Raw genomic sequence first — 72,089 nt, forward strand, 5'->3', positions numbered from 1 at the left:
GGTTGTCAAAGTTGAAGAGCATGGCTCTGTCAGGTGCAGAATGCTTTATTGCAATTTTGGCAGCCTTTTACTCGTGCTGTTCCGCACTGTGATCACCCTTCCTTTTAGGGGCATTTATGGCATGCCGAGCAGGAGCTCGTCCTCGGCCATTTCCTTAGACCGTCCTCGACTCTCATTGTGCGTCTTCTGCCCTGTATCTCCTCGGCGCAGGCCTTAGACCTTAACATGAAATGGGCTGGGGTCACAAACTCTCTGGCCCCACAGAAAGAAACACAAAAATAAAATACTAAACATTAAACTAGACAAATAAAATAAAACTAACTGTCATGGAAGAAAACCAAAGAAGTAGCCGCACTCTCTATACATTCAGCCCTCAGCCCTCAGCCCTCAGCCCTAGCACTAGCCTCCGCCTCCCTGAATTTTGCCCTAAAGAGCCCTTAAATAGGTCAAGGAATCTTATTACAAGTTGAATTCTCGTTTGGAGAAAATCCCAGATTTTAGGGTTCATTTAACCGACTATTTTGGCCCATTTAACTTCATAATTTGGACTTTTGGTAAACTACAAAGTTGTAGCCCTTTAATTTACCGTTCCAGCCCAACTTGAATCATCTCAATTGGACATCTGAGCCGAAAGTTATGTCAAAAATACTAACTGATGTGCAGTCTGGAATCCTAATCCGAATTGGACTTGGATTTGGTGCAAATTTCCTTTGATTCCTTTCTCCAATTGGACTTAAATTTAATTGGGTTGGTCTTTTCTTGAATTCATGCCTGGCTGAATGTAAGTCGGCTTGATTCAATTGGCCTAGCCCCACTTTGCATGTAAAGCTCTTGTTACCTACAACACAAAGATATTATATAATCAGTCACAAAATAACATAAAAGTAAGGCTAAATATGTAGATATGTGAGTACTTTATTGTATATATTTCATGCACATCAAATACCCCCAAATCTACATTTTGCTAGTCCTCGAGCAAAACAGATAAAGAGTAAAGCAAAACAAAGAAATTAAAAACAAAGAAAAAGGAAATCCTAACTAATCCACTTTCGCTGGAATTTTAGATTGCATTTAGCGGATGCAACAAGCCTTTAAACCCCTAGCTTACACTAGTGGACGAGTTGTAGTCTCGTGAGAGTTTGCAGGGAATATACCCACAAAATTCTGAGAATGAATTCTAAAATAAATAAAACAAAGAAAATCCAACATTTTTTTTTCCAATTGCATTTTGCAAAGAGGATTAGTTCAAGTTCAAAACACTACAAATGCTAAAGAAATTTCTCATGCCATCAAAACTCAATGTGAGTGAAAAGTGGTAGCCAACCCAAACATACTCTTAGTTTTAGAATAAACTTGACTCGAATCTCTATTTGAAAGTATGTTTCAACTCAAATTTTTCCGGTGTTATCACTCAACAATTGAAATCACTCTGAAATAGGGTGTAACACTCTCAACAATATACGTGAGGGGAATAATGTAAGCAAAATCAAACACTTCACATATAAATCACATGAAAAATGCTTAATCAAGAAAGAACAAGTAGTCTCATGATAGGATGCCAAAAATATTCATATCGCACCTTTTTCTTCTCAGTCATATCAATATCTGAACTACACAATCTTCAAGATCAAATAAGGACTTTATTAGGACGTAATGTAAGGTAAAAGCAAAGGGAATGAAATAAAAATGGGTAAAGGTAAATAATAAGAAATGTTTTCAAGATTTGTCAGAATGTCAACTCTTTTTGGAATTTCCATTCAACAATTTTTTTATTTTAACTTTTCTTCTTCAAAGCAGTACTCCTTCCTTTCATTTCACTTCTCAAAATTTGATGAGAACCCTTTTTATTTTCTTCTTTTTGACACTTTTCTTTTTTTTTTTTGAATTTTTTTTTCTTCTTTGAATTTTCACACAAACCACCACATTGAAACAAACTGATCAAATTCCATCTTGAAACACTATGGATAAGGGATTTAAGAAAGAAAGACTAGTATAGTTCATTCAACATCAATGACTTCAAAAGATTCAAGTGTGGCATAAAATCATTTTTTTTTTCTTGGCCAAAAGAAAGAACAATGAGACTACAACAAGGGAAACATGTTATGTACTTCCAAATGAACTTTAAGATTAGAAACAATAAATAACCCTCCAAAAATAATGATTGGCTCAAAACTCACAGGGGTTATAGTCTCCACATTGTTATCATCAAGATTTTCTAATCATTTTTATCGTTCAACAATAAATTGTGTTTGAGTGGCTATGTGCATGTGCAATGAATTGAGCATGAAAGCAATGAAATTCTTTAAGCAAGAGTAGTATAATGAACTCACAACATAAACCTCAAGTTAGGCAAACTTTTTTTTTTTTTTTTTAACACATCTAAACAAAACAAAACCAAAAGATAGAAATCTATATAAATCCCCCCAAACCTAAACCAAACATTGTCCTCAATGTTAAAAATGATACTCTCAAATATATGTCTTGAATGAAAAGAGAGCAAAATATGAATATGCAACATGAGAAAATCAAGTAGGAAAAGTAAGGTAAGAAGAAAGAGGAGACGTACCTTGATCAAGCTAATTGTTATAAATTTTAATTTCTATCAAATATCAGCTAGAACAAAAGAAAATAAAATGAAACAAGAAAATAAACACAAAGATTAATCTAAAATCAGAAAATAAACAAGAATTTTTTTTTTTTTTTTTTTGCAAAAAGATTTAACACAACTGGAGATCAATCCTGATAAACAGGACCATCCAAACCTCAACAACACCATGGAGATAAATAATGCATATTATGAATGGACTAGTCCAATGATATTGTAACTTAGCTAGGTCAAAAACATGTTGAGAAGTTTTTGTAGTGTCTTCCAAGTGAATTCTTTGCATAACCACAGAAGCACTAATACCCTTAATATAAGCAATTCTCCAACCTATAGCTTCCTTATGCTCTTGAAGTATACTTATCAATTGGTGTTCCCAAAAGTCATCCAACTTTAGTGGTTCAACAATAGATGGGAATGGGGATGAAGAAAGTGGGAAACAGACCACTTTTGGCTGCCAGCTATCAATACTTAAGAGAGGAACAGAATCCAACAATGCATTGACCTCCTCAATTGATTTTTCAGTATCCAAATTGCAATCAAAACGGGTTAAGCAAGCGTTTGGGGGATCCTCACAACTTGATTGTAGGAAAGTATCATGGACTAGGCTCCCAATCATGTTAACCTCACATATATCCTCATTGTCTAGTACTTGCTTACTTATGTCAAAAATATTAAGCTCAATAGTCATATTCCCAAAAGAAATCTTCATCACACCACTTCGACAATTGATCAAAGCATTGGATGTGGCTAAGAAAGGGCGACCCAAAATGACATGGGTTTGTGTACTGGCATTTAGAGCAGGTCAGTGTCTAACACAACAAAATCAACAGGAAAATAGAACGCATCCACCTTAATCAGCACATCCTTAACAATACCTTTAGGGATTTTCACAGACCTATCAGCTAATTGAAGTGTCATAGTTGTGGGTTTCAACTCCCCCAAACCTAGCTGTAAGTATACTGAATATGGCATTAGGTTCACACTTGCCCCCAAATCTAGCAAAGGGAGAAGTCACATCTTCGATGAGGAGAATACCAGAAGCTTGCAACTGGAGATTGACTGTCTTCCCAGGAGGCAGCGCCACGAGTGATGAAGAAGGACTCCCTTAGATTCTGACCGTTCCTCTGAGGACTAGGATGATGGTAGCTATAGGTCTAGGTCTAGGTCTAGGGCTCCTCCCAGTGAGTCTTTTTCATGTGACAAAGATCGTTACTACGAGCGGAGGAGTAAGAGTCCGCCACACAAATTTCTAGGCAATGACGCTATGAGTAAGGCCCTTAACCAGATCTCCAAATCACCATTTACACGTAGAATCGAAAGGGGAAAACTTCCCCAATGTTCTACTCAGCCAACTTTCACCATATACAATGGAAAGACGGACCCCGTGGAGCATGTAAGCCACTTCAACCAAAGAATAGTTGTGCACTCCAAGAGCGAGACCCTAATGTGCAAGGTGTTCCCATCCAGCTTGGGGCTTGTAGCGATGAGGTAGTTTGACGGCCTGAAGGAAGGCTCTATCGACTCCTTTAAAGGGCTTACTTAAGCGTTTAGGTCCTGTTTTGTGACCTGCAGCAGGGTTCCTCGGCCTTTGGACTCTTTGCTATCCATGGCAATGTGGGAGGGGGAGACCTTGAAAATGTACTCTGACAGGTATTGGGAGATATTCAATGAGATAAATAGGGACTTTAATGACGTGGCTATAAGAACCTTCAAGCTCGGCCTGCTAGCCGAGCATGATCTAAGAAAGTCTTTGACCAAGAAACTAGTCAAGAGTGTGCATAGGCTCATGGATCGCATTGATGAATATAAGCAGGTCGAAGAGGACTAGCAACAGGGAAAAGGGAAGGCTAAGGTGGTCCCTCAGGACAGAAGGGATCTCAGGTCAGACAGGTACAATAACAGCCAACCTCGGAGAGACTTTGCGGGACACTCTTGATCAACTACTCCTCAAGTAGTCAGTACTGTGCTCTGAGAGTCGGTACACCAAATCTTGGAAAAAATAAAGAACGAGTCATATTTTCAATGGCTAAACAGGATGAGGGGAGACCCTATGAAGCATAACTAAATTCTTCATTGCCAGTACCACCAAGAGCGGGAGCACACTACCAAGGATTGCAAGACTTTGTAGAGCCACTTGGAGCAATTAGTTAAGGCGGGAAAGTTGAAGCAATTCCTACATTAGCCTAATGAACAGGGCAGTCAGACAAGGTTAGGGGCTCAAAAGGACGCTTCCACAAGGCTGTCTTTGGGTACAATCAACGTCATCCTGGCTGCTTGGGAAAGACTGGTTCTTAGCCATCCCAGGTGATGTCTGTGGCTTAGCCACCTGCAGATGGCTCATCCCCTTATCCGAAGAGGAGCAGAGTGGAGATCCAACCAACATTGAGCTTTTCCAACGAAGACAAAGTGGGAACCTTGCAGCTATACAATGATACCCTAGTAGTTACCCTCAGGATATGAAGGTACAATGTGAAAAAGGTTATGGTAGACTAAGGTAGCGGTGCGGAGATCATGTACCCTGACCTATTTAAGGGATTGAAGCTGAGGTCCGAGGACCTGACACACTACGATTCCCCTTTAATAGGGTTTGACGGTAAGGTTGTCTTTCCAAAAGGCCAAATCCGACTGCCTGTTCAAACAGGGACTGAGGTTGTAGAAGTAAACTTCATCATGATAGACGCCTATTCCCCCTACACTACCATTATGGCAAGGCCTTGGTTTCACGTCATGGGTGCTATACCTTCCACCCTGCACTTGAAGGTGAAATATCCGTCTGAGGGACGGGTCGAGAAACTGGTGGGAAGCCAATCCATGGCTAGGCAATGCATGGTGGCCGCAATTAGACATCAGACCGAGGTTGAGTTCTCGACCTCTGCAGCGAGGGACTTATAGCAATCAAAGGTGCTGGAGTTGTCTCCAGGGGTAGCGGCAGAAGGGGCTAAGTGTGAGCAACTAGAGAAAATTGTTATTGGCAACGACGAGGAGAAATTCTTCCAGGTCGAAGCTCAGTTGCCTCCTCGGAAGAAAGAAGAGTTGATAGGTTTTCTCAGAAAAAATATCGACGTGTTTGCATGGAGTGCTTACGAGACCCTCGGGGTGGATCCGGACTTCATTTATCACCATTTAAATGTCAATCCATCTGTCTACCCCAAAAAACAACCACCTCGGCGCTCATCCAAAGAACATTTTGATGCTATCAAGGAAGAAGTGCTCAAATTTAAGCGGGCTAGGGCCATAAAGGAAGTGTTTTACCCCGAGTGGTTGGCTAACATGGTGATGGTGAAGAAGAAAAATGAAAAATGGCGGGTATGTGTAGACTTCATAGACTTAAAAAAGGCTTGCCCAAAGGATCATTTCCCCCTACCTCAGATAGATCAGCTAGTGGATGCAACCACGAGCCATCCTCAATGAGCTTCTTGTATGCTTTTTAGGGATACCATCAGATACCCTTGGCTCGAGGTGATTAGGAGAAGACTTTTTTCATCACACCCACAGGGAATTATTATTACAAAGTGATACCCTTTGGGCTAAAGAATGCGGGGCCTACTTATCAGCGAATGATAACTAGGATGTTCGAATCACAACTGGGCAAGAGCATTGAGGTCAATATAGACAATATGGTGGCAAAAAGTAAGGCGGAGTCCAAGCACATAAATGATCTTGGAGCTTTTTTCGAAATACTGAGGAGACACAAACTGTGCCTCAATGCCGCTAAGTGTTCTTTTGGAGTGGGCTCGAGCAAGTTTCTAGGTTATATGGTTACCCATCGTGGAATTGAAATCAACCCAGATCAGATTAGAGAAATCCACGACCTATAGCCTCCCAAGAATCCCAAAGAGGTCCAAAAGTTGACAGGAATGACTGCCGCTTTGAATCAATTCATTTCTCGATCAGCAGACAAGTGTAGGCCTTTCTTTTAGCTATTGCATAAGTGGAAGGGATTCGAATGGATAGAGGAGTGTTCCTACCTTCCAACAATTGAAGGAGTATCTTTCTTGGCCACTTATTATGTCCAAGCCTGAGAAGGATGAGGTTCTTTTCACTTACATTGTTGTAGCCTCGCATGCAGTGAGTCTGGTACTAGTGCGAGATGAGAATAAGGTGCAGAGACTGGTTTATTATGTGAGCAAGTCATTATATGAGGCAGAAATTCACTACTTACCATTGGAGAGGGCTATCTTGGCGGTAGTGCACGCTACGCGAAAGCTCCCACACTACTTCCAAGCTCACACTGTTATGGTTCTAACCCAATTCCCTCTCTGATTACTACTTCGAAAAGCTAATTACACAAGGAGGGTTGCAAAATGGGCAACGATCTTAAAAGCCTTTGATATTAAATACATGCCTCTCACCGCTATAAAGGGGTAGGTCCTCACCGACTTAGTAGTTAAGTTCGCTGAACCTTCGCTTGAAGAAAGTGGTGAAAGGTCGAGCATGGATAGAAAATCAGTTGGGATGATCTCCTTGGGGAACCTCTTTGGAAGGTGTATGTTAATGGCACGGCAAACTAGAAGGGATCAGGAGTGGGCTAGTTGTGGTATCTCCTGAAAGGATTATCATTGAGAAATCCTTAAGACTGGGCTTCTCGGCCATAAACAATGAAACCGAGTATGAGGCTTTACTAGAAGGGATGGCTATGGTTCAAAAAAAGGGAGGAAGAGCAATGGGAATGTTTTCAGATTCGATGTTGGTTGTAAGCCAAGTAAAGGGGGAACTGGAGGCCAGGGATGTGAGAATGCAAGAATACCTGAACCAAGCTAGACACTTGCAATCAGGATTCGACTCTTTTTCCTAACACTAAATCCCTAGAAGCAGAAATACACATGTTGATTCCCTTGCTACTCTTGCAACCTCTTAGGCATAGAGTCTACCCCGGGTCATCCTAGTTGAGAACCTGTGCAACCCCACCAAGATGGAGAGGAAGAAGGTCCGAGTTCATCAACTGAGGGTGGAACCTAGTTGGATGGATCCTATTGTCCTATTCCTTAAAGATGACATCTTACCCAAGGACCAAAAGTTATACAAACACTCTTTTTTTGGGCCATATCTGCTATGCATCCATCCTGAAGCAGTAGAACCACTCGTAGAAGAGTTGCACGAAGGAATTTGTGGAAGCCATATAGGAGGTAGATCCTTGTCTCACAAGGCCTTTACGCAAGGATATTGGTGGTCCAATATACAAGGGGAAGTGCAAGAATACATGAAGAACTGTGATCAATGTCAAAGATTCGCTCCTGACATTCATTAGCTAGGGGGTTTTCTTAATCCTCTATCTAGTCCCTGGCCTTTTGCTCAGTGAGGCTTAGACATTGTGGGACCCTTCCCCAAGGCACCAGGAAATAGGAGATGGCTTTTGGTCGGCACTGATTACTTAACCAAATGGGTTAAAGCAGAGCCACTGGAAAATATTAGGGATGTGAATGCCAAGAGATTTGTATGGAAGAACATTGTAACTCAGTTTGGGATTCCTCATACCCTCATCTCAGACAACAGACTTCAGTTTGATAGTAAGGCTTTTAGAAGGTACTGTGGTGAATTGGGTATCACGAATAGGTACTCCACCCCAGCTTACCTCTAGGGGAACGGGCAAGCCGAGGCTGTTAATAAGGTTATAGTAAACAGATTCAAGAAAAGGTTAGATAATGCAAAGGGCAAATGAGTGGACGAGCTTCCATATGTCCTCTGGACATATTGGACCACTCCTCACAGGTCAACAGGGGAGACCCCATTTTCAATGACCTATGGGGCCAAGGCTATGAATTCTCTGAAGACTGGATTCCTAACGTTAAGGACTATCTTATTCACTCCAAACAGCAATGACAACCTACTAGAAAAGAGCCTGGACCTAGTTGAGGAACGGAGAGAAAACTTTATGGTTCAATTAGTGTATTACTAGCAAAAACTCAAGCAAGTGTATGACTTTGGTGTGAAGTTAAGACCGTTGAACCAGGGGACTTAGTTTTAAGGAAAATGGTGGGCACTTTAAAAAAACCCAGCATGGGAGAAGTTAAGGCCCAATTAGGAGGGCCATACCGTATTACCTCAGTAGCTGGCACTTGTGCCACATGTCATATCCATGGCTGAGAAGTCCATTGCCTAGCCGAGGAGGCCACACGCTTAGACAATAAGGCCACATTAGTGGCATATTGCCAGAAGAGGTACTACTATTGAGAGAAAGCTTTGGAAAGGGGTTAGCCCTAACATAACTAAATGGGTGGTAGCGGCCCCCACATTTAATGCATCCCACCAAACCCTCTAACTGCATTTATGTGGAGAAGACTCCTAAACAGTGCTACCTAGGCCACCGCAATTTACAAGGGGCTTGGGAAGGTGTCTGATGGGACAAGCATTCAAGTGGTGTACTAGACAATTAACAAATGAAGGACTAAGATCGCCTGAAGGGAGTTATATAATGTGAGAGATCTTCCAAAGGCAGGGGGAGACAAAAATTTGTAGTAAAAACACTATAGTATTAAGAAAAGTGATTGTGATCAAAGATAAGAGAAACATATTCAAGAACTACTCTCCTCGGACATTGCCGAGGAAGAATTCCTGTGTGTCACGTTTGTCTATTTATTGCTTTTCCTCGTTCTCTTACCATCTTTAGCCCATTAAGGGTGTCGTCCACTTCATTGGAAGCCTAGCTTTTCAGCCAACTCTTTATAAATTTATTGTACTGGACTCTTTAGACCTTAGTCCATTCATCTTTTGGACTTAAAAGCTAAAGCCCACCCCTACAATAGGTTTATATCGTATTAGCAATATAAATTTTATATTATAGACTAAACAAATGTTTATAATATTGTACACATTTGTTTAGTGTACAATGTAAATTAAGAATTTTTCTTTCTTTTTATTTGAGGATGTAAGGTTGAATTTAATTAACTATTTTGTTGGCTTTATTCCGTGTCAAATTTGTTTGTATTTCAGCATTTAGTAACTTTGTATTTAGGTGAAATTGTTGTAAGGGTAGTGAGTGAGATAGAGTGTTGAAATGCTTAAGAGTGTGCAAGAAAACAGAGATTCACGACTAGATCTCGCGGGTGACTCGTGGGTGACTCGCGGCTTCAAGCCCCCAGAAGCAGCACACGTGCCAAGCATGCTAGAAGTTGAAGCGTCATGCTAGTTGGAGCACTACAAGACAAAATAGGACAACTGGCCGTTCTGTTATCTCGCAGCTAGATCTCGCGACTCAGTCAAGCTGCGAGCAGCCCTGTTTTGAAAAACCTAACTCTTCACATTCCATTCTCACCCCAGTATAAATACCCCTTATACCCACAAAAGAATGAGAACTTCCAGAGAGAATTTTGTGAGAGAAACCTTAGAGTTATAGAAGATTGATTCATCCACAATCTTCACATAAGAGACTCTTCAAATTCCTCAACTCTTTTCCTCTCTATTGTTAAACCCTTGAGACGTCTTTTTACCAAAACCTTTTCTTAACACATCCATTACTATGAAAGGGCTGTTTGGTGTTCTGGAAAGTAGTTAGGAAGGAACCAATCTACATTGGTTGATGCTATGGTCAAGTAGCGGAATCCGGGAAGCTAGAAAAGAAATAGGTTCGGCGCAACCTCGTTGGAGTAAGAAGCTTTGAGGGCTTAGGTACACTGGGTAGATTAGGCTTGAAGGGTCTATAACTATTCATGTATCCCAACTACATTTTCTAGTGGATTACTTACTGTTTAGAAGGCAGCAGAGAGGTTTTACGCCGAGAGTTTCGGTTTCCTCTTCGATAACACATCGTGTGTTGTCCTTGTGTTTGCATCTTCCTTTCCTTAATCTTTACCTTTTATTTTCTGTTGTGGATGTGATTTTAATTGGCTTAGATTGTTTACCAATTCTGTTCATAACTTTTGTTCATTTTCCGCACACTAGTTGTTTGTCATAAAGTTTGAATTGGTTATTTTATAATTAGGGGTCTAAACGTTCAAGGGTATTTTATACACTATTTGAACTTTCAATTGGTATCAAAGTGGGTGCACTTGTTGTGATTTAATTACCTAAGTGTGATCCTAGACCTCTTTGTTATGGATGCTATGGAAAAGGCCATGCTAAATTGTGGTTTAAGTGTTTGTGATAATGACTCTATGAGTATGTTTGAAGGGTGTCCTAACAAGGAACTCTTAAAGTTATTAAAAACAAAGAAACATGCTAGAATATTTGTTCACATGCTGAAATATTTTGAAAATAAGAATCACATCTAACACAATAACATATCTGAATCTAAATCTTTGATTAAGAAGTATAAAAGACAAAATAGAATGTTGTGTGAGAAGATTGATAATATAAAAATGAAATGTCAATCTAACAGAAGCATGAAAACTGAAGATAAAATTATGTTTGAAGGTCAAGAATGTTTGTCTCATGTGAGCTTATTTGTGCATACCTCATTGAAGGTATTTAATTCATGCTTATGGTATCTTGACAGCGGGTATTCTCGTCACATGACAGGAGATAAATCACTGTTCAAGACACTCAAAGAGAAGGTTGGTGACTATGTGACTTTTGGTGATGGAAGTCATGCTCAAGTTCTCGGTAAAGGGACTATTGAGATACCTAGATTACCTCTAATGAAAGAGGTATTATACATCAAAGGGCTGAAGGCAAATCTTTTGAGCATCACTCAAATATGTGATGAGAATTTCCTTGTCCAATTCTCGAAGAAAGGATACTTAATCATCAATGAAGAAGGGATTCAAGTCTTGGAGGGAAATAGAACTACAGATAATTGCTATGGAGTAGTTCCTACATCACCCATTTTGTGTAGAAGTGCTTGTGTTGACATGTTGGAACTTTGGCATCATAGATTTGGGCATGTGGATTTCAAACAAGTAGCCAAAGTGTCTAAGCTTGAAGCAGTTGAAGGACTTCCAAAGTTTGGAAAGGTGAAGAAGACTATTTGTGGTGCATGCCAAATGGGAAAGCAAACAAAGGCAAGCCATCACAAGGCGAATGTGATTGCTATTTCACGGTGTTTAGAGTTACTTCATGTTGATCTAATAGGGCCTACAAGAACTGAAAGTCTAGGAGGAAAGAGGTACATTATGGTCATTGTGGATGATTACTCAAGATACACTTGGGTTGAATTTCTTAGAGAAAAATCAGAAGCATGTGAAAGGTTGGAAATCCTTTGCAAGAAACTACAAAATGAGAAAGGGGTTCCTATTGCCAAGATAAGAAGTGATTATGAGAAGGAATTTGAGAATACAAGATTTGAGTCTTTCTGTGAAAAGAGTGGAATTAAAAGGGAATTTTCAGCCTCCAAAACTCCTCAACAAAATGGAGTGGTAGAGAGAAAGAATTGGGTGATTTAGGAAATGGCAAGAGTTATGCTACTAAACAAGCAAATACCTCAAAAGTTTTAGGGAGAAGCTATGAACACCTCGTGCCACATTGGCAATAGAATATTCTTCCGAGTGGGAATAAAGAAGACTGCCTATGAGATTTGGAATGGAAAGAAGCCTAGAATAACGTACTTCTGAGTGTTTGGAAGCAAGTGTTATATTCTAAATAATCAGGAGAACCTTAGGAAATTTGATGCAAAAAGTGATGAAGGTATTTTCATTGGGTACTCTACTACTAGCCGGGCATATAAGGTTTTCAACAAGAAGACTAAGACAGTGATGGAGTCCATCAATGTCAAGATTGATGATGCCTTAACAAAGGTAGAGATGATTGATGATGGAGAAGGGCCGAGCACCAAAAAACCCGATGTTGAGGTCGAAGCTCTTGCTATAGAAGTTGAAGGATCTACACCGGAAGAAGAATCAACTCCCATGAACCCAAGAATGAAAACAAGATCGATGTCTAAAGTATCAAGTCCTCTCACTCCTCCTGAAGTTCATCCTCCCATCTCACGGAATGATGAAGTCTCCGCATCAAAGAAGCCTTCATCAAGAGTGATTAAGAACCATTTGGAAAGCAACATTATAGGGTCTCTAGATGAAGGTCTTCGCCTCAGAAAAGGAAACATCCTTTTGGCCAATCATGTAACATACCATTACTACCTTACTCAATTTGAGCCAAAAAGGGTAGAAGAAGCTCTTCAAGATAAGAATTGGGTTGAGTCAATGCATGAAGAGCTGAATCAGTTTGTGAGAAATGATGTGTGAGAACTTGCTCCAAGGCCTAAAAATGTTCATGTCATAGGCACCAAATGGATATTCAAAAACAAAACAGATGAAGATGGAGATATAATACGGAATAAATCTCGGTTAGTAGCTCAAGGATACACTCAAGTAGAAGGAGTAGACTTTGATGAATCCTTCGCTCCTGTGGCAAGACTTGAGTCTATTCGAATTCTCATGTCCATTGCATGCACTATGAACTTCAAAATCTATCAAATGGATGTAAAATGTGCATTTCTAAATGGATACCTGAATGAAGAAGTATTTGTTGAACAACCAAAAGGTTTTGAGGATCCTCACTTTCCTGATCATGTGTTGAGATTGAAGAAAGCCCTTTATAGCTTAAAACAAGCTCTTAGAGCTTGGTATGATCGGCTTACACACTACCTCCTGGATAGAGGATTCAAAAGGGGATATGCCGACTAGACTTTGTTTGTCAAAAATGATGAAGATTATCTCCTTGTGGCACAAGTATATGTTGATGACATAGTGTTTGGGGCTACCATTGAAGATCGGGCTATTGAATTCTTTGAAGAGATGAAGAAAGAATTTGAGATGAGTATGGTAGGGAAACTCACATTTTTCTTGGGCCTTCAAGTCAAACAACAGAAGGAAGGTATATTCGTTTCACAGGAAAAGTATGCTAGAAACATTGTTAAGAAGTTTGGACTAGACTCCAAAAAACATGCCTTCACTCCTATGAGCTCTTCTACTAAACTGAATGTTGATTCTTCCGGAGTGGAAGTGAGTTCTACCTTGTATAAGAGTATCATTGGGAGTTTACTCTATCTTACAGCTAGTAGACTGAACATTGCATTCAGCGTTGGTGTTTGTGCCAGATATCAAGCTGCTTCAAAGGAATCACACCTAACTGCGGTTAAGCAAATTATTCGATATATCAATAAAACTTCAGACTATGGTCTGTGGTATTAAAAAGACTTAAATGCTTGCCTTACCAGGTATTCAGATGCTGACTGGGCTTGTAGTGTAGACGATCGAAAGAGTACTTCAGGAGGCTACTTCTACCTTGGTAACAATCTTGTCTCATGGATGAGCAAGAAACAAAATTTCGTTTCTCTCTCTACTGCTGAAGCAGAGTACATAGCCGCTGGAAGTTGCTGCACACAGCATCTTTGGATGAAGAAGTTACTCCATGACTATGGAATTCCTCAAGAGACAATGTGTGTCTTCTGTGATAACACCAGTGCCATCAATCTTTCTAAGAACCTGGTTCAGCATTCAAAATCTAAACACATAGAGATACGCTACCATTTCATTCGAGATTTGGTAGAAGAAAGAGTTGTGTGTCTTGAATTCATACACACAGACAATTAAAAGGCAGACATCTTCACCAAGCCTCTCGATGGTCCACAGTTTGAATCCCTCTGTAAGACCATTGGTGTTGGTACAATTCCTTGAATCTCTTGTGTGATATGTGCTTCACTTATTTATATTGTGTTATTTTGTTTGTTGGGACACACACTACTTTGTTGGCTATTTGTATAGCATGATTATGTTGGTTGTTAATTGCTTTGTCTGTTTTTGTTATTTTTACATTGTTGCTTTTGATCAATCTTTTCCTTCTTATGTGTCAAAAATCCAAAAACCACATAAAAAGTAGAAAATCAAAAATTTGATCGACATTATTGAGTTTTGTCTCAAAATTTGTTTTGCCTTGTACCTTTGTGCTAATGGCTTTGTGCATTTACAAGCGTAGCTTGTTCCTTTACACTCTTATCACTGTGGAAGAAATCTTGAAATCTATGTGACTGTTGTAAATAGATCTTCAAACTTGTCATGAATGATTAGTGAATGGTTATGTTGATCTTGAGACATGCATAGACTTGTGCCTATATATCTTCCCACTCTTTATTTTTGTTTTTGCTAAAAAGAGTTCACCAAATGTAAATCTCCAAATGAAAAGAGATTTTGAGCTGCATAAGTCTGTCGCACATACTAGTGTTGCCCTGTTTTGGCGACTCAGTCGCGGGTAAGTCAAGTTGCATGCCATAGTCGCGAGCTTTCGGGTCAGTTTTGGCGACTTATTCGCGAGTGGAAGGTCTAGTCGCGATGGGTACACAGAGATTTTCGCGGCTCAGCTCATGACTCTCTCGCAAGTGAGAATTCCAGTCGCGAAAAACACTTAACAATTTTTCAAAACTTTTGGCTCAACGTGTTTTGGCAAGTGAAACTGGCAACTGTCTGGCGACTTACCTCAGTCGCAAAAATCGCGTGGTTTGCAAAAGGAAGCTCATTTTCAACACTGTTCTCAAAAAGGATCTTAATTTGCCTTTCTTACATCCTGTGACTGTTCATTTTCTGGTCTCACTTTCAATATTTCAACAACACCGTGGTAAACTCCAAAATCTTCCACTATTTTATCACCATTTTTCTCAATTCTTAAGGAAAGGTATGGGTTTTGTCCTCTACTCTTTATTTTTCACATTTATTGCCATTTTCCTCATGGATTTTATGCTCTCTATGATATTTGTATATCTCTTGACTGTGTTTGGATATTTGATTGTTTGGTGTCTTCATTGTGTGATTTTCGATGGTTATTCTTTAATCTCTCCTATATTGTGACAACATTGGGTCATTATTGTCTCTCATTGTCATTTTCTGGACATTCCCATATAGTTATTAGGGTTTTCTTCATCATCCATATTTTGAAACTAACCCACTACTAATAATGTCTCTTGGATTGTGTTCTTTTTTTTTCCTCTATTGCATGATGCAGACTGGAAATGTCTCCATTCAAGAAAGCAGCTGTGAAAGGAGATAGTTCCAACGGAAAGGAACCTGTCATTGATGTCGATGACTACTCACCTCAAACAAAAATGGACTCGTTCTTCATCAGGAGTGTTCGATCCCAACAAGTTCAAATCCTAAGCTGCCTTTCAGACTTATGAGAATTATTTCCGAAATGCTACACCATTACTGGAAAAACCTGTTGACCAATCGTCACTTCATGACACTGACATTCCAAAATGGTTTACCCATAAGGATTGGAATTATCTTCTCTCCGATCTGGATGAAGCTTATGAGAATTTGGTAAAGGAATTTTATGCCAATGCAATTGTGGAAGGAGAAGAACTCAAGTGTTGGGTTAGGAGAAAGAGTTTTTCAGTCTCTCCTGCATTTTTGGCAGAGATCCTTCACATCAACCGGCCAATGCTTAAACACTCACCGGTTTATGATGATTTATGTCCAGATGAGGAACTCCTTAAGGATGGTTTTGGACAAGACTTGGAGTTCTCATCTAATGGAAACTCAGTTAGTGTTTCCTCTCTTCCTCTGAAACTGAGAGTGCTTACAATAGTGATGTTTCACAACTTGTACCCCCTATCCAGCACTGGGTATATGAACCTCGGACGTACCTTGTTTCTTCATGACCTAATCTCTGATGTAGAGATTGACATCTGTGCTCATATCTTTCATGTTCTGCGCAAAACGGTTCTATGAACTGAGTCCCGAATATGTGTTCCTTTTTGCTGTCTCATTTCAAGGATCTTGAAGCTCAAAGGAATTTACCCAACAGCAGATGAATCTCCTTGCCAAAAATCGAGTCCAATCAACATGCGTACATTCAACTCAAGAATTGGTCATAGTCGGAAGAGAGTCAAACCGGAAACTTCCACTTCTCACAGTGGTTCGCATTTTAGCACTCTCTCCCTTGATGAAAAACTCGACAACATTGTGACATTTATCCACGAGTTGAGTACTAAGATGTCCGGACTCACATCTACTCTACACCATCACAGCACTTAGTGGGATATGAAGTTTACCTCCCTACAAACTCAATTGGATCAGATTTAGAGGAAGCTAGAAGAGGATATGTAGCTATTACATGACAAAAAGGGGGAGATGATATCATAAGGGGAATACAATGAAAGGGAGAGTGATAGCTTGATCTGAGGGGGAGAAAATTACTTAAGGGGGAGTTTTCAGCTAGCGGTTTCAATATTTTACTTTAAGTTGTTTTTCTGTTTTTTTTTTTTTGTGTTTGTACCCATGTTGCTTCTGTAAGCTTTTAGGGTTTGTTTTCTTTATCTGTAGGCTTTATGGTCTGTACCATGCTTTATGCAGCCTTTTATACTTTGTTAAATCAATACTTTTAACTAAATGTTATGCATTTTCTTGTTAAGTACTGTCACTCTTGTGCCCTTGTAGGATTGTTCCTAGATGCATATACTTAGTGTATTGTGCATTGGTTGAGTGTTGAGCATGCAAGTGACTTGCATTGAGCTTGTTAGCTTGTTTGTTCAAGTGTTCATTCCAAGTGTGAATGAGCATTGTGGTCACTACCTTGTAGTGATTGTTTGGTTGATCAGGCCATGGTTTGTTTCTTAACTCCATCTTTGCTTGATCACATATTGTCTGCTTCATATGCATTTCATACTTTTCTGCATACAATGATCATGGTGTATTGTCGTGTTTCAGGAGTTTCATATTCATATGATTCAAGAGCTTCACAGTTTCTAGAGTTAGGTGTGAATGAGTTTTGCTCAACTGTTCCTAAGTCACATGTTAAGTCTAGAGTCTGTTTTAGGGTTTTGTCACAGAATAGCCAAAGGGGGAGATTGTAAGGTTGAATTTAATCAACCATCTTGTTGACTTTATTCCGTGCCAAATTTGCTTATATTTTAGCATTTAGTAACCCTGTATTTAGGTGGGATTGTTGTAAGGGTAGTGAGTGAGATAAAGTGTTGAAATGCTCAAGAGTGTGCAAGAAAACAGAGACTCGCGATTGGATCTCATGGGTGACTCGCGGTTTCAAGCCGCTAGAAGCAGCACACGTGCCAAGCATGCCAGAAGTTGAAGCGTCATGCTAGCTGAAGCACTATAGGACAAAATAGGACAACTAGCCGTTCTGTTATCTCGTGGCTGGATCACGCAACTTAGTTAAGCCGCGAGCCAGCCCTGTTTTGAAAAACCTAACTCTTCACATTCCATTCTCACCCCAGTATAAATACCCCTTATACCCACAAAAGAATGAGAGCTTCTAGAGAGAATTTTGTGAGAGAAACCCTAGAGTTATACAAGATTGATTCATCCACAATCTTCATATAAGAGACTCTTCAAATTCCTCAACTCTCTTCCTCTCCATTGTTAAACCCTTGAGAGGTCTTTTTATTAAAACCTTTTCTCACCATATCCATTACTGTGAGAGGGCTGTTTGGTGGTCTGGGAAGTAGTTAGGAAGGAACCAATCTACATTGGTTGATGTTATGGTCAAGTAGCGGAATCCGGGTAGCTAGAAAAGAAATAGGTTCGGCGCAACCTCGTTGGAGCAAGAAGCTTGGAGAGTTTAGGTACACTGGGTAGATTAGGCTTGGAAGGTCTATTACTGTTCATGTATCCCAACTATATTTTCTAGTGGATTACTTACCGCTTGGAGGGCGGCGGAGAGGTTTTATGCCGAGAGCTTCGGTTTCCTCTTTGATAACACATCGTGTGTTGTCCTTGTGTTTGCATTTTCTTTCCCTTAATCTTTGCCTTTTATTTTCTACTGTGGATGTGATTTTAATTAGCTTAAATTGTTTACCAATTCTGTTCATAGCTTTTGTTCATTTTCCGCACACTAGTTGTTTGTCATAAAGCTTGAATCGGTTATTTTGTAATTGAGGGTCTAAACGTTCAAGGGTGTTTTATACACTATTTGAACTTTCAGAAGATGACTCTAATCATTGAATACCTCAACCTATATGCCCTACAATAACAATCATAATTCATATATACATATATATATATATATATATATATTTATATTTATATTGTACTAGCAATGTAAATTTTAAAGACTAAATAAATATGTACAATGCTGCACACATTTGTTTAATCTACAATATAAATTAAGAATTTCCCTTTTATTTTATTTGAGAATGAGATTCGAATCACGAAATACCTCAACCATTATGCCCTACAGTATCAACCATTATGCCCTACAGTATCAAGGCAATGCCCACAGCCATAATTGGATGCCTGACTTTTACGTCCATGGATAATTTCAATAGCCACCTATCAGTTTTTAACAATTTTTTAGTTACTCACTACCAGTTTCTGGGACTTCACTCTCTAGTGGGCAACATTTTTTTTTTTTTTTTAATTTCACAACAATTTCATCGTTTATCACGTAAAATAGTAGATGGGTTAGTCATGTCAGTTTCTTCTTAGGGTAATTTGACACTATATTCTGCTTTGCACCACAGGTTTTCTTTTTCTTTTCTTCTCTTTTTTTTTAATTTTTTTTTTTACCCTCAAAGAGATCATGTTTTATCCATCCACAATAATTAATCTCATGAGTGCCTATTGCATCCCACTCAGAAGATCAATGCCCATATAAATGACAAACTATCGTGTTATATATATCATATATCTAATGGTCCACCAACTATGTATCGTCATGATTCCATTTCTCCCCGGCCCATATAAATTCATATACAGTTAATGCCTCCTCCAATCCTCTATAAAACCCTAGACATCTCACACTTGTCTTTCACCAAAATTGTTGACAAGAGCCCCCCTTCAACAAGTATCTAATTGTTTCATTTAGCAACCATGCATTCAAACTCAACCACCATTAAAACTTCTTCGGACGGAGTTTGGCAAGGTGATAGTCCTTTAAACTATGCCTTCCCATTGTTAATAGTCCAAACCACCTTAGTCATCTTTGTCAGTCGCTTCCTTGCCTTTCTCCTCAAACCTCTCCGCCAACCCAAAGTCATTGCCGAAATCATAGTATGTTTTTAAATAAAGATTTCCTTTTTCCATTTCATGCATGTAACAATTTTTCAAGAATTTTTCTATAGATACAAATTTTGCCGTACATTTTGACACAGCTTGCATATTGCATTACATCAATTGCACATGAAAGCTACTAGTGGTACTTGTGAAAATTATAATTTGATCATTTGTACTTGATATGTACACAAGTGTGCAAAAATGTGCGTCTATAGACTCTTTAATTTTCCAGAGTTCATTTCTAATGAGTTTGCTATTGGTTTCAGGGGGGAATTTTGCTTGGTCCCTCCGCACTAGGACGCAACAAGCAATTCGTCCACCTAGTTTTCCCTTCATGGAGCACTCCAATACTGGAATCCGTAGCAAGTATTGGCCTCCTCTTCTTTCTCTTCCTTGTGGGTCTTGAACTCGATTTAAGCTCCATTCGCCGCAGTGGCAAGCGAGCTTTCACAATAGCACTTGCCGGAATTTCCCTTCCATTCCTCTTCGGAGCTGGAATCACATTCCTCCTCCGCAAAGCCATCCACGGCGAAGACGTAGTCGGTTACGGCCAACTCCTTATGTTCATTGGTGTAGCTCTTTCCATCACAGCCTTCCCAGTCCTAGCCCGCATATTGGCAGAACTCAAACTATTAACAACTCAAGTAGGCGAAACTGCCATGGCTGCTGCAGCCTTCAACGATGTAGCTGCATGGATTTTACTTGCCCCAACGGTGGCAATATCTGGAAGTGGAGGACACAAGAGTCCCTTTGTATTCATTTGGATTCTCATCTCCATTTTTGCCTTTGTTGCTTTCATGTTGTTTCTAATCCGACCAATCATGAACTGGGTCGCGAGAAAGTGTTCCTCGGAGCATGATTTTGTTAACGAGGCCTATATATGTTTGACCTTAGTTGGGGTAATGGTATCTGGGTTTATGACTGACCTTATTGGTATACATGCAATTTTTGGTGCATTTGTTTTTGGATTAACGATTCCAAAAGGTGGTGATTTTGCTGGGAGAGTGACAAAGAGGATTGAGGATTTTGTGTCGGGTTTGCTTCTTCCACTTTACTTTGCTTCCAGTGGGTTGAAGACAGATGTGGCTAAAATATATGGGGCTGAGGCTTGGGGGCTTTTGGTGCTTGTGATATCCACAGCTTGTGCGGGAAAGATTTTGGGAACATTTCTGGTGGCCATGCTCTGCATGATTCCTGTCAGGGATTCCTTGGCGCTAGGTGTGCTCATGAATACTAAGGGCTTGGTGGAGCTTATTGTTCTCAACATTGGCAAGGAGAAAAAGGTTAGCTAAGTATATATCTATATTGAGTCATACTTATTACACATTAATGCATACACCTTTACACATACACTATAAAGCAATTAAAATCATGTCATGATTTTAATTGTTTTTTTCGGTGTAAAGGACAAATTTTTGCTTTTATATATATATATATATATATATATATTCACATATCTTATATTCTTATGTAGACATACAGGGTACAACTAATCCTATATAAACATATAAGTTACAACAACTAATTAGTACCTAAAGTCTGCACATAATCCTATGTCGCACAACTTAATTAAGAATCATGTGTAAATTAATGAAAAATTAAATTTAATTAAAATTAAATAGAAAATAAAAGTAAAGTAATCTTTTACTCTATTTTTTTTATAAATAAAATAACCTTTTACTTTAAGTTATATAATGAATGCGTATTGTGTAAAAATAAGTTTTTATATAAAACAAAAATCATATATAAGTTCAAAATTAATTGAATGGAATATGGTAGATAACTATGCAACTAATATAAAAATGAGCTACCTAAAAAAATATAAAGGGAGTTTGCATAATTAAAGCGCATATTTAAATGAAAAACCTTCAATATATTCAATAATTAAAAAAATTTATTGAAAGCATATTTAAATAGTAACCTCAATGTAATAGTTAAGAATTATGAACATTCCAAATTGCAAAAAATTAAAAAATAAAAGTAGATAAACTTACATAAGAATTGAATTTTTGTTTTTGAAAGTGAGGGAGGAAGCACCGAATTTCACCCTGTCAAAACCAAATGTGTAAATATAAACTTCAAGAAATTTTTTTGAGAAAAACTCAATACTAAGAAGGAGAAAAAAAAGGGACCAAAAAAAAATGAATAATAATAAAATAAAAAAAGTGGGAATTCATTTTTTGAATAAAAGAAGGACTGAATTTGAGAGGGAAAAAAAAAAGGAATAACCCTAAAAAATGATAGATACTTGGATTCAAAATATTAATATAAAAAATTATGAATCTGGCCTTATTATTTATTGTCATGCCAATTGGGTCTCAACTACAAATTTTACTCCTAACTTGTAATGAAACTTTTGGTTTTAGTTAGAATTAGTTGAATTATATTTCTATATCTTTTAAAACTAAGCGGAGTTTATTTTCAAGAAAATTTTATTTAAAAATAATCTCGGGTTTATCCAAAAAAAAGTTCTATGGGGATAATTTTTTCAAGATAGTTAAAAAAAAAAAAAAAAAAGTTCTCTAGGGTTTATATATCCATAAAATCTCTTAGCCGTGTGAATATATCTCCTGCCATTAAAAAAAATAAAATCAATTCCAATTAAACTCTTTGTCTTAAACTCAAATTCTTAAAAATTAAACTTCCCACCATGTCGAAGTAAAAGAAATGTTGATGTCAACATTAAGCTTTTGTGTCTATCCAAAAATAAATGGAGGAAAAGTTGATGAGAAAAATTAAATTTTTGTATCTATCCAAAGATTGGTAGATGAAAAGTTGATAAGAAAAATATATTTGTAATAAAATTAAAATTCTAATTAACTTAAAAATTATAAGAGGAGAAAATAAATACGGAAAAATTATATCTAAAAAAAATTCTGCAATTTGGTGCAACCACTTGGCACAACCACAACTTATAAGCTCAACTTTTATTATATAGTATATGATATAGTATATAGTATAATTAGTGCCTAAAGTCTGCACATAATCCTATATTTTTCAATTCAATGACCTAGTTTAACATAATATTTGCATTATATTTGAAAGTTTGAACTCCTCACTCCCAACTCCAAGGATATATATATATATATATATATATATATATAAAAGGAAAAATGAGGAAAAACTGAGAGGCGGTTTTCTTGCCTATCAATATTTTTATACATATGCAAAATTTAATAATATAAACGAGAAATACAATTTATATTATTAAATTTTGCATATGAAGATATACAAAGTGTTCAACTCCATTTTTAAGTATTGAATAAAGAGAAATGTTAACAAGCACTTTGCGGTGCTTGTTAATATTTCTCATTATGGGTCTCACTTAAAAAAATAAAAAATTGTCAAAAAAAACTATCAAAAAAGATAATAAAAAAAAACTGCCAAAAAAATGGTTGTGCCTGTTAACACAATCCTTGAATAAATATATGCAAATCTAACAACTGTCTCTTGATTATAAGAGTTGAAGATGTACCTTATAAAGATCAGATTCTCATACATGCAAAAATATCTATAAACAAGGGACCATTTATAAAGTCCAAAAAAATATATACCTCAACCTTTTATTTTTATTTTTGGATGAGTTATTTTTTACCGGAAAAAAGAAGAGCAAGATGAGAATAACTCAACCAATATTCCCTGAGGTAATGTCCATGACTATTTTTTTTTATTTTTTTTGGGCTAAATGATAAAGGAAGTCCTCGGAATAAACTTATCAATCTCACACCACTTGATGACAATGAATAAATATCACGTGTACCATCAAACCACAACCCTACGATAGTGCCCACGACCGTAATTGGATGGCTGACTTTTACGTCCTTGTATAATTTCATACCCACCATATCAGTTTTTAACAATTTATTAGCTAATCACACTACCAATTGTTACCGCAACTTGACTCTCTATAGTGGGCAACTTGTTTTTTATGTCACCTCAATTTCATTTTTTATAGTCAATGGAGAATCACGGAATGATGATTGTTCCGAAAGTCTAATAAAAAATAAATACTTTCTAAAAAAAAAATAAATAATAAATAAGTATTTTGGGTCACGGTCGGTTTCTTTTAGGGTAATTTGACACTATGTCACGGTCAGTTTCTTTTAGGGTGACACTATGTCACGGTCAGTTTCTTTTAGGGTTTAGGGTAATTTGACACTATGTCACGGTCAGTTTCTTTTAGGGTAATTTGACACTATACTAGTATACTGGACTTCGAATGTTATGCATATTATGCTTTGACACTATGCTAATATGTCTAACCCATCCAGAATGATGAATCTCATGAATTTTTTAAGACTCATCGTATGTGCTTTCTCAGTGGTGGGCCTTGCCATTATCCCATAAAAAAGGGCTCTTATTTGTCGAGATTTCCTCCATTTGTATTTTTATATTCATATGTTGTCACTTCCTCTTCCCTCCAAGATGGATAGTATCCTCCCCAGTCCCCACTTCCCAAAAGATTTCCTGCATATTCATATTATGATGTCTTTTCTATTCTCTCCAAGAAAGATAGCATTATCTCCTCTTAAAAAATTTGGGAGTTTTTATCGTCTTTTGCTCCCAAAAAAAAAATATATATATATATATTTATATATATATATTACTAAGAGCAGCTGACTTCTCTATATTTTTGTATTGTTTAGACAGTGTGACATTTATTTTTTACTTACCTATTTTTTAAATACATCTTCCAACAAATTTTCTATCATTTCTCTATCTCATATAAATATTATTTCTTCATTCATTATTTATTCATTTTTTAACACATATTCGCATACCTCCGTCCCTACTCCTTTCTTTGCTAATTTTTTATTTAGATTTATTCTTTTGCTAATGTACAGTAACCCATCAAATTTAATGAGCTATTGGTCATAAGCCAATAAAAAATATTATGATTTAGAGAATCCATTAGAGACCATTTTTTGGATCTCATTCTCTATTATAGAGATTATTTTACTTTTACCTAAACTATTGGAGATGCTTTAATAATCCCCAATTCAATTAATATACTCTCTGTGCTTCAGTATCATGTTTTATAATTAACAACTTTTTTTTTTCTATTTTCTGTATAACTTTGCCATATAAATGTAATTTTTTCCGTAAGCGTAGAAGTATAGAACATGTTTATCAGAAAGAAGTACATAGCAAGTTGAAAATTTAAATTCTGTTTTTCATATCCCTTAGCTTTTGTCCCAAGTGGCAAATATCTCTGCTAAAATGGTTTGATTATACGAAGAAGACTGGTGACTACTATAACAAATAGGTAGGTTCAACTTAAACCAACACCACAACACCAGATGGATAGGCAGAAATGGATGCCTATATGTAATAACTAATCGCTAACTCGTGCAATGTACAGAAAAACTATTGACTCTGAAAAAAATAATAATAAAAATAAAAATAAAAAATCCAACAATGGGTAAATAGACATTTTGCTAGTTAGTATTTTTTTAAAAAAAAATATATATATATATATATATATAAATTCTATACTTTTTCATAGTTTAGAAGTGTTGTCTAACATTGAACGTTATTGATTTGCAAGTGCATAGTCACCGAAACCTACAAAATAATTTATAGTTCTTAAATTAATAAAGCAAAACTCTCAATAGTTATATACACACACACTCTCAAAACTAATATAAACTACAAATATATAAACAAAGATCATGATATGAGGAAAACACGCCAAGTTTCAAATTTGAGTAGCTATATAACTTTCTCATAGTAATAACAATATAAATAATTCAAAACATGGAACAATATCAAAATTATAATACCTAATTCCATTATCTTTTATGTTGAATCCAAAAAAATAATTAATTGAAATTAATCCAAACAAATAATTAATCAACCAAAATTCATAACTTTTAATAAGAAAACCAAAAACCACATGAACCTAAATAAAATGCATTTAAGGTGAAAAATTAAGATTAACTTACTGTGACGCAAATACTAAAAATCTCAAGACTTAAAATTTCAAAATTTATAGAATCCCTAAATTCTATTTAGAAACCAAACCAAATTCAAAAAAATTTTATATATAACATATCAAATAAAAATTTATCATTCCCTAAGTTGGAAGACATAGGTTGCATCTTTAATTTTTCTCCAAAAAAATAGAGATGTTTTATTTGCCATGTATAATATAAAAAAATAATTAATAGAAATCTCAACCCAAAAACCACACGATTTTCAACGTGAGTCTTTTTTTTTTTTTCTTCAACGTTAGCCCTTCTTTTTTTTTTTTGTCCTATCATAATTTTTGTTTTTATATAGATTATCAATGTTTGAGTTTGAATCTAAGTTGGACTTGTTAAAGAGATAGAGTTTTACTCATTGTTAAGTTTTGATTAAATAAAAATAATTTTATTTAAAAAAAAAAGAAGATAATGATGAGTTTGAGTTTTTAAGTTGGATTTATTAGAAAAATAGAGTTTCACTCATTGTTAAGTTTGAATTAAAAAATAATTATTTTATTTTATTTTTTTGAAGAGAGAATAATTATTTTATTTAAATATTGTGTTGATGTGAAAAATTGTGAAAGTTTCAGATGTTTTTTTTATATATATATATAAGAGCATTATGCTCGTGCGATGCACGGCTTAATCAAAATTCATAATAAATAGTTTTTTTTTGTTAATTTATTTAAAATTAGAAAATAAAAATAAATAAATATTTTACTTTTAATTTATATAATAAATTCATATTGTGTGAAACTAAGGTATTATTAAATGTGTGTGTGTGTATATATATATAAGTAATAACTTATTAAAAGAGTGCAATAAATATGTTTGTTTTCAGAATGCATAAGATGATTTATTCTTTTTTTTCATATATTATTTTTTGTCAATATCATAAAACAAAATTTGTATGCTTTTCTTCAAACTTTCTTGGATTTGAATTTGTTATTTATTTTTTTGCCAAATTTTTCATTATGTAAAATATATTCTTTTGGGTTACTTTATCCCTTTTTTTTTTTTTTTTGACGTTATATAAATTAGATTTTTAAAATTAAGTTTACATTAATGTTAATACATATTAGCTATTATTTGATACTTTATCCACCAAAAAAAAAAAAAATACAACAATTAATGCTTAATTAGGCTAAAAGTAAAATTGTTACTTTATAAAAAAAATGATACAATAGTTATTATTACTTTATCCAAATAAATCGATAAGAACAAATAGAATTAGAGTCTTATTTAAACTTAAACTTATTTGTTAAATGAATTAGATGAAGAATTTGAATTGTAATCAAATTAAAATTAAATAAGAATTAGATGGATTAGATGAAGAATTTGTATTGTAATCGAATTAAAATTTTTATCAACTTAGAAATTATAGGAGAAGCAAAATTATATATATATTTTTTTAAATCTAAAAAATTTTCTACAATTAAAGATGCATTAGAACGTGTAATGTAGTAATTAAAAAAAAAAAAATTTGTTGTTGTTTTTATAATACACTACACATAAAAAAATAAGGATTAGATGAAGAATTTGAATTGTAATCAAATTAAGATTAAATAAGGATTACATGGATTATATGAAGAATTTGGATTGTAATTAAATTAAGATTTTTATCAACTTAGAGATTATAGAAGAAGAAAAATTATATAAATATATATATATATTAATTTAAATTTTTTTTTTAAATTCTGCAATTTGGTGAAGTCACTAGACGCAACCACAGCGTCTAAACCCAATTTTTATTATATAGTATATTATATGATTTAATATGATATGATATATATATATATAGATAATAATTTTTATTAAAAAAAAATTGGTCTATTATCATTAGAATTTATAATTTTTTTAAACCCAAAAAAAAAAAAATCTATCTATCAAGAACTATTCAAGTACAAAACCTTATCAATTGATGATTGCAGGGTTCATAAGCAACCAACCAATCAAAAAACCTTTTTTTCTCCTTATAATGTTTTTCAATGTTTTTATCTTTTGCCAATAACATACTTTTGGTGTGTTAAATCTTATAATTGCTCCACAGGTTCTAAATGACGAGATTTTTGCTATATTAGTCCTCATGGCACTATTTACCACATTCGTGACAACTCCAACAGTCTTGGCAATATACAAACCCTTGCGTGGAATTTATTCTCAAACTAATCGCCGACTCCAGCGACAATTGCCTCTCACAGAGAACTCCCAAGATGAGCTTCGAGTCCTTGCTTGTGTCCATGGACCTGAGAATGTTCCCTCACTCATCAATCTCGTGGAGTCAATTCGTAACCCAAAAAGATCCCCACTCAAACTCTATGTCATGCACCTTGTTGAACTGACTGATCGCTCATCCTCCATCATGATGGTTCAGCGTGCTAGAAGGAATGGTTTTCCCTTCATAAGCCGCTTCTGCAGAGGTGCAAGTGCAACACCAGACCAAATTACTGCCGCCTTTGAGGCCTACGGCCAAGTCAACCGCGTCAATATCCGTCACTCAATAGCCATCTCGGCATTGTCCACGATGCAAGAGGACATTTGCCACATAGCACAGGAGAAAAGGGTGGCGATGATCGTATTGCCTTTCCACAAACATTGGAGAGGAGAGGGTGAAGAGGCTATGGAGAACGTAAACAATGGCTGGAGAATGGTCAATCAGAGTGTGCTAAAGAGGGCACCATGCTCAGTGGCAGTGTTTGTGGACCGTGGATTCGGTGGTGGGTTAAAGCAGGAGGCAGAACACAGTTCTCCAACACTGAGAAGAGTTTGCATTTTGTTCTTTGGCGGATCTGACGATCGCGAGGCTCTAGAGTTGGGAGGAAGGATGACAGAACATCCAGCAGTTAGTCTAACCATTCTGAGGTTTCTGGAAAAAGCTAAGGACGAGAGTATGAAGCAGAGTCATAGCAGCTCAACTGTTCCAATAAACGATGAGAGAGAGAAGGTGACCTTTTGTTCCTTGTGATATCTTAATTTTAAAGTTTTCTTAACTTTATTGAGGGCTCCAGTGTAGCAAACTTAAAAGTTCTTTTTTTTTTTTTTTTCCAATGCTTGGACCAGGAGGTAGATGAGACTACAATGGCCATATGGAGGTGTAATCAATCAGTCAAGTTCGAAGAAAAGGTTGTGGACAACATCACAGAAGAGGTGTTAAAATTAGGCCAGAGTAGGGAGTATGAGTTGGTTATTGTGGGAAAGGGACAATTCTCATCGAGCATGGGGGCAGAGTTGCCAGCCAATCAGATCGAGCATGCTGAGTTGGGGCTCATTGGAAACATTTTAGCTTCATCGGACTCTGGCATAGTGCCCTCAGTCCTGGTCATACAGCAGGATAAACAATATGCAGATGAGACTGCTACTTCAAGGATGGTCCAGGACAAGCATGTAACAACAACTGATGCTTCAATCACTAATAATGAACCGTCTGTGTGATCAAAAAGAATACGGACGCTCTAAATGTGGTTCTTGTAAAAAAATAAAATAAATAAAATAAATAAAATAAAAAATATGCTCATGGTTCTGTGTGATTTGAAAGAATAAGGACACCTGAGTGAAGTTCTTTGTAAATAAATTCCAAGCCTACGTGAACTGATTCAGACTCCAAATGGAAGGGAAAATACAGGAATTGGAGACTGGCACATTTGGGGGCAAGAATTGAGAAAGCGAACTTGATGGAAGGAGCACCAAAGTCAAAAGAGCGCTTCTTTTTTTTTCTTTTCTTTTTTTTTTAATTTGGAAGCATGCGCTGATGGTAAATGCATGCTTAGCTGAAACTGTTGACTTGTTTTTCAAAGCAAGCTTGATGTGTGGCAATCTTGCAGCTTGATGTGCAGCAACTTCCCCCCCTATTGATGAAATCCCTGTACCCGATAAAACTAGGACTCTTGTAATGGTGAAAGACTGTATTTTGAATAAGAATTTTATGAGTTGGTAATGAGCTCCTCTTTGTTTGGTGATGATGCCAAGCACCCTAAGGCGGTGTGATGCCTAAGGTTTCTAGGCAAATTCTAGGTGGTGAAGCTTAGAATTTGTTCTGTTTACGTTTTTGTTACTCTTTTATCTATATTCTCCTACACGTCCCGCATCAGAACCTAAGTTGACATGGCAACAAGGTGTCAAGGTTACACAGTTTAAAAACTATTGGCCAACATAGTTGATGAGAACATTTTAAAGGATGTAATAGTTAGTCCCCACATTTCTTTGCTACAAGTTGTGCCAATCACACACCAAGACTGCCTAAAGCCACATTTCATTTTTTCACCCATGTCCCACAGCAGACAATTGAGATGTGCCTCTACGCCACCCCCTTTAAAGAGCTGCAGGACCAAAACCCTAACTCCCTGAATGGCTCAGTGTTCATTTTTAGCTTAAGCTCTTTGGTGACAAAATTTAGGGCATGAGCATTTTTAACCTGACCTTTTTCTGTTGGCCTCTCATACGGCTTTAATTTGTTTCTTGGCTATTATCTTTAACTCCCATCAATTTGAGAACAATCCCAAAAAAAAAAAAGTGTCGATTTTACTGAAGATCTGAACTGACCACATAGTACAATTTCCATGAAATTTTGAAAGGAAAAATGTCTTCTTATTGCAAAAATTCAATATGAAACACACAGGGCAAAAGATATTGAGGGAACAATTAGTCATTACAAATCAAAAGCAACTTTGGACTTTCAAGTCAACAAATAATGTTTCTTCACACACAGACAGCAGTCCTCTTTTGAATGGGCAATTACCCTTTCCTGAATGCAGTTGTACAGATATAAACTATTCTCAAACAGACAAGATGTCCCCCAGAAATAACATAAAACTTTTAAAAGATTTAGAACATAAAAAGAAAATAGAAGAGACTTGCTGAAATATGCTAACCTTGGAAAAGCATATCACCTATCCACATGGGATATGACCCAATCACAACCAATTTTCCATCAGCCGAATTCTAATTTTCATATTCATCATCTTTGGAATTTCCCTTACCAGTCACTACTTTGAACACTACTATAATTTTTGTCCACCGTATACGGGTAAACCGAGAATTTGGTAAAATTGTGAAATGATTCCACCTGGCCAGACAAGAATGCGTTTAGTTTCAAATAAAGCACAAATGGATGACAACAAGAATGAAACTGAAGAACAAATAACTGTCACATGTCCAGAATGACTTTGAATATTAACACTACTAACAATGATTCTCAGTACTCTCACATAAAGCTATCTAATTTTCCCCCCATGTTGATTGTTGTAAATACATAAAGTACTTCAAAGACAACACCTTTCGAACGAGTCATCAGAAACCTTTAAAAAAAATGAAGGGAAAAAATAAGAGAGGAGTTTTCATTGTGTACTAACCTTAGAGAAATCCTCCCCCTGTCCAAGTTGAATCTGGTTTCCCATTGTGACCAACAGCTTTCTTATCTGAGGCACTCTGGTAGAAACTATCAAATCCATCATCTTTGGCATCATCCCAGCCAGCCCAACCATCACTGTTATGAGATGCTGCTCCCTTCGTTGATTCTTCCTTCCTATTGTCTTTGCTGTCCCAATCATCCCAAGAACTTGAATTGTAAGAATTGTGCCCAGTTGATGACGACTGCCCTCCTCCAGGTGAAGAATTCCATCCTTTGTTCTCCTGTTTAAACTCTTGATAATATCCATTCGTCTCACTATCATTTCGTTGCCAGTTGTCAGTCTTCCAGTTAATGCCTTCTTTCGTGTACTCTTCAACCTTCTGTGAAGCCATTGCCATGACCCCCTTCATGATCCCCCACGTCTTCTGTCCAATCTCTGATGTCTTTGCAGTGACAACAGTTACAGTTTCATTTACCTTGTGATCATAACCGCCATCCTTCACCTGTAATAAATGTTTTTTCATGCACCTTGTTTGTCTAATTTCATATATTGTCCATCCTCAAAATCTATAGTTAAAAGAGGGGTGGGGGAGGCAGATAAAGTGATAACTATAACAAACAAGGTTAAGAGCTGCAGCAAAAAAACTGTGCTCATGTTAAGCAACATAGTATTGATTATACATTGTGTGGAAGCGTAATGGGTCCATAAACCATGGGTCCCAAGATTGAAACTTAGCTTTGATACCAAGTTGATGCAGGATAATATCAAAAGGAAGATGAAAATAACAAAAATTAAAAAGATAACCCTAAGAATCAGCACTTAGGGTTGCCTGGAATCAAAACCAAGCAAGAAAGTTAGGAATCAGCACCAAACAGTTTGGAATATCTGCAATCTGAAATTTTATTCATCAATCATCTAATTAAAAGAAAACCACCTGAAGCCTTTTTATAAAGCTACCAAGAATAAAAGATCATGTCCATAAAACTCTCAACTGATAACAATCTAAAATACTAATCCCCATCTGAACTCAAAATAAAATGAAATTCTAAACTAATCCAACTACATAAGAAACCAAATCCCATAAGGTGTGTTGTCCGCAACAAATGCAAATCTGAATATCTTCACCTTGCAAGACACAAGCTTAAGATACACCAAATAAATAGTAAATTTCATTTCTTTTGCATGCTTGATGACCACAATAAGGAGGGTAAAAAAGAAAAACATTAATATATACTTAAATGCCAACATAATTTCCATTTTACCATGTTTTTGGGATCCATACAGAGGCTTGATAGAGAAATGTGCAAGTTAAAAATATATTAAATATCAACCAAATTCAAAATAAATGAAATTGGAACGTATAGTATTAGGGTCTGTTTGGATTGACGGGAGAGGGAGGAGTGGAGGGGAGTAGAGTAGAGTAGAGTTGACTGAAAATAAGCTAATTTTGGACCATTTCTACTCCACTCCCCCACCCCTCCACAATCCAAACACACAATTAGTTACCACAACATGTCTCAGAGGGTTTATCCATCAACAGCTTGTAATTTGATAAATCTCTCTCTCTCTCTCTCTCTCTCTCTCTCTCTCTCTCTCACACACACACACACACACACACACACACATACCCACCCACCCACCCACAAGAGTTGATCTCCATCATCACATAATTCCGATCAATCCACCAACTTAACTGTTAATTACCCATACATCACCAATATTACATCCTAGTCTTTTGCTATTAATGGCATGTTTGGTAGACTGTAATAAATACTGTAATGTAATAGTTATTCCTATGGTTTAACTAGTATTTAATTTGGTAGTGTTTTTGCTACAAGGAATGGTCATTCCTTATGAATAATTATTCTTCAAAATGAGGAATAACTGAAAGAGTTGTAATATTTATTCTTCAAAATTACTCATCTCTCTCTCAAATTTAAAAAATATTATTTTTAAGAAAATATAATTATATGAGTAAGATATTTCCTAAAATAAATCTTAAATTTTATTCTAATGTTACAACTCACAACCAAACTTATAAATAGATTTAGTTATTATATTACAACACATTTTATTCCCAGTAATAAAGATTGCAATTCCTATTGTGATCTCTATTCAATGTACCAAATGTGCCCTAAGCTTAACTACTAAATAGCCAACACCAAAAAAAAGGTGGAACCATAACTTCCATCAACTAGCGACCAAAGATCTACCACTTTCACCACTAGTTCAATCCCCAGGCAAATATTAAATTGCAATCACAATTATTGTCAATTCCACATCAAATGTAGTTCCCCACTCTTAACCTTCATGGTATGTTTGGAATGGAGAGAGATGGAGGAAGAAATGAGAAAATTAGAGGAGAAACTGGCTAGAATATACTAAAATTCAGTACATTCTGCCATTCTATCCATCTTGCCCTCTCCTCTCATCTTCCCCACATCTCCCTCCATACAAATATAGGGTTAGCTCATCCCCTGGCAGCCTATTTCACTGTCACTACCAAAGTGACACAACCACCATCATTGCCAAGTCACAATTTTAGTGTTGTTCCACCACTGATATTAGTAACAAACAACTTAAGGTATGCGCAACTCTTGGCAAATGTCATCCAAATCAACCCCAATTCTCTTCATACTCAGTCCCTTCGAGTCACCCATCAAAAACTCTTAATTAGTCAAGATTACCAAATCCCCTCCCTCATACCCTCTCTTATTAATCTGATAAGAAAGACTGACCAAATAAGGATTGATCATGTGATCTTAAGTGCCTGGGACATTTGGTGTTGCCAAGAATGGAAGCCATCATGGCAACAGTGTCAAATATAAGAAGGCTAAAATGACTTGTTTATGGCAGATCTCGTCGTTCAGCTACATGACAAACACTAAATGGCTTTATCTTCCAGTTCAGTAACCCAAATTTAATTATACCAGCTAAAACAAGTCAAATAAGTTTGTTCATTGGTAACAGATGTGTTTTGGAAAAAAAAAAAAAAACAAATTTCCATGATTCATTGTATGGGAAAACAAATTAGTGGGCTGTGTCCACATGACGTTGGTGAAATTGAAAGACATCTCATTAGAGGTACATATACTTCACCTGTTATATGTTATAAGAGTTACTTTCCCTGCATCAATTTTATTTATACTGTAGAAGGGGAGACAAAAAGAAGTTGGAATGTCAGTTTTCAAAGAGCTTTCAATGATTGGGAGTTGGACTCTTTTTTTTTTTTTTTTTGGATAAGTTAGAAGTTGAACTCTGCAAGTACTTTCCTTAATTTCTTCAATCTCACACCCCTAGGTGAGAGGATTATGATAGACTGAGTTAGAGGTTGCAGGGGAGTGGTGTTTTTACTGTCCATTCCTACTACAATGCACTACGGGTGAATTGTGCAGTGCTTTTCTCCTTGGAAGAGTATCTAGTGTGTTAACTGTTAAGGCCCCTTAGAGGGTCTCTTTCTTTGCCTGGATGGCAGCATGGGGGAAGATTCTTAACGCTTACACATGATTATGCCCTACTTACAGGCTTGTTAGTATAAGAGAAAACCTATTCATACATCAAACTCTTTTGTAAATTGACATGGGCACCAATATGGCAGTGCGATATCTATAAAACTTTACAATTATCTTAGGTTGTCATCTACAATTGAGTAGTTGCACTGTTCTTTGGTTCACCTCACTTGATCCCTCCTCTTCAATCTCTCTCCTTTTGACCCTAACTTACTCAGATATCCTAATTAACAAGATCCTTCCCAATAATCAAGATCAAAACTGCAAGTTAAAATGCAAATTGGTAATTTCCTTCAATCTCTGTTACATTAGACTAAATGGTCAGAGGAGGCAATTTGAATCATGTCATTAATTTAGAGGGGACATTACTGCAATTAGTAGTTTGTTGGAGATACTGCAAATTGAAAAATATTGCCATCAAAGTAAGTGTTATAGTATTAATTTTTGAAGTCTTAACTGATGATGCAGCTCCATGTAGATGGAAATTTTAGATCGTCAAAAAGAGACAACATATGTAATTCTTTACAGATAGTGTATTTTGTTTAGCTTGTGATGTCGCTAGTCGATTGTGGTTATTTGCCTTAACTTCATTTGAAGTGCATTGGGTTATGTCTCAAAGTATGAGAAAAGGTGAGAAGGCATGCTGGAAAGGGTGATTTTTTTTGTGGGTGTGTGTGTGTGTGTGTGTGTGTGTGTGGGGGGGGGGGGGTGGTGGTTGGGGGTTTGGGTGTTGTTCTGTTTGCATTATGTGCACATTTAGCAGAAGAGGTATAGTTTTGTACTTTCAACAATGTAGAGCTGAATGGGAACACAATTAAAAAGCATTAATTATGTTCTCTATTGGACCGGCTGTAAGGTTTGGGAAGTATACATTGCAATTCTATTTTGGAAGGCAATTCCTCATTGTTAGATGTAGTGCATACAGAGAGAAAGGAATGCAAGAAGCATTGGGCAAAAAAAAGGACCATTTTAGATTTGAAATTACCATTCTTCATATATTGGTTATAATGTCCATTCAAAAAAATATAAAAAATAAAAATAAAAACTTTGCTAGAATGGATGGCAGGGTCAGGATTATTTTTATTGACATCTATTGGATTTGATTAATCATTGTAACTTCCTAATTTAATTGTGGGTCATTGTGCACTTCTTATGTATATGCGCTTTACACCCCCCCCCGCACCCCCCCCCCCCTGTTTTCAAAAAAATCTGTAATTTATCAGCCAAAAAAAAAAATCTTTTTTTAGATTTCATAGTTCTTTCTAATTTTAATTTGCTGAAAGGATGCCTTACAATCCTAAATCATCATGGGTATTTCTATTAATCATAAACATCAAGATTAAAGATCACAAACTAAGAACATGGAATGAATACGGCCTAACATAAACACAGATAAATGATCATATCAAATTATCAACAGAACCAATTCCAAATACCTTAGTAGAGATCTCTTTTGTACCAGCTTGGACAACTGTGGCAGCCGACTGCGCCGCGGCAGCAGCAGCCAAAGATAGCTTACCAAACCCCTACAAACAAACCAATAGCATAACATATTAGATCAATTCAAACCATTCAGCACCAACTACAACAACAACACATTCAACGGCAAAAAAACATGAAACCTGAGAAACAACGGAAAAGACATCTCCCTGAGCGTCATTCCTCTGGGAAGAAGGCGGAGGTGTGGATCCAAACCCGACATACTTGCCGCCTTGCGACGGCGGAAGCCCGTCGGGGCGGGACTCGTTCTCGGCCCGCTTTCGCGCAAAGAAAGTCTCCTTATTGGCCGCCGACGCCTCCAACTGCGCCCGCGTGTAGATATCCTCAGTCGATTTCGATCTCACGGGCCCACCGCCCATGCCTCCGGCGCCTCTAACATCGCCCGTCGACTGGTTTCTCCTCATATCGCTAGAAGATCTGAATCCATCGTCGGTATCCCAACTATCCCACCCTCCTCCTCCGCCTCCGCCTCCGCTTCCATTGCTCCCATAACTACCGTTCCTGCCACCGCTCAACGGCGGCTTCGATTTGCCGAATCCGGTGCTCTCCTTCACGACCGGTGGGTCCCGCCAGGGTTTCCCTTCGGCCAGGGCCTGGATTCGGTCCCTGTAAACGCTGGCGGCGTTGGTGTTGTACTTGGTCACGATATCGGTCTCTTTAGCGATCCCGTACTGCGCGAAGAACGAGTTGAGCTGCTCGTTGCCGCCGGACTCCATTTTCTTGATCTGGATCTCGGACCAGGAGTCCATGGTGACGGATCGGACGAAGGAGATGTGGACGCCGAGGCCGCGGTGCTTGCCGGAGCACTCTAGGCACATGAACACGCCGTACGACACCGACGCCCATTGCGGATTCTTCTGCGAACAGTCCACGCAGACCTTGTTCCCCGCTTGCGATTGCAAATCCCGGAGCCGCCTCGACGCCGCCATTCGGGTCCTATCCGACCGTTCTCAAATCGGATTCTGCTGAACCGAATCCAAAAAATAAAAAATAAAAATAAAAAATCAGAGCAGAAAGAGAAATGAATCGAAATAAGAGAAAAAGCTTTTGGAAAGTTTTTTATATACGTATACGTTGGAGACAGAGAGAGAGAGAGAGAGGTTTGGGCGTACCTGATTTGTTTGTAGCTTGCTTTATCGGAGATAATTGGGGATCACCGACACCGTTAGTTTTGTAACAACGTTTTTTGGTGTCTAAATTCGATGACAGGTGCTGCCGAGCAATTACTCAATTAAGTAAATTCATTTTCTCTTTGTCTTTGGTAGGTAACTATGCATTCGTTACCAAAAATATATTTATGTTTTACAAAGCCTTTTTGTCAAAATGGCTCCTCTACTCCAATAAATACCATTTAAGAATAGATTTTTTTTTTCGATATTTAAAGATTTTTTAATTTTGGATGTAATTATTTTAATATATACATTTGATTCTATATTTAAACTTTCAATTAGAATTTTTGTGAAAACTTAAAAAATAAAAATAAAAGCTAAAAAGACCTCTTTAAGTGAGATGAGACAAGAGATAACCAAATCTTGGCTTAATCCCACATTAATATTGGAGTCATACGCTTTATATGGAATATCTTGGACCCTAATTGGTATAAGACATTGTCCCACAAAGTTCTTTGTCTCATTAGGAAGAGTAAAACCGTGGAGCTTGTGTGGCCAAAGCCAATGATATATTTCCAATTGGGAATAAGAGGGCTGAGGTGCGGGAAAATAAAATCTTGGTTAAGTTCCATGTCACCTGGTTAAGGAGAGGTTATGCACCTTATATGAAATTACCTTTGACTCTCACTAATAAGAGGATTTTTTTTCCACAAGGTTGTATGTCACATAAGGAAGAACAAAATTGGTAAGGAAAATGGTAAAAGGCATTTTCCCACAAGACTGTATGTTGGGGTGTGCATGAGTTGGATTGGATAGATTAAGGGAGAATTTTTTTTTAACTTGCCGAATTGGGCAGTGTGGGGCCCAATAATTTAAGGGCCAAGCCCAATTGCTCCTGGGAAGTCCGAAGGCCCAATCCGAGGAGAGCTGTGGCCCAAGCTCTACAATACAGAGCACAAAACAATTTTTGGGAGGCAGCCGAGGACGGTTCAGCCCTCGGCAGATCCTGAATCCCACCGAAATAAAGGGGTAAAACAGGTATAGGGACGAATTCGTGAGGAGATCCAAAATATCTTGGGGAAGTTATCCTTACTACCCTTCCAGATAAGACCCAACACATGACAGAGCCGTACTCTGCAGCCTTATCAACCATACCCAACAATTCTGGGATTAGACTGATGGGACAAATATCAATCTTGTATAGATCGACCCTACACGTGGACGAAGGACAATCAACACGGACGAGTATAAAAGAAGAAAGTAAGTAAATCTAAAGGGGATCCCAGCCTACCCTCAGAAAGAGAAGGATCACATGGGGGAGGACATCTTAACAACACCGGACTTCACGGAAGAAAGTCTGTCGTTGGATAACCGGGGTAAGGCTTCAATGGTCCTCGGATCAACTCCGAGGAGTCCCATCCCATAGGGTGCGACGTCTTAGGGCTTAAATGTTCAAGCTCAATTCCTATTTTCTACATGAGTTCCTCTAAAACCAGGATCGGGCACCGCCCCGTGACCAGCGGCTAGCTTTTTAAGCCCACTCTCTACAAATCATATTGTGAGGGATCTTTCGTACGCGAGCCCAACATCCTTATTGGGCCACCAGAGAATTGTGTCCTTACAATTGGCGCCGTCTGTGGGAAAACTTGCGCGTTGGCGCAGGTGGCGGTGGAGTCAGCTCTCTAGCAAGCAGAAATTTCTGGGATTTCCCCCGTCTCCGGCGACATATAGTTGTTGCTCCGACGTAAGCTTCTGCTAGGGGCTACGCCTCGCAGTGCTAAGGGCGCGGGCGTCTCTAGGGGCTTCCAGCCTCAGGCCAACCGTCCCCGCCTTGGTGTAGGGGCTGGTGGTTGAAAAATAAAACAAATAAAAAGATTACAAGTTTTGGACAGAACCAAGGCCTTGCATGGTCCTCGGACTCAATCCTATGGGGAAACCAAGTACATAAAAGAAATCTTACAAGTTTTGGACAAAACCAAGGCCTTGCATGGTCCACGGACTCAAGCCTATGGGGAAACCAAGTACATAAAAGAAATCTTACAAGTTTTGGACAGAACCAAGGCCTTGCATGGTCCTCGGACTCAAGCCTATGGGGAAACCAAGTACATAAAAGAAATCTTACAAGTTTTGGACAGAACCAAGGCCTTGCATGGTCCTCGGACTCAAGCCTATGGGGAAACCAAGTACATAAAAGAAATCTTACAAGTTTTGGACAGAACCAAGGCCTTGCATGGTCCTCGGACTCAAGCCTATGGGGAAACCAAGTACATAAAAGAAATCTTACAAGTTTGGACAGAACCAAGGCCTTGCATGGTCCTCGGACTCAAGCCTATGGGGAAACCAAGTACATAAAAGAAATCTTACAAGCTTTGGACAGAACCAAGGCCTTGCATGGTCCTCGGACTCAAGCCTATGGGGAAACCAAGTACATAAAAGAAATCTTACAAGTTTTGGACAGAACCAAGGCCTTGCATGGTCCTCGGACTCAAGCCTATGGGGAAACCAAGTACATAAAAGAAATCTTACAAGTTTTGGACAGAACCAAGGCCTTGCATGGTCCTCGGACTCAAGCCTATGGGGAAACCAAGTACATAAAAGAAATCTTACAAGTTTTGGACAGAACCAAGGCCTTGCATGGTCCTCGGACTCAAGCCTATGGGGAAACCAAGTACATAAAAGAAATCTTACAAGTTTTTGACAGAACCAAGGCCTTGCATGGTCCTCAGACTCAAGCATATGGGGAAACCAAGTACATAAAAGAAATCTTACAAGTTTTGGACAGAACCAAGGCCTTGCATGGTCCTCGGACTCAAGCCTATGGGGAAACCAAGTACATAAAAAAAAAGAGATCACAAGTTTTGGACAGAACCAAAGCCTTGTATGGTCTTCGGACTCAAGCCTATGGGGAAACCAACTAAAAAAAAAAAGGAAGAAAGAAACTACTATGGCATATAAACCTCAAAATCCATCCGAAGAGAACTTCTCGTTAACAGTTGGGCCAACCCTTTAATTGCACGGGTTCCCTGGTCTGCCCTCAAATCCCCAGTGCCAAAGGGGCTGATACGATACGGCACAGTATGTTACCCCAAGGGCACGATCCAAGTCCGTCGCTGCTCGGCTGCTCTCTCGGATATTCGTCTAGCTTGCATAACGCAACGCTCAGCAGCTATCTCGGTTAGTTCCATGAATTCAATCTATTGATGATTACCATTGTTATACTTGATAATATTTGCGAAGTTTAAACTAATAAGGGTTTGTATTAAAGTGTTCTTCCGCCCAGAGTATTGTTAAAGGCAGGCTTAGACTTAATATTCAGACCCAAAGTGGTTGTTGCAAAAAAAAGAAAGTATGTATAAAGAAATAAACGCATCTTTTATTAAGACAAAAGAACAGTACAGTGTACAATAAAAACTGAAACCAGCTTACATTAGGGTTAACTGCGTAAGCAAAAAAAAAGTACAAAAGAGTGAAGATGATGCCGAGGAGATATCTCAGAGGAGAGGTTGGCTACTGTTCCAAGATGTCGTCTAAGGAAACTACTCCTCGACGCTTCTACATGCCCATAACTCAGGCAGCCAAAGAACCTGACCTCAATCTAACACCATCTACAGAAAAGATGCAGGGAGCCGGAAGTTGGGAAGCCCCCGCAGAAATTTGCCTGCTACAAGGCAGACGGCGCTGATGGCAGAAATTCCTTCTTCGGGCATACCAAAAATCTGGCATGACCAGAACCTGCTTCGGATTTTGACTAAAAAAGGGAGAAACATCCTTTCCCCTCTCTCGAACTGAAATATTCTCTTGAGTCTACGCCTCCTTGGCCCGTACCTCACTATCTGGAATCTCAAGAGGACACGGCGCTTTTGTGGCGGAGAGAACTCCTTTGCCCCACTCCTCGCCTCAAACATGATGTACTGAGAGAGGAGACTGAAGAATTTGTGCGAAGGTAAAGCAACTCTCTCTCCTATTTATTTAAAAGATGAGGTGATGGCATTTAATTCACGCAGTGTCCCAAGGAACGCTGCAGACAAAATGTCTCCGGCTCGATTTCCCATGCCGTCTGCAACCCTAAGATTAAAGGAGCCTCGTGAAGGCGCACCTCGAATACTGGGACGCCAAAAAGTACCGCGTGACCAAAGACTACGGAAATGCCTCTAAATCTGTGGGCCTAATAAATTCGCGGCCCAGGCCCGTTCAGCATGGAAGCCCGCGGACTATGACCCACACCAAGGAATAACCTTCGCCGAGGACAACTACCTGCTCGGCAGATTATGAGACACCTGAGGAAAGGGCATAAAGTTTTTGACAGAACCAAGGCCTTGTATGGTCCTCGGACTCAAGCCTATGGGGAAATCAAGTACAAAAAATTATTATTATTAAAGTTTTGGACAGAACCAAGGCCTTGTATGTCCTCGGACTCAAGCCTATGGGGAAACCAAATACAAAAAGTTATTATTATTAAAGTTTTGGACAGAACCAAGGCCTTGTATGGTCCTCGGACTCAAGTCTATGGGGAAACCCAGTACAAAAAAAATTATTATTATTAAAGTTTTGGACAGAACTAAGGCCTTGTATGTCCTCGGACTCAAGCCTATGGGGAAACCAAGTACAAAAAAATATTATTATTAAAGTTTTGGACAGAACCAAGGCCTTGTATGTCCTCGGACTCAAGCCTATGGGGAAACCAAATACAAAAAGTTATTATTATTACAAGTTTTGGACAGAACCAAGGCCTTGCATGGTCCTCGGACCCGAGCCAGGGGGGTAAGTATTACTTTTTATTGGTCTGCCTTATCATGCCAAGCACTTCCATTAAAGTTATGGCAACATCTTTTTATTATTAAGTATTTTGGTCTTAGTCGTCATTGATTTAGATGCTATATGATTGTGCCGAGCGGCGCTTACAAATTTATAAAAAACAAAGAGACAGAACATGCAAAGTGAAATAGAAACAAGTTTTATTAATATGAAAAATTATTATAATATACAAAGAGAGGCTTCAACCAGCCTATACAAAAGAGGGGCTGCCGAAGCAGTACTAACATCCACAGTACAGATAAGCAAACGGTCAAGCGCCTTTTTAAACTTTTCTTCAAGGTCCCTCCGATCTCTGCCTCATAGCTGCTCATACTAAGAGAAGAACTCACTTCAAAAAAAAAGAAGAACGAAAAAGAAGGAAATAGTAAGGAAGAAATCAATGAAGAAGATGGAGGACATGAGTAAGGGAAGGAGGAGAAGAAGAGTGGGAGAAATGAAAAGACAAAGAGAGGAGCAAAAGAGGGAGAAGGACAGCACCAGGGCGGAACTGGTGCTGGAAGACTATAAGAGGAAGGCGGAGGAAGGCACCAGTGAGCAAAGAAGGGGAGAAGCAGAAGCACTTCGCCCCTGCCTCAGCCCTGACTCCTAACACACTGGTGCCATGTTAGGTACGCTCGTAAGGAGCCGAGTGGTGCTGGTATTGGGTGTTCTCGACTCAGCCACGCCGAGAATTCGACATGACGAGCCCCTGCTTCGGATTTTGGCTGAAAGAGAGGCGGGACAGATCTTAAGTCTGCGCCATCCTTGCCCCGATCGAGCCATTTCAAGCTTTATCGAAACATGGTGTTTTGAGGAGGGGCATGGTACTTTCATCGCTCGTTATGGTGGGCATGTACTGATATGGTATATAACAAACGGGCTAAGCAGGCGCTGGAGAAGGCTACGGGTTTCAGATTTCAGAAGGAAAGAGAGGAGTCTGCACGAAAGTGATGGCCTCCTTGCTTGACCTTCTTATGGGAAGGGCAGAAGGAGGGTTTTAAATGCATTCAAAGGGAATCTGAAGAAAAAAGAGGCGTCCGTTCCATTTCCCCACCTTATCAGATGAGCCGCCGGACATAAATGAGCCTCGTAAAAGGGATTCATTAAGGGCGCGTCTGGGACAGTCAAGCGGCAGGAATAGATCGCGAGCAGATTAAACGGAATCCCTTGAAAACCGGCTAACTTCCTGGACAGGTGGAAAACCGCTCACATAAATGCGGGATTGAACTAAGTAAGCCACGTTAAGGGCCCGGGTTCGCCAAAACCCTCCTTCCCAACCCGGAAGTCGGATAGAAGGGTTTTGAGGGGCTATTGTGGGGCCCAATAATTTAAGGACCAAGCCCAATCGCTCCTGGAAAATTCGAAGGCCCAATCCGAGGAGAGCTGTGGCCCAAGCTCTACATTACCGAGCACAAAACAACTTTGGAAGGCAGCCGAGGACAGTTTAGTCCTCGGCAGATCCAGAACCCCATCGGAATTAAGGGGTAAAACTGGTATAGGGACGAATTTGTAAGGAGATCCAAAATATCTTGGAGAAGTTACCCTTATTACCCTTCCAGATAAGACCTAACACATGACAGAGCCGTACTCTGCAGCCTTATCAACCATCCCCAACAATTCTGGGATTAGACGGATGGGACAAGTATCCATCTTGCAAAGATTGACCCTACACGTGGACGAAGGACAATTAACGCAGAGGAGTATAAAAGAAGAAAGTAAGCAAATCTAAAGGGGGGCCCAGCCTAACCTCAAAGAGAAAAGGATCAGATGGGGGAGAACCTCTCAACAACACTGGACTTCACTGAAGAAAGTCCGTCATTGGATAACCGGGGAATGGCTTCAATGGTCCTCGGATCAACTCCGAGGAGTCCCATCCCATAGGGTGCGACGTCTTAGGGCTTAAATGTTCAAGCCCAACTCCTTTTTCTACCTGAACTCTTCTAAAACCAGGATCGGACATCGCCCCGTGACTAACGGCTAGCTTTTCAAGCCCACTCTCTACAAATCATATTGTGAGGGATCTTTCATGCGTGAGCCCAACATCCTTATTAGGCCGCCGGAAAATCGTGTCCTTACAATAACATATTAGCCAAAATAATAATTTCTTTTCATCATAATCTTGCCTAATCCATTACATCTAAGCCAATATTATCATCATGTTCATTATTTTGCAAAATTATTTTTTCATTATCAAAATTATTTTTTTCATCAAAATTTTCTTTTTGAAAAGTGTGCATGTGGGATGAAGCTAATAATAAAAATAACAACAACAACAACAACAACAACAACAACAAAAACAACTGACCTTCGATTGACTTCTGATAAGAAATTATTTACTGTTTTATATGCTCTAATGATCGGTTTTGTGCCAAGGAACTTCCATGATATTGCAATGAATCAATCAAGTATTTTTAGAATACTACGAGTGTAAAATTAATGCGTTCTCCTTATTCTCATATAAATGTAGGTCCCAATAATTAAATTTATAGTGGGATCAATTATTCAAGTAAAAGGAAAGAGTAGGCATTTATTGTATTGCTGGAGTATTCGATAATTTTACGAATTAATATGACATTTAGAAAGTTAAAGAGTTATAGGTCACACCCAAAGTAATAAAAAGCGTCTATATGAAAGGCTCCTCTTGAATGCTTTCACCTTCATCCTAATTTTTCAATTCACTTTCCTTAGTTACATTACATCGACAATCCCTTTATGGTTTTCTTTCTCCTCCTTTCAGATCTTCTTACATCTACTCATAAAACCCAATGGCTCTTATGACCAGCAAAGGAGCATCATCAACCTCTTTCACCCATCAATACAAGAACTTTAATGTCTTCTTGAGTTTCGAAGGTGAAGATATCCGCCTTGGTTTCGCGGGTCATTTGTGTAACACTTTGCGTCGTCAAGGTATTCACACCTTCATCGACGATAATCTCCTAAGAGAAGAAAAAATTTCTGCACAACATCTCAAAACCATTGAGAGCTCAATGGTTTCAATAATCATATTCTCTAAAAATTATGCATCCTCGACTTGGTGCTTAGATGAACTTGTGAAGATTATTGAGTGTGAGAAGAATGATCAGTTGGTGCGACCAATTTTTTACAACATGGATCCATTGGAAGTTAAAAAAGGAAAGTTTGAGGAAGAACTAGCTAAACATGAAGAAAAATTCAAAGATAACGAGAAGGTACAAAGGTGGAGGGAAGCTCTATGTGAAGCATCCAATATACATGGTTGGCATTACAAGCACAAGTATGTATTTAATGATTATTGTTGTATTTTTACTAGTTTTAATGATTTTGTGATGACCACTAGATTCCATTGTTAAACAACAACAACAACCCCTAACCGTTTGATTCCCCCCCCCCGGCTCTCTAGTTTTGAAAAATTATTAAAGCATTTTTTTTTCTCATCATATTTATACTAAGGTAATGAGCTATAGATTAATGATAGAAATAAAAGAACTTAATATTAGCTTATGTTGCCAATTTATTAGGAATTTCTCCCACGTATTATTTAGAAATTTTAAAAAGGCATTCTTAATAATTTTGAATTTTCCACGAAATTTGTGCCAAAAGCCTAAAACTAATTTCCTAGCAAAAAAAAAAAAAAAAAAAAAAAAAAATCCTAATCCAATAAAAATGATAAGATCTATAAATTACATATGCCAATTTAATTAAAAATAGTTTAGTTTTAATACAAAAATTAAACCTCTTGAATTTAGTTCATGTTGATATTTCTATTTTATACTCTAACTCACCTCATGTTTTTATGCTTTGTGAATGATAGCTGCAGTGAGTCCGAATTTATCCAAGAAATTGTCAAAGAGATCTCAAATTTTAAATTAAACCGCATGCCATTATTTGTTGCTAAATATCCAGTTGGAATAAGTCATCATGTAGAAGCCATAAAATTACTTTTAGATATCGGGTCAAATGATATTCGTGTGATAAAGGTGTATGGCCTTGGTGGAGTGGGCAAGACTACCACGGCTAAAGCCGTTTATAACATGATTTATGTTCATTTTGAAGGAAGCAGCTTTCTAGAAAATGTTAAAGACAAGTTTGGGACCTTTGATGGTGCAATCAAATTACAAGAGACACTTCTTTATGATATTTTAGGGGGTATAAATTTGAAGGTTCACAATGCATGCAGAGGAATCAATTTGATAAAGGAAAGACTTTCCAATAAAAGGATTCTTTTAATTCTTGATGATGTGGATAGATCAGACCAAATAGAAACATTAATTGGAAAATGTGATTTTTTTGCTTCTGGAAGTAGAATCATTATAACCACAAGAGACAAAAACTTGCTAGCTACTCTTGGAAAAGGTCTTTTAACCTATAAGGTTAAGGAATTAGATGATCATGAAGCTCATGAATTATTTTGTTTGCATGCATTCCAAAGAAACAAACCCAAGGAAGATTATTTAGAAATTGCAAACCAATTTATATGCTATGCTAAAGGCGTTCCACTAGCTCTAGCAATATTAGGTGCAGATTTGTATGGAAGAAATAAAATGGAATGGAAAAGTGCATTAAATAAGTATGAAAAAATTCCTAACAAAGAAATTCAAAAAATACTCCAACAGAGTTATGAAGGATTGGATGAAACTGAACGAGATATTTTTCTTGATATAGCATGTTTTTTCAAGGGATTTTGCAAGAGTTATGTTGTAGATATACTAAATTCTTGCAATTTATACCCAATTATTGGTATTCAAAGACTTATTGAGAAGTGTCTCATAACTATTGATCGACATGATAAATTATGGATGCATGACTTGGTAGAACAAATGGGTAGAGAAATTGTTCGACAAGAATCGCCACATAAACCTGGAATGCGTAGCAGGCTATGGTGTTATGAGGATTCTCTTGAAGTACTGACGAAAAATACGGTATAACTTGGTTTCATTCCCCTTTTCCCTTTTCTTGATAGGGAAAATTTAATGAATTTCTTAATTTTTGGTTTTTGCTGGATATATATATATATATATATATATATATATATATATATATAATAGTTATTATATTTTTGGTGAATTCTTTTGCATGATGTGATTCACTAAATGTTTTGCCTAATTAGGGATCAAAAAAAATTCGAGGCCTGATGATATGCTCACCTAAACGAGCAAAGTTGCAATTAGAAGCTAAATGTCTTGAAAAGATGAAAAATCTCAAGTACCTTATAGTTAATAATGTAGATATTTATGGGGGTATTGAATATCTTCCCAATGAATTAAGGTTGCTTGATTGGCCCGAATTTCCTTTCTCTTCCTTATCATTCAATTTTCGTCCTCAAAAACTTATTGCACTCAACATGCCAGAAAGTCAGGTTATATTGGACAGACTACTTGAGGTATAGTCATTTTTATTTATTGATTGATTGTTTCTTCATTAAACTATCTCTTAAACTTAATTTGTTGAAGCTAATTTTTTTTTTCTTCCTACAGATGGGACAGTTCAGAAACTTGACATATATGAATTTTCGTTCATGTCAATACATAAAGAAATTATCTGACTTATCCATTGCAACCCCAAACATAAAGCAATTGAATCTCAATGAATGTAGAAATTTAGTTGAAGTTCATGACTCTGTTGGATGTCTTGACAAGCTTGAAAAGTGGGACCTCTTCAACTGCACTGAACTTCGAATTCTTCCAAGCTGCCTCATGACGAAATCTCTTAAACATTTAAATCTTTATATGTGCAAAAGGCTTGAGAAGTTCCCTGATATTCCGCATGAAATGGATGGTTTAAAGTATCTAACATTTATTGGGACTGCTATTAAAGAGTTGCCCCTATCATTTGGAAATCTCACTGGGCTTGAGGAATTACACCTAGGTTCAGGTCTTCTTCCAAGTAGCATATATAATTTACATCTTCACAGTCTCCATATTTGGGGTGATGTCAAATTTCTAAAGGACATGGAGATTGATAGAAAAGTGTTGTGCAATTATTACAATGACTTTTCCAAATATAGGTTTCAGAGCAGCTTGAAATGTCTAGCTCTTTATTTTTCTAAAAATAGTTCAGAAATAGATTTTATTTTGAACTGTGGCCCACTCTCATTGCAACGTTTATGCATACAGAGTGACGAATTTACTCTCCCAAAAAGCATTATTAGATTCAATCGATTACGTTGGCTTGAATTTCCAAATTCCTATTTCCTTCAGGAAATTCCAAAGCTTCCAAAAACTATAAGAGGAGTAAATGCATTACAATGCTTCTCCTTGAATTCAGAATCATTAAGCAAAATAATGCTTCAGGTATCTCTCTCTTAAATTTATGAATAACAATTTTGGCTACGTTCTCAAATGTTTTTCTAAATTTACGAATTTAAATTCTCTTTTAATTTTTTTTTAATTTCCTAATTGTATGCAGTTTGGAAGAATTTTAGTGCTTCCACAAAATATGGCATGTTTTGGTGTGAGAGATGAGAAATTATTGGATTTTCAGTCAACTAGGAGACTATCGCAACAGACTGATCTTCCTACCTGGGTCCCTCCTTCCAAGTTCTCTGAATTTCAAAGTGAGTTCTGTAAAAGTGAGTATTGGTTACGAGATTATTATGACGATGACACTCCATGTGATTGTCACATTATATTACCAGGAAATAAGATACCAAAGTGGTTCAACCATCAAAGCATTGAAAGTTCCATATCATTGTGGGTTGGTCCAGAATTTCCAGCATTTGCTCTTTGTGTTGCTTTTTGTCTGGTGGATGAAGATGAATACGATTTTGCTTGTGTTGTTGACATTTTCACCAACGGTCATAAACGAACGCTAGTAAAGAAATTCTTTGATAAAATGCATTGTGATCATCAATGGTTTTATGGTGCATCTCATAAGTTGTTGCAGCAGGAAGTTGGAAACTTGATTCAAGGAGATTGGAATCATGTTGAAATTTCATGTAAAATCTCTCTTTGGACTAGTACAATTGGCAGAGAAATTGCTCCTACCATTGCAAGGATGGGGGTCCATGTGAAATGTATTTGTGGTCTTCATAATTCGGTCATCTGCCATGAAAACCATGATGAACTAGTCCAACCACAAGGCAATCGAATTTCAAAGAGAATTGCGCACCAACGGCTCAAACCATTTCTTCCTCGAGGTTGCCATTTTATCCTGCGCAAACTGTACCATACCTTGTGCCCAATCAGGAGCACTTCTGGTCAACCATTACTAAAAGCAAGAAAAACCAGAAACAGGAGAAAGAGGTCCTTATAGTAGCAAGGAGTAGCAATTGTTTGTAGGGAGCTCAAGATCATTGCCGGTGTCCAAATGATCGAAGAAAATGACAACCTCTTTATAAAAAATTTGAATGAATAATTATTTCAAGGTACTGTTTTGACATTCTTGCTCCGTCCCTTACAAAGCATTTCAAAAATTCATCTAAAATTTTTGCAACCTGCTGACAATATTGGCAAGTCAAAATACTCGAGCTCCAACAATGAGCCTAACACTGGAGCTGGTTGAGTGTAATTTCAATTGACTATGTTATGATTTCAGTTGGGACAAATTAAGTTTGGCTTCAAACTGGTTCAGACTTATTTTTCTCAAACCTTTGTGTGCTGATTTATAGGACTATCCATGTGTTATAAGACTATTCAAAATTTCTTTCTATTATAACTTTTCAGACATTGAACAATTTTTTTTCCCTTTGTTTTGATGTCTATTCTTTCTTCTTGTGCAAACTTGCAGCCCAATATTTTCTTTATAGGAATTTATATGATCTTCTCCCTGTTGAGTTTTAATGTAAAAATTTCTATCTTTGCAGGCTTAGGACTTGGAACATTTTTTTTAAGGGCTCACTGGGAGGGAGTTGTATTGGCTTGATTCAGTCAATGAAGATAACAAAAAGAGGGGAAAAAGACAAAAAAATGTGCAGTTTATGATTCTATTCTTCTATCCATTCAATATTTATGTTTTTATTTCTTATTAATTTTGAGAAATTAAAGTTCATATTTACCACATGCATTGAGATTCTAAATTGCATACCAGAAGATAGTTATTATTGTTTATTTAACTTCTCTAAGTTTGATTGTTTAACATAAAATTCATTTGAGGGGCATCAATTTATATTTGGTTCTTTCATCTTCTCCCATTCAACCCCTCTTCATTTTTATCTCCTAAAGAGCCCCTCTTCATACCATAGCACCAGACCACCACTTCATGACCATCGGTCTCCCACAAGATCCACAGCATCAAACAAGTTGTCTCCTCCATAAGTCCGGTCATTCGAAGAGAATTTCAAGGTGAGCTTTCATCTCTCTTGATTTCATATATTCTTGCCTAGCACTTGTTTAAACCTTGATTCCATGAGTAAAAGAAATATGAAAACCTTTTAATCAAAAATTGAAGAAGGTACTATTATGATATTGAAATTATTTTCTTTTGAGTCATTTTTGGAAATTGGTTTGGGCGGTAGAAGGATGGCAAGTCTTCTAGGCTGTAAGAGAGAATCTCTTCTGCCATATTAAGTTTGTGGATGCAGCTAGGATCTTTATCTTAGCAATTTGGAATTTGATGATTGAACAGATATTGACATTGAGATTTGAAAATTTTGTGTTTGTCAAAAGTGGGGGAGGGGAGATTTCTCTTTTAAGAGTGCTCTTTGGTGTTTGCTAACCTAATTTACTCCTCTATTTGATATGCTGATCCATGTGGCTTATGTGAGATATATTGAAGTGCAATTTCTTTTTGTTTGGTGTGATTTGATAATTAGGTTTTGTTTCTTTTTATGTCAGACAAAAGTTTGGACAAAAAAGCCTAATGCTCTCCAATGGATTTTCTTGTCCTGCCCTGACATAAGCTTGGAGGATGAAATGCACTATCTCAGTTGCAATTTTTTGTCATCCCTAACAACACCCTTCTACATGTTATTGTTAGGAAGCCTTAGTTATTGTTTTGTGCTCATGAATTTGTAATCATGTTAGCTACTCACTGATAAGGAAGAGTTTTTATTTGGTTTAGTTACTGATTATCTATAAAGAACCTTGTCAGAAATTTTGAGTTGGTAACTTAATGACAAAGGCAGGGGATGGCCTATATATGAAAAAAAAAAATGCACTATCTCAATGTGATTTGCTCTTCTTTCTTAGTTCTTGTGGTTTGATATTATGCTATACAATCCTCAAATTAAAGGAGGGATTTTTGGATGGTAATGAACTTTGATTATCTGCATCCAGATTGTCTGCCATTTACGTTTCAATTAAGTTAATTGTGGGTTTTTTGCAGTTCTCGTTATATTGGTGTTTGTGCAACATCAAGAATGTGGCAGATTTTGCTTCAGTGCAGCCAAGGCTTATATGCAGACTAGTTACCATAAAACGAAAAGAAAAAAGGGCTTGTTAGCACATGACAAGATCGTTAAAGGTACCCATAATATTCTTTTTTTGGAAGAAGTTTAGAGCTTATTATTGAGGGAGGTTTTTTAAATCAACTTGAAGTACAGATTCAATTTCTGGGGGCATAATCTTCCATCCAGACTCACAAATAAGGGGGAGAATACAACTCGTCTCGCAAGTGAATGAGAGTTACAATGCCTACGTACATGAGAGTTAAAAAGCTGTGAAAAAGGAGGCAAAGTACTGCACATCATTCGCAATATGACCAAATTGTGCAAGGGAACTGCAGCCACTCTCAGAGCATTGATGAGGAACTAAGAGTCTCCTTCCAAGATAACCCAGTCGACACCTATTTCCATTGCAAATTCCAGTGCTTGTCTTGCTGCCAATGCCTCGACCTCAATGACCGTGAAAGCAGGGGCGGAACTGTGTGTAACTGTGTATAGCGGGGGGGGGGGGGAGGCCCCTACAAAAAATTTTCAAAATAGTTTATTGTATGTAAAAAACTAAAAATGTGACTCAATACCTTTTTTTTTTATTTTTAATGAGCTGGCCCCCCTTAAAGGAAATTGATTACCCACACCAAGCCGCACCCCCTTCCCCCCCCACCCCAAAAACACGTAGCCACTACACTAGCCTAGTTTCTTTTTTATTCAACTCCAGAAATTAATTTCCATTTCCCAGTACTCTACTTTTTCAGCCATGAACCACTCAATTCTGAAAAAAGTCTCATCTTGGTGCAATTTTTCTAGTCTTACTCTTCATTGACTTCCATTAATTTAGTAGTCTGATAGTCACATTCTTATTCAATTACTTTCTTCTTCTTCTTCTTCTTTTTTTAATAAAGAGTCTTCTTAATTGAAGTTGAGGGAAAATAGTTTTAAATCTTAAGAGGTGAAAAAATATTCTTATCTTTTTTATTTATATTTTAGTTCAATTTCTATTTATTTTATCTTGTAGCTTATGATTTTAGTGATTCTAAAATAAAAAAAAAAGCTTATGATTTTAGTTTTTTTTTTTTTCTTTTTAATTTATAAAGCCAATTGATCATCCGATGATGAATACATTTTCTTGTTATATTGGTATGTTTAGTCATTAGATTATTTAAAAAGGAGCTAGATTTGATGCCAAATGTTTTACTATTGTAGTATAATGCCACATTGCCACTTTAAGGTCAAGATACTAAGCAGGGAAAAACCCAGGATTTAAAACGAGGGGGGCCAGAGATAAGCCAAAAAATAAAAATAAAAAAAATTCACAACTGCATCCATACATGTTGAATTTGAATATTTTCTTTTGGAAAAAAAATCAAATATTGCAGTTGATTTTCTCATGATCTACAAATAAAATAAAAATTATATTTATTATCTCACAAAAGGACTAATCAAACATTGACAATTTTATTTTGATAAATTTGTGTCACATATATATTATATTATTTATTTCATTTTGTTTCTTTATCTTTATCTTTTTTTTTTTTTTTTTTAAATCTTCGTCATTTTGTCTCTTTATCTTTGTCACCCATTGCCCCAAACACACTGGTAACCCCACTATTAATTTATAATGCATTATATGTCCTTTATCTTATTCTCTCTCTTTATCTTTGTTGCCCATTCCCAATATTGCCCCACTATCAACAAACAGTCAAAGTCTCAAACAATCAAATGCTTTATATATTATCACCTTATAAATCACAACTCACAGTCAAATGCTTTAGCAAAAACTATATAGAAATCACAACTCACATCTTACTTTCTCAACTCAGACTCTCCCACTCATCAGTTGCCAAAAAAAAAAAATCTCTGAGACAGACAGAGACTCCCAAGCCCCAAACACAATCGCATATTCAAATTCAATTCACAATCATCCTTTGCAACAAAAAAAAAAAAAAAAAAAAAAAAAAAAAAAAAAAAAAAAAAAAAAAAAAAACCAAAACCACAATCAGTCAATCACAGATTCACTACACAAACATTATATCAATGTTATGTTAGGTTTTGAAGTTTAAAGAGAGAAAAACAGCTTGAAAGGGTAGATTGGAATTTTGGGATGGAGGTTGGAGGCTGTAGCTGCCGGAGACAGTGGTAGGTTGGGCAGATCAAGCTACCGGAGGCGCTAAAGGCAGTGGCAGTGATGTGGGTTTGTGGCGACTGAGGCTAGGCGGCATGATGGTGGCTTGTGGCGGTGTCGTATGAGGTTGACGGTTTGTGCGGTGCTGTGGCTGGCCGTTAACTCCAGTCAATACTCAGTACTCTCTCTCACTCAGTCTCTCCACTCCAATCACACACACACACTCTCTCTCTCTCTCTCTCTCTCTCTCATTTTTTTTTTAAATAATTTTATTTGAATCAGTTTGTAGGGTTAAAAGTGTTAATGGGTTTAAAAAAAAAAAAAAAAATTGGGTTGGGCTTAGGGGGGCAGGTCAAGGTTAGGCTGGGGGGGCCCCGAAAAGGGTTGGCTGGGCTTAAAGTAGTATATATAACTAAATTTTTTAATTATTTTTTGGGCCAAGGGGGGCCCGGGCCCCCTACTGGGTCTGTCCCTGATGTTAAGCCCCTTTTTTTTAAATATTTTTTATACATGTGTATTGCAAACTAAAAAAAATAATTGTACACTCAAAAGGATTTAGAAAGATATAATGCTCTTGTAGTGCTTTGAGCTTTTACTTGAATGTTGATTCAAAATAATAGTTTAGTCTTGGCCCTCCAAGAAAAAATTCCTAGTTCCGCCCCTAGTGAAAGGTAGTGGAATCTGCTGAGATAGAGAGACCATAACCTTAGGAAAAGCCCATTTAGATCTTAACAAATTTGAAATTAATCAATCAAATGGAAGATCAATGGATGAATGTTTGCTTGGCTATGTATATTGAAAGAGAGGTAGCTCGTTGGAATGATAATGAAGATATTATACAACGATTTCAAAATATGAAATCTCGTACAAGGCAATTGTAAAACTTCATGTATTTGAATTTTGTTTTTTGTTTAAATCAAGTTATCTTTTGTTTTAGATTTTGTATAATTTATGTTCTTAATCCTAGACCCGTCACTGGATAAAACACATCTTTTAGAGTATATTTAGTTGCATCTTTATTACATGGATTGGTTATTACATTGGAATAACCATTATTTAAACTAGTCGCAGACCCACTCAATGTGTGGGAATATATATAAATATTATATAATGGGGTGTAATATATAAAAAGTAACATTTACTTCAAGATTGTCAATTTTTGTAAAATATTTCTGCAAGTATTTTTTATCTTTTTATCTCTACAAATATATCATTCTTTTTCTTTTCTTTTTTTTTGGTGTTTGATTAATATTTTTTTAAGGTGAACCATATTCTTCTCACTTTTGTTGTAATGCGTTATATTTACCTAATATACAACTAAACTTTATAAGTTTCAAATTTGTTATTCAAATTTCTCATCTCTTGAGGAATAAGGAAATATAATGACAATCAAAACTCATCACAAAATTACAATGTTATCTTAACCAAAATTAAAATGAAACCAAAGGAATAAAATATAGACTTTATTATAATTTATTATTCAAACAATTGGTAGGCATATTCAAATTCATAACCATGTAAATTATTTTTTGATATAAACTCAAATTCCTATTTCCAAAAAGAAAAAAGAAAAAAAGAAAAAAGCTAAGTACTAACTCAAACCAAAATTCAACCAAAGTTATAAAAGGGAGAGAGCAGTCTTTAAGATGGAAAATTTTAAAAAACACAATACCAAAACACTTTTTTTTTTTCCCAAAAAACATCAACCTTAATCAAAGTTTTAAAAAAGAACAAAAATTCAACAAAAGAAAGTAGAGAGAGAGAGTATTCACAATTTTTTTGTGGGAAAAATATGGATTGAATGGGAGGAATGATATCAACCTTAATCAGAGTTATAAAAAAGAACAAAAATTCAACAAAAGAAAGTAGAGAGAGAGAGAGAGAGAGAGAGAGAGTACTCACAATTTTTTTGTGGGAAAAATATGGATTGAATGAAGGAATGATATCAAATTTATACAAATAAAATGGGAAGAATAAGAGTCAAGTTCAAATAAAAAGAAAATGTTGAAAGAAGGGTAATAGTGAAGTAGAGAGTAGTGGGGGAGGTAAAGAGGCAAAAATGAGTGGGAAATGTTATGTGTAACCGTAGGTGTGGACTACTAGGGAGAAGAAGGTTTTTTTTTTTTTTTTGGTCAAGAATGGTGAGAAGACAAGTTTTAAAAAGAAAAGAAGATGTAAAAAATAAGTGGATATATATAAGGATGAAAATAAAATGACACTTAATGTTGAAAGGAGCTTTTAATATATACAATATACAATTACAATTTATGATGGTGTGTAGTGCATCACATTTGATCACAAAGAATTAATTTTGCAATAGACAATTAATAAAGATGGAAAACCAAAAAAGTAAAATAAAATAGTGACGTGGCTGTTGACGTGGCTTAATAGGAGTATAGCAACAATAAATGTTACGCTTTAGTTTTTAAATATATGTAGAGAGATTGAATAATAGCTATTCCTCTTTAAAATGGATGTAATAGTTATTCCTTAGTGCATATAATAGGTTTTAAAATTAATATATTTCCAAAAGTATAAAGTTTTCTTATACATCATCGTTTACAAGTTTTCCATATGTAATAACCAAACTATCATAGTAATAGCTATTTCATTACAGTGTTTTCTTTTCTCAATAATAAAGATTACTATTCCTAATATAATCTACATTCAATGTATCAAACACAAGAAAAGAGACAAATCTCTTCCCAATAAACAAGAAATATGAAGGAGCTATAAATACTTGGATTCTTCATTCATTTAGTACGCTTAGATATATTTTCTAAGGGTCATTGTTAGTGCCGGCTCCAGAATTTTTATTTTAGGGTGGTCACTAATAAACTTAAATGATTCAAAATTTAAAAAAGAGATAACTTCAATATATCAACATCACAAAAAAACATGAAGTATTACAATTTTTTTCCTAAAAACAAAGAGAAAAAGAAAAAATGGACTAATAAGAGATAAAGTGGGAATTAAAAATGCTAAGATGAGACTAATAAAGTAAGAGAATTGAAATGATAATAAAGATGAAAAAGAAAAATGAATGATATTTGTTACAACTGCAAGCTAAGTCGTTAAGGAGAGCAAAATTATTGCAACTGCAAAAACAAAAAGAACATAACTGTCGATACTGTCAAGGAGAACTCATACTACAATATTTTTCATAAATCCTTTTTTCAAGGAAAAATAAAATTAAAGATTATTTTTATGTAATAGGTTGAAAAAGTTACAAATTTGAATGATTGTTTTTCTTTTTGAATAGGTTTTTTGTTAAATTATTGGTTCACTCATTGTAGTTTGTTTTTGTTCGGTTTATTTTTGTTGTTATTTGGGCTTTTTTGTTGTTGTTATTTAAGGGTTTTTTTTTTCTTTCTTTTTTTCTTTTTAAGGGGTTAAGGATTATGTTTAAGGGGCTAGAATTTTTTTTGGAGTAATGCTACATCTACAACATTTTAAAAACAAATCTTATGCAACAATTTGTTATTAGTGGGTTAAAAAGTGATGTCAATATTAGGCCCAAATTAGAATTAGTAATCAATTTATTTGTCATGAAGTTATTGTAAAAATGCTGTGAAATTAGCATTACTTTTATTTTTATTGAAACTAAATTCTTGTAATTCTCAAGTCAGGGTGGTCAATATTTTCATTATGGTGGTCAAAATAGGTTAGTTTAGTGTGTGTGTGTGTGTGTGTGTGTGTGTATTGTGACGATATATAAACATATTTTGACAAGTCAGGGTGGTCCTGTGACTAGGGACGGACCCAGGTGGGGGCCCAAGAGGGCCCGGGCCCCCCGAGTCCAATTTTTTTTTTTTTAAATTTATATATAGATATTATATATTTCTTTTTTATTTTTTTTATTTTTGTAGTTGTGCCCCCTTATAAAACCTTGGGCTCCATTCTCCCCAATCAGTCTAACTAGCCTAACTCAAATAGCAATTATCCAACCCAAGAACTTAACAAAAACAATAAAAACATTCATAATAGTCATTGTATTTTAGCAAAAAAAAGCTATTATACCACCAAAGAACCAAAAAATCATGTGTTATTGGAGAAGCTAAAACTAAATTTTTTGCAACTATAGTAAACTTATATAAATACCAGTTAACTGTAGCAAGTTGTTAAAAATAAAATACAATATTTTATTAAGATTATATCTATTCCTTCAATTAAAAAACTCAAATTCTCTCTCTTCCTTTATTATTTTAACTAGTCGCTAACTCGTGCGATGCAGGGATAGTTAAATAGAAATTAAAATATATTTATTTTGTTCAAGGTATTGACTTGAAAATATATGAAAATAAAAACAATTTATTCAAAATAAAAGTTCACATAAAAATAAAAATAAACACAAAACTTGTAGAAACCTAAAACAACATAATTTCAAAAGATCGCAAAAGTAACACATGTAAAATTTCATAAACTTAGAAGAGTAGGTGTTATCAATGCTAGTTGAATGTTACTTTTATGAACACCACCACAAGTTGAATAAGCAAATCTATCATTGTACATAGACATTTGTCCATTTACATAGTCCATATTTCTATGGTTTATGAACTGGTTCTGCAACTGTGTATGTGAAACTCATTAGATGTTTGTCTCCTTGTCCTCATTTCCTCCATGAAAGCAAGATCATAATTGAATTGAGTTATCTACTTTTTGTCGATGCTAAATCAAACCTTTCATACCTCTAGGAAATATCGGAAACCCCTTCAATTAGAAAAATAGTCCCAGTAATTTAATGCAAAATCATCAACACCCTTTTAAAATGATTGGATGTGTAAACCACTTTTAAATTAGAATCTATATTTGCTTAAAGGATTAGACAATGGTGTTTTTTCTCCAAAAATTTGTTACATATTTTCAAAAAGTCAATTCTCAATGCCCTAAAAAAAATAAATAAATAATGTTAGTAGTTCAATGTAAAATTTTGAGAGAATGACCATAAGAGATCTCGTGCATGCAATCTAATAATGTTGTAAAAATTTAAATATTTTTGCTTTCTTTCACCAACAATGTAATTTATTTGAGATTCTAATTTGAACTTGATTTCCTTCAGCAACCAAATAGAATTCTTTTTTTTTTTTTTTTTTTGTGGGGGGGGGGTGGAGGTGGGGGTGGGGAGAAAAAAACGAAGCCAAAACAGCTATATAAAGAAGATGCCCAAATCCCAACCAAACTAAATAAAAACCTAAAACTATATGTATTCTATTGCTACACTTTCTTAGTAACCAAACATAAATCATTATTAAAAAAATTGCAATGGCACAAAAAGAGAGAAGGTTTAAAAGAAACCTCATACAATACGCAAAGGTACTCATCAGAATCCACTAGCAACCCATGTAGAGAATACTTGTAGTCAACAACATTACAAGGCTGCAAGCAATCTACTGTACTGATTAAGATCATTCCCCAAGAAAAATTTTATCTAAAATGAGAGAGAGAGGAATGGGAAGGGACATAAATCATAAATTTGAACATCTTGTTTGGACTACATGATCAATATTATTAATTTAAAATTTCAAAGTTTCCTGGCTTTCATATGAAAGGTTGTTAGAGCCACACATCAAGAAAGTTAGGATTTTGAACATAATAAAGAATTGTATCAATGCACTAAATAGTTCATCATCATTGTGTAGGAAAACCATCAAATTTAAAAGGGACTAATTCTGAAACTATTGCATCAACATACCATCCACCTACCTTATTCTAGGTTATCATCTCTAATCACCCTTTAAAATTTTGTGGTTGTCTATGCTTCCAGCCAACAAAAAATTATGTTCCCCACCATTAAACAATATTCTCAATTTTGCAAATATTCTTAAACCTACCAATTTCATTGAAGAAACCACAATACACTCTCAATAGTTCCATCACTATAAACAATACAACAAAATGAGCTATACAAAATCTTGGTAACAAATCTCATAAATGACGTAATGGCATATTACCAGAGGTAAAAAACAACAAATTTTTAATCCAAATGGATAGTCTATCTATAAGTTGGAGTATGTATATCTATAAGTCTATCCTAGTTCAATTGAAAAGGAATCTAAAATTTGGCAGAGTGCTCCTGAGTTGAACAATTGTATAGGATAAAACAGGAGAAAAAAGAAAATAAAAATAATGAGACAAAATTTAGAAGAAAAAGAAAACATTTATCTACAATACATTTTTAATTGATAAATAGTAATAAGAATCAAACACAGCTTACCTTGATTAAATTAACAATAGAGCATCACATTTCTTACCTATCTTCCTCCTTATGACTCTCCATGTATTATGGCTTCTAGAACTCATAAGAAATTTCATCAAACACCTTGTGTACATGTAAAAGAAACAACACTTAATGAAAGTGAACATTATTAAAAACGTCTATACTCAACTTTAAAATAGTAGCATAATAGTCATAAATCATTACAAAACTACAAATGTAACAGAAAATATTCCAAAACATGTATCTATTAGTACTTCCAAATTTGCTATCTAAGCCCATATCTGATAGATCAAATAGCTTTAGTGAATTTCTCAAATGATTGACTCAATCTAAAACACAAATAGATTGTACAATAAAAACCTTATCAATTGGGATGGCTCCCACTGTTCAATTCAAAGATTCAACTTAAATTTATCAAGGACAACCCAAGAAAAATCACAAAATTAACACTAAATGTATTATGACTTTGAGAAAGAAAAAAAAAAAGTAATGAATTGCTAATGGTGACGATTTGGGAAAAAAAATTATAGGAAAAAAATAATATGAAGAAATTACGTGTGTATGCTTTGAAGCTACTACCATCTCTATCAAAATTTTATGGAGAAAATATAATAAAATATATTAATAAAAAATAAGATATAAACTTTATAATTGATGTAACGGTTTCACTAATGTCAAAGTGAAAGAATAATATTCACTACTAAAACAACTCAAAGATAAGAAAAGAAGAAATTTCATTCCTAAATAGCATTTACTTAATACATCATATCATCCATAACATCTGGTCACCACTTCCATTCTAGGTTATCATCTCTAACCACCCTTGAAATTTTGTGGTTGTCTATTCTTCCTGCCCAACACAGAATTCTATTTCCCACCATTAAACAAACTTCACAACTTTGCAGATAATTCTTGTCATCTTTAGAGATCTTAAACCAACTATTTTCATTGCAAAAACCAAAATACACACTCAGTTGTTCCACCACTATAAACTATACAACAAATTGAGCTACAACAAATCTTGGTAACACAAAATCTCATAAAGGATGTAAAAGCATATTCCAGAAGGTAAATTTTTAATACATGTTTTCTTAAAGAACGCAATCATATGAAAATTGAAAGCAAGTTCAAAGAATAGGTGTGGCACATAAAAGCCAGTCATTCGTTTTAAGTTGGAGAAACAAAATCCATCCTAGTTCAATTAAAAAAGCATAAGAAAAATGAGTGGAGTTCTTTAGACTATTTATATAAACCATTCATGCTATTTCTCATCCAAAATTAGATATGGACCTTTTATATATCATACCTACATATCGGATCATAACAATTTTGTAACCAAGGGCCTATTATTAACATTCAATACTTTACCATCAGATCTGAAGCAAAAACCACAACAGCCAATTCCAAATCATGAGTTTGGGTCATTTTTGTTCAAAATTCTTTAATTGTCTAGAGGCATAAGCAACCAAGCCAGTCATGTTTTTACATCGCAAAAAATGACATTGAAAAAAGAAGGCTGACAAACACATCTCAACCTGATTAAATCAACAACATAGCATCACATTTTTTACTTATCTTCTTCCTTACCAATCTCCATGTAATATAACTCCTGGAATAACCCAAAAAAAAAAAAAAAAAAAAAAAATCACATAGGAATTTTATCAAACAGCTTATGTTCATGTAAGAGAGATGGGAATACTAAACACATCTAGACACAAACACACCATGAAATAAATCATTAAAAAAATCAAACCTACTTCTCAAACAGAATCATATCAACATCTCCTCCAAGACTCCACCAAACCCACATATCTATTATGCTCAGAATTGGGACCATAGGCACTTGAAACACTGACTTGTATTGATCATCCACACATCCAAACTTACATAAACTGAATAATTTCCCACAACTCCATCAAATTTCTCTACTACTCTTCTAGTCCACAGCAATAGCAGCCCAACGGAGGCCCCTAAAGCTCCAAAGTAACACCAGTCCACAGACTAATAATCAATATGGTAAATCACTGTTACAATAGTTCAGCCAAAAAAAAAAAAAAACATTTGTACAATACTATCAACTATTACCAAAACTATCTAAATGTTGTTTTCTATAAACCTATCCCACCATCAATACCAATCCCAATATCTAACATATGAATCATAAAAGAATTTCAAATACACAATCTCAAAGAATTAGAAATTAAAATTCCTTATGAATTTCGAATTTTGTTACAATAGTTCAGCCAAAAAAAAAAAAAAAACATTTGTACAATACTATCAACTATTACCAAAACTATCTAAATGTTGTTTTCTATAAACCTATCCCACCATCAATACCAATCCCAATATCTAACATATGAATCATAAAAGAATTTCAAATACACAATCTCAAAGAATTAGAAATTAAAATTCCTTATGAATTTTGAATTTAAATCCCCAAACTATACACAAAAATCAAGTTTTTAAAGGGTAGCCACATGAACCCAGATAAAAATTCACAAAATTAATTCCCAAAAAACTGAAGAATTATAAAGAGAGCAATAAAAATTCAGAATTATAAAGCGAGCAAAAAAATTTCAGAAAAGAGTAATGAAAAATACAAATTTTCAGCCATGAGTTGCATGGTAACAAACAATCCCTAAAAAAAAACATTATTTATAATATAATATAGGGTTATGGATTCCTAATCAAATTTGGTTAGGGTTATGGATTCCTAATCAAAATATTATGAAATACCCAGATCAGAAAATTGAACATTTACATTTACATTTATTGGGAAAATTATTTACCAGCAGTGGTGGTGTCTGATTTGATTTTCTCTTCAAGCTCTTTTGCAGTCCCATCGTCACCTTCGCTTTTGGAAAAACTCTCCGACTGTGAAACCATAGTTGTATGTATCGCCGAAGGACCAAACCATATGGTTGGTGATGCCTTCTTTCTATCTTAGACCTGACATTGTGGGGATGGCTTCTTGGCAGGATTGATTTTCAGTGTTGGGTTTTGGGGATGGAGAAGGTAGAGAAATAGAGAAGAGAGAGGAACGGCAGAGCATGGCTCAGCTTCTTCTTTTTTGCGTTATGTTTTTTTTATTTTTTGGTTTTTATCGGGTTTTCGAAAAGGTTTTTTTTTTTTTTTTAGAAATTTTTTTTAATATTGTGCTGACGTGGAAAATTATGGGAGCTTCAAAAGCTTCGGTATTATATATATATTGATGAGTTGTTTATATTATTTTAAATGAAGTAATAAAAAATATATAACATTTAATATTAGCAGTATTGTAAAGTGAGATGGTAAAATAGATAAAGTAATTTTTTGAAGTGCTAAAAGCTAAAAATTTTAGCACCATTATTGTGAATGCTCTAACTTCAACTAAAAAAAAAAAAAAATCCTAGTTAGCCTATTATTAAAAAAAAATATATATATATATATATATATATATATATTTTTTTTGTCTTTGTTGGTTGATGATTGTATCTTAATATATTTAGAAACAACGATTTTGTGTATTTATAATTTTTTAATACTATATGGATGCTTATTTAGAGTTTTTTTTTACTCCGGCCCCCGCTAACTTAAAATCCTAGGTCCGTCCCTACTTGTGACCACCTTGAGTTACAAGTGGAGCTGCCCACTCAATGTTGATGATTCCCACCCTAACTGGATAATCATCTGCACTTTAAAGATCCAACCGAAAGAGCTGATGCAAAGCAAAGAAATTGCTAAGAAAAGCAATTTTAATATTAATGAACATAAAATAGCTTTTCTCCTTGCCTTGCTTTCTTTCATCCAACGGAAGGGTAATCATTCCCGTGAAATATAAATTAAACTTAAAATATTTCATCATGCTCTTTGTCCCTGAATGTTACCTCGAACCTGAAGAGATCGACAACATAAACATAACCTATATCAGTGAGAACCCAAGACACAAATTCTACCTACTATAGAACGGCCCCACCAACGAAATTAACAAGTTCAAGGCAAGAGAAGGATAAATTAAAGTATAAGGTACCTTTCAGCAAAAAAAAAGTACAAGATACAAATTCCCAAAGCCGATTGGTGCCTTTTATTGCGTATTCAAAATCACACTTCCTACTCCCCTTTGAAAAAGAGGCTTATTCGGCTTAATAATTGCATTTTACAAAACTTAAGGTGTGTTTGAATACCGCTTATTACTGAAAACTGAAAACACTGTAGCAAAATAATTTTTAAATGTGTGAATAGTGTCATGAGACCCAGTTTTAATGAAAATTTTGCTGAATTAGACAACTTGTTGGTCCCGTGAACAATGCACGGGGCCTACTGACAAAGACGCAATCGCGTTGAAATTTCATTTCAGCGCAATCCAAACACTCACTTACCCCCACCCGTATGGCAACATTAGAATATTAGATAGTTTTTTTTTTTTTTTTTTTTTTTTTTTTTTTTTTTTTTTTTAGATACGCTTGATTTAAATGCCATTTAAATTTTTTTTTTAAAAAGACCATTAAATAAGACTAATCAAACCAAACCAAACCAAACCAGTTTACCAAACCAAACCAAGCTTACGCAACTGTGATTTTTGGTATTAAAGACAAAAAAACACTTAAATAAGACTAAACTAGAAATGGCCCAAGATAGAAAACAAGAAATAACAAGAAGAGAAGACACACCCTGTGAAGGGATTAATAAAAAGATAACATGTGTCGCTTAGCATTATTTTATTTATTTATTTTTTTTTGGTTGAGAAACACTTACAATGATTGTACACTATCTAAGTATAGTTTTGTAAGTTATGTGTATTGCATGTAACAAGAACACGTTATTTGGAAAACAGGCTTATTAAGCTAATAATTGCATTTTGCAAAACTTACCAAACGCATTAAATACATGTTAAAGTATTTGTATTAGTTCATGCAAAATTTTATGTCTATTTTAACATTAGAACATTTTTTTTTTCTATTTTACAAAATAACTTTTAAAAAACACCTACATCAAATTATCTATTTACATTGTAGTTCATTAAAATATTATTTAATTTTTAATTTTTTATTACTCTCTCTCTCTCTCTCTCTCTCTCTCTCTCTCTCTCTCTCTCTCTCTCTCTCTCTCTCTCTCTCTCTCTCTCTCTCTCTCTCTCTCTCTGTGTGTACATAAAAGTAAAGAAGTATTAAAAAATAGATTTGCATGTGAATAGTAATTATGTATATTTACACGTTAATATAATAATAATTTATTTACATGGACTAATATAGATGATTTTGAAGTTGAATGTGCAAAATAGTAACCATGTATTACACGTCAATATAGTAACAATTCACATTTACAAAAATTTACATAGCCTAATGTGGGTGATTTTTTAAGTTGAATGTGCAAAATTTACGCTTATGCTATTATTATACCTTACCTAAGGTGAGTGCTCTTATATATATATATATATATATATATATATATATATATATATAATGTGTGCTAACTAGAGCTAATACCATTTATTATGGTGCAATCAAATGGGAGATGTTAGAGTATAAAAGTGATGGGTGATCACACCATAATATGGTGCACTCTCACTCATACAATGACCCCCACTTGGTGGATTGTGTTGTTTCACCAATCTACCATAGGGAATTAATTAAACGTTAAAATTAGTTATTTACCAAAGAGTTATGTTTCTTAAATAAAACTAGGGGTGGCCTCACTTGAAGCCTAGGGGGTTCAAATGAACCCCTTGAATTGGCAAAAAATAAAAAATTATATAATTTTAAAAAATAAAAAATTTGGCCCCCTAAAATAAAATTTGAATAACCTTAAACTTTCTAAAGCCCAAATGAAATAAATTTGAATCCTTTTAACAATATCTTGGCCTTTAAAAATAAATAAATAAATAAATAAACCCAATAACAAACCCTTTTGATCTAAAATATGGAAATAAAATTAATAAGCTCACCAACAAAAGTAGGAATTTGATAATCTTAAACCTTTGGAAAGGCCCATTTAGATCTTAACAAATTTGAAATTAATCAATCAAATGGAAGATCAATGGATGAATGTTTGCTTGGCTATGTATATTGAAAGAGAGGTTGTTCATCGGATTGATAATGAAGATATCATACAACGATTTCAAAATATGAAATCTTGTACAAGGCAATTGTAAAATGTCATGTATTTGGGTTTTTGTTTTTTGTTTATATCAAGTTCTCTTTTGTTTTAGGTTTTGTATAATTTATGTTCTTATTGACCCCCTAGGAATTAATCCTAGAGCCGTCACTGGATAAACCACATCTTTTAGAGTACATTTAGTTGCATCTTTATTACATGAATTAATTATTACATTGGAATAACTATTATTTAAACTAGTGGCAGACCCACGCGATGCATGAGAATATATATAAATATTATGTAATGTGGTGTAATATATAAAAAGTAACATTTACTTCAAGTATTGTCAATGTTTGTAAAAGATTTCTGCAAGTATTTTTAATCTTTTTATCTCCACAATATATCATTTTTTTTTTGGTGTTTTATTAATATCTTTTTTAAGGTAAATCATATTCTTCTCACTTTTGTTTTAGTGTGTTATATTTACCTAATATACAACTAAATTTTATAAGTTTCAAATTTATTATTCAAATTTCTCATCTCTCAAGGAATAAGGAAATATAATGATAATCAAAACTCATCACAAAATTACAATGTTATCTTAACCAAAATTAAAATGAAACCAAAGGAATAAAATATAGACTTTATCATAATTTATTATTCAAACAATTGGTAGGCATATTCCAATCCATAACCATGTAAATTGTGTCTTGATATAAACTCAAATTCCTATTTCCAAAAAAAAAAAAAAAAAAATCTAAGCATTAACCTAAACCAAAATTCAACCAAAGTTATAAAAGGGAGAGAGCAAACTTTAAGATGGAAAATTAAAAAAACACAATACCTAAAATTTTTTTTTTTTTTTTCAAAAAACATCAACCTTAATCAGAGTTATAAAAAAGAACAAAATTCAACAAAAGAAAGTGTTAGGACATATGTGATCAATGTTAGGAACATATGTCACTATTTTGTGTAGTTGGCTAATCCTTTAACAAAACGCACATTACTTGTAATTGGGTAGATCTAGGATGTGTTTAATGCTTCAAGAAACAAGGTTTCAAGTTCAAGTATTAAAGCCATGCAAGTTTGTCCAAGAATCACGGAATGAAGTGCAGGATTTTAAAACTCAACAACTAGCTCAACAGCTAGCATCTATCGAGGTTTAAAAGCTATTGAAGCCCGTGGCTTGACAGTTAGCTCAATAGATAAGGTATCTGTCAAGGTTTATGAAACTCAGTTTTTCAGAACTGTTTTTCATCCAATCTGTGAGTATGTGTTTAGGCTTTCTTTTCTCACAACCCTAAACATATATATATGGATTATTTTAAGGGCTGTCAAAGGTTGCGTAAGTGTGAAGCAAAGTCTTGTTCATGCAAATTGTGACCGGAGACAAAATTTGCCCTAGTTCATCTTTTTCTTCAAGAAGTTGCTGTGTTTGTACACCATAGGGTTTTGTGACCAAGCAACTTCATGATCTTCATTGTCTGGATGAACTGAAGAACTTTGCAACTAACATCCTTCTCAAGTTGCTGACCAAGTCATGTACTGGGATCCGCACAATTGGTTAGTCATGTACTGGAAGCCGTGCATTGAAAATGAGAGATTGTCACTACAGAACAAGTCCAATTGGGTATTAGGGTAAGGGTTCAACTGTAGGTTGATATAAGGTACTGGTATTCCTTTACTTGTAATTGCTTGTTTTGATAATAGTGGATTCTCGGGAGTGGTGCTCTTAAAATCACCCAGTGGAGTTTTTGCCGTGTAGGTTTTCCCCATTCGTAAACAAATCACTGTGTCAATTTATTTTCCACTGCATACTTAATTTAATTGGTGATTTGTTTGTGCTACCACGCACTTTGCATGTTAATTTAATTAATTAATAAACTTGGCTAATTAATCAAATAATTCATCACAATGGATCAATACGTTTTTGGCCTATCAGAAAGTAAGAAGAGAGAGAGAGAGAGAGTACTCACAATTTTTTTTTTTTTGTGGGAAAAATATGGATTGAAAGGAGCTTTTAATATATACAATAGACAATTACAATTTATAATGGCGCGAAATGCATTATATTTGACCACAAAGAATTAATTTTGCAATAGACAATTAATAAAGATGGAAAACCAAAAAAGTAAAATAAAATAATGACGTGACTGCTTACGTGGTTTAATAGGAGCATGACAATAATAAATGCTACAGTTTAACTTTTATATATATATATATATAGATAGATAGATTGAAGAACAACTATTCCTCTTTAAAATGGACGTAATAGCTATTCCTTTAGGCATATAATAGGTTTTAAAATTAATATATTTCCAAAAATATAAAGTTTTCTTATACATCATCTTTTACAAGTTTTCCATATGTAATAACCAAACTATCATAGTAATAGCTATTTCATTACAATGTTTTCTTTTCTCAATAATAAAGATTACTATTCCTAATATAATCTTCATTCAATGTACCAAACACAAGAAAAGAAACAAATCTCTTCCCAAGAAACAAGAAATATGAAGTTGCTATAAATACTTGGATTCTTCATTCATTTAGTATGTTTAGATTTATTTTCTAACGGTCAATGTCAGTGGCGGCTCCAGGAAATTTTTTTTTAGGGTGGTCACTAATAAACTTAAATTATTCAAAATTTAAAAAATTGATAACTTGAATATATCAACATCACAAAAAATACATGAAGTATTACAATTTTTCCTACAAACAAAGAGAAAAAAAATGGACCGATAAGAGATAAAATAGGAATTAAAAATGCTAAGATGAGAGTAATAAAGTAAGAGAATTGAAATGATAATAAAGAAGAGAAAGAAAAACGAATGATATTTGTTGCAACTGTGAGTTGAGTCGTTAAGGAGAGCAAAATTATTACAACTGCAAAACCAAAAAGAACATAACAGTTGATACTATCAACGAGAACTTATACTACAATATTTTTCTTAAATCCCTTTTTCAAGGAAAAATAAAATTAAAGATTATTTTTATGTAATAGGTTGAAAAAGTTACAAATTTGAATGATTATTTTTCTTTTTGAATATGTTTTTTGTTAAATTATTGGTTCACTCGTTGTTGTTTGTTTTTGTTTGCGTTATTTTTGTTGTTATTTGGGCTTTTTTATTGTTGTTATTTAAGGGTTTTTTTTAAGGGGTTAAGGATTATGTTTAAGGAGCTAGAATTATTTTTGGAGTAATGCTACATCTACAATATTTTAAAAACAAATCTTATGCAACAATTTGTTATTAGTAGGTTAAAAATTAATGTCAATATTGGGCCCAAATTAGAATTAGTAACTAATTTATTTGTTATGAAATTATTGTAAAAATGTTGTGAAATTAGCATTACTTTTATTTTTATTGAACCTAAATTCTTGTAATTCTCAAACTAGGGTTGTTAGGTTCTAAGACTTTAGGAACTAATATATCAGAACTTCAATATGTATTATGTTGGCAAACCATGATCAAAACATAGAGTCTAGGTTTAGGCTTGCTCAAAGTGTCATTTAATGTAAAATTGGAATTGAGTGATTGCAGGATTTATTGGACAAAATCTACAAGGTTCGATTGATAGAAAATTAGACTCGATCGATCGAATCTCGTGTAGATTTAATTTTCTACAAAAATTCCAATTCAACCCAAACCCATATGACGTGTAGAGTTAAATGTTTTTCTTCAAGTATAAAAGGAAAAACCCTAGCTAAGTTTTAGAAGTCTTTGAAGTATTGTGTGTTGAATCTTTTATGAGATCTGAAAGGTGTTTACATTCATACACACATAGAGTTATCAAGATCAAGATTCGTGTCAAGAACTTGATGATCTCTTCAACTGCTGCATAAAGAACTTTAAAGAAGATCTGAAACCTTTGAGTGGAGTCTCAAAGTCACAAGTAGGAGAACTTGTGGTTGCTGTGGATCAAAGAAAGAAGTAGTCCGTGGACTCAGAGCTGTCACGTGGTCGTGGTAGTAAGTTTTCTACTCAAAGTAGCAATAAGATGTTAGTGGTCTAAGTTCTATTATAAAAACTTCAATTCTTTCATAGTGGATCTGTTTTTACCTTGAGGATAGTTAGATTAAATTCTTCCCAAGTTTTTTTACCGATTAGGTTTTCTTGGGTTATCATATCATGGTGTTCTTTATATTTCCGCATTATTTGCATGATATGATATTATTGTATTAACCTAGATCTGAATAATTTATCTAAGTAATCACTTGGCTAAATAACTAGGTTAAACAACTTGTGTTAAGGGGTCTAAAAACGTACAAGGTATCAGAGCAGGTTAGCTCTTGTGTTTAGATCTTTTGATCTAAGAGTTGATCCTTGACCCCTATTGTCATGGATTCTTTAAAGTTCTTTTTGTTAAAAATCCAAACTTTCTATATTTTGGATCATATGGCTTGTTGCATGTGTTAAGTCTTTCCTTGAGTATCTTGGTTTAATTACACGTGATGATAATTATGTGTGTTACACTGCTTTGACCGCCTTAAAGGCATGTGATTCTTGTCTTTGGTATTTAGATAGTGATTGTTCCAGGCATATGATAGGAAATAAAGCATTATTCAAGACACTCTTTGAAGGAAAGCTTGGGACAGTCACATTTGGAGATGGGAGCAAATCTGTAATCAGAGGCATTGGAACTATGGACATGTCAGGGTTACCGGTATTTGAAGATGTCTGGTACATTGATGGGTTGAAGGCTAACTTACTCAGCATCAGTCAGATTTGCGACAATGGGTTGAATGTTCCCTTTACCAAGTATAAATGTAAGATACTTGACGGAGGAGGTGACTGCATGTGTATTGGTGTTAGAACTACTGATAACTTTTATGGTATAACACCAAGTATAACTAACAAGTGTTTCAGTGTAAAGATCAATCAAGTAGACCTTTGGCATCAACGGTTGGGACACATAAGTCACAAGAAATTAGAGAAGATCTCCAAGTTTGATGCAGTTATTGGTTTGCCCAAGTTTGAAAAGATAAAGAAGAGTATATGTGGACCATGTCAAATGGGTAAACAAGTGAATTCCAAGCATTTGTCTGTAGCTAAAGTTCAAACCTTAAGACCCTTGGAACTGTTGCACATTGATCTCATGGGTCCTACTAGAGTTCAGAGTTTGGGTGGAAAGATGTATATTCTAGTAGTTGTGGATGATTTTACTAGGTATACTTAGGTTGTGCTTTTAAGAGATAAGGCTAAGGCTCCCAAAAAGATGATACATCTTTGCAAGAAATTGCAAGTTGAAAAAGGTGTTGTGATAGCCAAATTAGAAGTGATTATGGGAGAGAATTTGAGAACACAAAATTGTCTACCTTCTACAATGATCAAGGCACACATCAAGAGCTCTCTTCACCCAAGACACCACAACAGAATGGAATAGTGGAACGAAAAAAATAGGGTTATTCAAGAAATGGCTAGTGTCATACTACATAATAAGAAGATGCCCAAGTCTTTCTAGGGAGAAGCAGTCAACACTGCATGTCATACACTCAACTGAGTGTATTTCAGACCTGAGTCCAAGAAAACTCCATATGAACTCTGGAGAGGGAAGAAGCCTGTTGTAAAATATTTCAGGATATTTGGAAGTGACTGTTACATTCTGTGTGATAGGGAAAACCTAGAAAAGTTTAATGCAAAAAGTGACAAGGGATATTTTCTAGGCTACTCTACCACTAGTAGAGTATATAGGGTATATAATCTGAGAACTAAAACAATCATGGAGTCTTCAAATGTGGTGATCAATGATGAACTATGTCCAGAATCTCATTCAGAAGACACTCTTTCAGTTCAAGAGAAGACTATGGAGGTTGAAGATCCTCTTCCTGAAAAGTATGTTGGGAAGCATAGCGATGAAGAACTATAACTATTGAATGATGCTGTTTCTGAACCATCTACCCCTATTCGTGAAACTCAATAGGAACAAAGTGAGTCTAGCTCTTCATCTGAACAAAAAGGTATGTCAACATCTCTGGTCAAAGGTCCATCTACTAGAGTAAAGTTAAATCATCCTACCACAAACATATTAGGTAGTCTGAATGATAACATGAGATTGAGGTCAAAAGCCTTGAATGTAATTACTCACTTATGCTATCTATTCTAATTTGAACCACCGAAGAAAGTGGATGAAGCACTTCAAGATGCTGATTGGATTAATTCTATGCATGAAGAACTTCATCAATTTGTTCGGAATGATGTGTGGGAGCTAGTTCCTAGACCGAATGTAGTGAATGTGATAGGAACTAAGTGGATTTTCAAGAACAAGTCAGATGAACATGGAATAGTTATTAGAAATAAATCAAGACTTGTTGCTCAAGAATACACATAAGTGGAAGGGGTTGACTTTGATGAGACTTTTGCACCGGTAGCAAGATTGAAATCCATTAGGATACTCTTGGCAATAGAAAGTCATTTAAATTTCAAGTTGTATCAAATGGATGTTAAGAGTGCATTTTGAATGGGATGTTGCAAGAAGAAGTGTATGTTGAACAACCAAAAGGTTTTTTTGATCCTCACAGACTGGATGATGTCTACAAGGACATGGTATGATAGGTTAACTGCCTATCTCATTGAGCATGGATTCAAAAGAGGATTTGCAGATACTACTCTCTTCATTCAAAAGGATAAAAACTATTTTGTAGTAGCTCAAATTTATGTTGATGACATTGTTTTTGGT

General features: G+C 35.5%; 4 protein-coding genes and 1 long non-coding RNA gene across 6 annotated transcripts; 4 read left to right on the forward strand and 1 right to left on the reverse strand.

The window, feature by feature from the left end:
* The first annotated feature begins 3,869 nt into the window (after positions 1 to 3,869).
* On the forward strand, positions 3,870 to 4,433 carry LOC115980452. The gene is made up of 2 exons (XM_031102701.1): positions 3,870 to 4,093; positions 4,181 to 4,433. The coding sequence occupies exons 1-2, from the start codon at positions 3,870 to 3,872 to the stop codon at positions 4,431 to 4,433; spliced, it is 477 nt and encodes a 158-aa protein (XP_030958561.1).
* A 14,860-nt stretch (positions 4,434 to 19,293) lies between these two features.
* LOC115980453 (cation/H(+) antiporter 20-like) lies at positions 19,294 to 28,874 on the forward strand. The gene is made up of 4 exons (XM_031102702.1): positions 19,294 to 19,473; positions 19,743 to 20,759; positions 27,493 to 28,386; positions 28,503 to 28,874. Exons 1-4 carry the CDS (start codon positions 19,294 to 19,296, stop codon positions 28,872 to 28,874), a joined length of 2,463 nt encoding a protein of 820 aa, XP_030958562.1.
* Positions 28,875 to 30,045: 1,171 nt separating this feature from the next.
* Positions 30,046 to 37,072, reverse strand: LOC115979934 (probable ADP-ribosylation factor GTPase-activating protein AGD6). Of its 2 annotated transcripts, none has more exons than XM_031102053.1 (5): positions 36,912 to 37,072; positions 35,922 to 36,764; positions 35,736 to 35,825; positions 30,791 to 31,292; positions 30,046 to 30,504 (listed from the first exon to the last, which is right to left on the reverse strand). In XM_031102053.1, exons 2-4 carry the CDS (start codon positions 36,726 to 36,728, stop codon positions 30,792 to 30,794), a joined length of 1,398 nt encoding a protein of 465 aa, XP_030957913.1. In that variant the 5' UTR covers positions 36,729 to 36,764; positions 36,912 to 37,072; the 3' UTR covers positions 30,046 to 30,504; position 30,791. The 2 variants fall into 2 exon arrangements, with proteins under 2 accessions (XP_030957913.1, XP_030957911.1); XM_031102051.1 differs by having other exon boundaries at positions 35,922 to 36,761; positions 36,912 to 37,071.
* Positions 37,073 to 44,467: 7,395 nt separating this feature from the next.
* LOC115980454 (TMV resistance protein N-like) lies at positions 44,468 to 46,451 on the forward strand. Its single transcript, XM_031102703.1, has 3 exons — positions 44,468 to 44,955; positions 45,493 to 46,346; positions 46,429 to 46,451. The coding sequence occupies exons 1-3, from the start codon at positions 44,468 to 44,470 to the stop codon at positions 46,449 to 46,451; spliced, it is 1,365 nt and encodes a 454-aa protein (XP_030958563.1).
* Positions 46,452 to 49,708: 3,257 nt separating this feature from the next.
* On the forward strand, positions 49,709 to 51,487 carry LOC115979577. Its single transcript, XR_004089100.1, has 3 exons — positions 49,709 to 49,960; positions 50,943 to 51,080; positions 51,160 to 51,487. It is a non-coding gene; the product is annotated as an uncharacterized LOC115979577 (long non-coding RNA).
* Positions 51,488 to 72,089: the final 20,602 nt, after the last annotated feature.

The sequence above is a fragment of the Quercus lobata genome, chromosome 3, assembly GCF_001633185.2.
Source record: "Quercus lobata isolate SW786 chromosome 3, ValleyOak3.0 Primary Assembly, whole genome shotgun sequence".
NCBI classification, from domain to species: Eukaryota; Viridiplantae; Streptophyta; class Magnoliopsida; order Fagales; family Fagaceae; genus Quercus; species Quercus lobata.

What these genes read in the sequence shown, in the direction of transcription:
- LOC115980452 (XM_031102701.1), top strand. Translation starts at nt 3,870, where the DNA reads ATGAGTAAGGCCCTTAACCAGATCTCCAAATCACCATTTACACGTAGA. An exon ending in TTGGGGCTTGTAGCGATGAG is followed by an intron (nt 4,094 to 4,180) that starts GTAGTTTGACGG and finishes GACCTGCAGCAG; the next exon opens with GGTTCCTCGGCCTTTGGACT.
- LOC115979934 (XM_031102053.1), bottom strand. Translation starts at nt 36,728, where the DNA reads ATGGCGGCGTCGAGGCGGCTCCGGGATTTGCAATCGCAAGCGGGGAAC. An exon ending in TCTTTTCCGTTGTTTCTCAG is followed by an intron (nt 35,826 to 35,921) that starts GTTTCATGTTTT and finishes GTTTGTTTGTAG; the next exon opens with GGGTTTGGTAAGCTATCTTT. An exon ending in CAAAAGAGATCTCTACTAAG is followed by an intron (nt 31,293 to 35,735) that starts GTATTTGGAATT and finishes CATTTATTACAG; the next exon opens with GTGAAGGATGGCGGTTATGA.
- LOC115980454 (XM_031102703.1), top strand. Translation starts at nt 44,468, where the DNA reads ATGGCTCTTATGACCAGCAAAGGAGCATCATCAACCTCTTTCACCCAT. An exon ending in GGTTGGCATTACAAGCACAA is followed by an intron (nt 44,956 to 45,492) that starts GTATGTATTTAA and finishes TGTGAATGATAG; the next exon opens with CTGCAGTGAGTCCGAATTTA. An exon ending in TATTTTTCTTGATATAGCAT is followed by an intron (nt 46,347 to 46,428) that starts GTTTTTTCAAGG and finishes TGGTATTCAAAG; the next exon opens with ACTTATTGAGAAGTGTCTCA.
- LOC115980453 (XM_031102702.1), top strand. Translation starts at nt 19,294, where the DNA reads ATGCATTCAAACTCAACCACCATTAAAACTTCTTCGGACGGAGTTTGG. An exon ending in AAGTCATTGCCGAAATCATA is followed by an intron (nt 19,474 to 19,742) that starts GTATGTTTTTAA and finishes TATTGGTTTCAG; the next exon opens with GGGGGAATTTTGCTTGGTCC. An exon ending in TAAACGATGAGAGAGAGAAG is followed by an intron (nt 28,387 to 28,502) that starts GTGACCTTTTGT and finishes TGCTTGGACCAG; the next exon opens with GAGGTAGATGAGACTACAAT.